Here is a 72,089-nt window from a genome sequence, read left to right as displayed (position 1 = left end):
TTTTTCAACTAGCCCATTTTGTTTGGTGTGTAAAGACAAGAACTTTGATGAATGACATCAAGGGTTGAAGAATAGGCTGCACTCGCATTATTTGTTCAAACGACCTTAATCATTTGTAAGAATTGTTTTGGACCATAGCAAAAAAATTTCTCAGAATTCCAAACACATCCAGTTTTGAATGCACATACACCCAAGTTCCTTTTTAAAAAAACGTATTTTTCCCCATTATAAGTGGGTGTGTTGAATGAACCCCAAATGATCAATATAGATTAATTGAAATGGACATGATGATTTAAATATATTTAACTTGAGAAAACTTATACAAGTTTGCTCGATATTTACAAGTTTGCTCGATTGAGGACAAATACTGTAGTGAGACAAAGAAATTTTATTCGACATAAAAGGTGGAAAAAGCATTCTCAAAAGTGACAAATGACACAACCTTTTATGCCAAACATCATCAATAATAAATGTACAAATAACTACATTATAATGAGGAACTATAGAAGAAGAATTGATTACATGACTCGACTTTGACTTTCTGAAAGGATTAAGGTTCTAAAATTCGTTAGGCGCTAATCAGGCACTAGAACAACGCTTAGAGCCTAGACCACCAGGCGGGGACTAGGCGTCGCTAAGCGGATTCCACGGTATCAAGAGATTTATAATGGTTTTAATAATGAATTTCAGCTCAAACTTTGTTAAAATCCAATTGATACTTAGTTCATTCCTCTTACTTTTTCTGCTTAAGGCAGGTTGGGATAATAGGCAAATGCAAGATAAATCAAAATACAGAAAAAATTACATTTAGGGTCTGGTTCGATTTTCTTATATGCAGGTAAGCAGACAAAGAAGATGAGAGTGGTGTGTTAGGACAAGCGCAAGCCAACAAATCATGGTTTTAATTGAACTTTCGATCTCAAAGAAATTCCAAAAAAAACTCTAAAAGGCCGCCTAGCACCTTTTCGGTGTGGTCAATCAGTGCCTAGAGCCTAGGTGGCCGCCTAGCACAAATTTTAAAACACTGGAAATGAGTTTTTTTTTAATATAAAACGAAATTATATTAAAATAGGAAAAGAATTATAGGGAAGGGGGTAAGATATCCGCAAAAACATAATACAGGAAAGACTACACAGTCGTCAATAACATAAAAAATTTCAATCTGTGACTAGATATGAGACAGAGAAATGATTAAACTCTATAAGTTTTCCCATCCAACTAGCAACCCTAAATCTTAGCTTTTCTCAAACTTCGTCTATAAACTCTGCTACATTGTTGAAGATTCTTCTGTTCCACTCCAACCAGATTGACCAAAAAAGACAATGAACTACCACATTCCAAAAGTCAGACATTTCCATCCGTTAGGTAATCTCGGGTCCACAAGAAACATATCATGCGCCGCTCTTGGAAATATCCACTTCATACCCAATTCCTGCAATACTCTGTACCAAATTCCACTAATAAACAAACAATGCAAAAGTAGGTGATCTTGATTCTCCTCTTTGTTCAAGCAAAGTGTACACCAGTGACCAGTTCAGACATAATGCACAGTTAGGCCATCTTCTTTACAAAGGATCGCAAGCTGGCAATTTTCCCAAAACCACAGTCACGAGAAAACTTGAACCTTATATGGGATAGGTTATTTCTAGATATTACAAAAATAAGTAAAATTAGGAACATTACTGACCGAAAAATGCTATTAAGAACATTACTGACCAGATAAATTTCCAAGGATTTCAAAAAGTCTTACTCCTTGCCAACCCCATGTCCCAACCATTATATTGCAATCCATAAATGCTATTATTAACTATTTTCCACAAAGGTTCCTTCTCCACATAACATCTCCACCAATATTTCCCTAAAATTGTCTTATTCCTCAAGTAACTTTGTCTCATGCTATCTTTTATCTCCTGCATATCGAGAATAGTCCACCAATCGATGAAGGAACATATCAAAGGTTAATGGGAAAGTTGATATATCTATCTCACATAAGACCTGACATTGGATTTGTAGTAAGCGTCTTGCGTCAGTTCATGAACAAGCAGTGTTCTAAATGGCGGTCGAGGCGGCCGCCTAGGCGGTAGGCGGCCCTCGACCGCACCGCCTTAGCATGAGGCGGCTGTCGAGGCGGGTCGAGGGGTGCCGAGGCGGGTTGAGGCGGCGTCGAGGCGGGCGAGGCGGTGAAATTCAATGCTAATCTTTTGAAGAAGAAGAGTAAAAGAGAAATGGGTGGAGATTTGCTTCTATCCTCTCAAGCTAGTGAAGCTCAAGGTTGGCTTGTCGATGATGGTGATGAAGATGAGGTCGAGCCGGGTTCAGGACTTACTTGGAGAATGGTAGCGGAGGCCTCGGGAGCGGATGAAGTGCTACATCCAAGGAGGAGTGCAAGGAACATCCCCATTAGAGAACTTAATGATGATTTAGAAACATCGGAGGAGGAGAATGAAGAAAATGTTGATTTTGAGTCCGATGATGAGAGGATCATGGATGTAGTAGATGGTGCAGATGTAGATGATTTAGAAAATTAGTTATATTTAGTCTACTACTTGTTCTAATGATGGATAATTGATTGAAACTTTGAACATTTGAACTTAGTTTTTTGGTAAGAAAAATTATATTACTTCGTTAGCATAATAACATTAATATGATGATGAATCTTTATTAATTGCACATTATCTAGATGATATTATATTTTGTGCTTAAACATTATTTAATTGCACATTTTACATAAAAATAATTATATTGCATGATTATCTATAAAAAATTACTTAAAAAATTTCAACCGCCTGGGCACCGCCTAGGCGGCCGAGGCGGTAGGCGGTCACCGACCGCCCCGCCACCGCCTCCCGCCATTTACAACCTTGTGAACAAGGGACAATGTTTTCGAAGAACCAACACAAGAAATATACAGCTATACAGTGATGTTGACTGAGCAGGATTTTCTACCACACATGTGTATTGCTCATTTGTTTGGGGTAACCTAGTAACATGGTGTAGCTAAAAGCAAATTGTGGTGGCAAGATGTAATGCTGAAGCAGAATTTCAATTCTTGGCCAATGGGAGTTGCGACTGATATGGCTTCAAAGATTGTTGACTGAATTGAAATGGGAAGGTCATCAAACAATGGAACTAAAGTGTGACAATCAAGTTGCGATAAGTATTGTCAATAATCCAGCTCAACATGATCGTACCAAACATCTTGAGGTAAATTGTCATTTCATAAGTGAAAAAATTAAGAAGGGAATCTTGAAACTCAACTACGCTCCAAGTCATTCACAAGTAGTAGATATCCTAACAAAGGCCCTATTTCGAGTTACATTTGAAGGGTTGGTGTCCAAGTTGGGCATGATCGACAAATACCACACAACTTGAGGGGAAGCGTTGAATATCCGAAACGAGATTAGGATCGGCATTTAAATTGTTAGATGAACATTCATCTACTGTTTTATGTTATAAAACATCCATCTATTGTTTTATGTTTTAAACTATGGATAGATTAGATTAGATTACGTTATTATTTTTTGATTTAGTATGTACAAGTAAAGGTTGTATTTCTCGGTTAATGGCATGAATAAGAATTCATCTTTTCAGCATATAATTTTCCGTACATCAAACTACAACATTCATTTGCTTAGTCATCTCTTGATTCATCCTTTTATTAACAACCTTGTTTTGTGGCTTATGTAACAAGTACCCGGAGGATAACCAATAAGTCGATAACATTTATCTGTTGTATGTCCATTTCTATTACGATGTTCGCACTTCAATGGCTCATTTCTTTGTCCGGCACTCTTACAGGAGTTAAACATCAGGATTTAATGCCCAAACACTTAAAAATATTTCTTATCACGCACACATGAAGACTGTGAAGATGAATAAGAATAGGTTCATGACGTTGAGATCAATATTCACAATTCATGACATCAATTTCTTATTTCTTAGAGCACTGGTGCACTTGTTCTGGTCACCGCCAGGAGAAATTGTTACAGTGCCATAGAACTTGAGATAAGGTGAGTTAAACCAAAAAGTGACCAGTGCAGCTCTTACCTTTCCATGTCGTATAATTTGAGGCGAACTCCCAGTCATGTCCACTACAGTCGATGGATCAGCTATCCTCATACCAGCATCGACAACAAAATCAAGGCCCTGGATTATATAACTCAGAAGTTACCATAAAGAGCACAGTCACGGCATTTATTTAATTTGTCCACTACTATAATTTTCAATGATATGGAATGAAATGAAGTTCCACTCTATTGTGTTAAATTGTGTAACTTCGTTTCTTTCTGTTTCTTATAAATTTTATTTGGTGTTTTTAAGAAAATTAATTCTGCATATCTTATTGGTCAAACAGAGGAACGGAAAAAATACATGCAGTCACAGAGCCTTGGTAATTCCAGTTCGTATCAGAAGTAAGAACAGTAAAACTTCCATAATGAAGAAGAGACCACGACAAATGAAAAAGCGGACAGGCAAAGGTTCCTATAGAGATGCCTTTACAAGTACTACCCAATTAATGTGAAAGCAGCAGTACCTCTGCTCCATATACGTCTGCTATCACAACAGGATCTAATATCCACTCGTTGTCCTTTGGCGATTTGACACTAAAAAGTAAGAAGTATGGTGTATGAATTTTCCAAAAAACATATGTAGAGACAGGATATCAATGCTGAAAGTCCTTATTAACAACTTAATACATCAGATTCAATACCACGGTCATCCAGAAACAAACAGAAACAATGAACTTGTGGCTTGTACCATATATGCCAAACAATTAGGAGTCAATATGATGTCTAGCCTACCTCGTGGATATCAAAGGTTCATCAATCTTCTCCAGTATAGCCTGACACACAGGATCATCAGGTATACGAACTCCAACGTTTTTTCTTGATGCATACTTGGATTGAGCCCCGTGTCTTATACATTGTTTTGGCAATTCTTTGCTTGCAGTTAAAATGAAAGTATACTGTACCACAAATAAAACTTGGTTGTTGTTACAGACTTCATGTAAGAAAGAGAAAGAGACCATTAGTTGCAGTTATATTAGAATGAACAATATGGACCATTGAAAAAGTAAATAAAAGGAAATATGTTTCAGTAGCAAATTAGGTAAGAGCCATGAACGAACAGCAACAAGAAAACCACAAAGACATACATACTAATTTTTTTCCTGGATAAATCCAACAAAAAAGTAATAAAGTTTCTTTTAAGTTTTAACTGGATGAAGATCCACACACTCAAAATAATGCAACATGCTCGTGCTCTGATATAAACCTACAGAGGAAACTATACAATAACTAGTTGCACTTACTGGGCCTGGAAGACAATGTTTAACTGCTCGAAAAATGTTTGTAAGACCCTGGCCATTGCCTTGAGGAAATCCTGTGGTATATGTATCTATGTCTCTAAAAGAGCGACATAAAATACTAAGAGGCTGCAAAAGGGAATAAAAAATAACGATAATAATCAAAGTGAAATGAATTCAAATGCAAGGAAGGCAACTTTATAATTGGATAGCAATGGGGAAAAAAATCAGGTATTTCATTCAGTAACTTGTGTGAGCAAAGGTGATGCCAAGCTTAAGATCCAGAAAGTAAACAGCAGCTTGCCTTAGCAGGCTGTATATCCTTTATTCTGAACAAATAAAATAAAAATCTTAGTCCCCTAAATAATGAACCAAAAGGTTTAGTCGCGAGTGCGACAGATGATAAGGTGAACATCACATACCTCCGCAGTCGTTCAATGGCTGAATTGTTTCTCAGATCACAAACTAGAGCATACCTTAGAACAAAAACAGAGAAAATAACATCAATCATTTGACAAGATCCCTTCAATCCAACAAAAAAGTCAAAATGGTGAAACAACTGAGAGTTAAAAATACATAAAATCCCAAAAGAAGTAAACTACACTACATTAGTATTAAAGATGCGTATCTGCCAATTTTAGCTTGCCTTTGATAAAGGACGTGGTGTAAAACCATTTAAGTAGACAAAATATTGAAACAATATCTGACAAGCATGAAACAGCTATAAAGTTATCGGATTCCAAATACATTTCTGAGTGCAGACTCATCAGCATACAGATACAGATGAGCTTTTACTTCAATAAAACAACAAAAAAGAAGTAGAAACAGTATACACGGTGTCAGTAGGTATAACTCCAACAGCTCCCTCCTTCAAAAGCTCGATCATCGGGTCTAGTTTCCATGAGTCCGACCCAGCAGGATCAACTTTAACATAAAGTAGCCCGTCCTCCTGAAAGGAATCAATAATAAAAAAAGTTTTCCCTCACACATAAATACCCCGCTGTAATGGATAAGATGATGGACCTTAGCAAAGCGAGGAGTGGAGTATTTGAGTCGTTTGGGGCTCCTCTTCAGTACTGCATATGTAATGAATCGGCGGGTGATTTTCTGAGGTGGTTGGTAGGATAAATTCTGAGAGCGTCGGAGTGAAAACGTTAGTACGGCGGAGCCGCCGCAACATCTGACATCAACCGCCATTCTTCAATATTCTGGTGAAAGAAATGGACACAAATCCGCGGGCCCAATTATTTGTTTTCTTGCCATATTTTTCGTGATATCGTTTATACAGAATGTTTTTTATTATTATTATCTTCTAGATCTCTTATAATTAAGGGTAATTTGTAAATAAATATTTAAAATCAATTTCAACTTTGTCCTAACTCTTTACACTCAAAAAAATTTGTTTAAACCCCTTAAATCATTATAAAAAACCATGTTACCCTTGCATATGTTAATTTCAAATGATTGATTTTCCCGGGCCGAGGTAAAATTATTTCAAACATACAAATTTATTATTATTATGTAATTAAATGTTTGAGAAGGAAAAATTTTCTCAATTATCATGAATCTGAACTCAAGTTCGAGATTAATTATTTGCAGAACTTATTACAGAGCTCTGGAATATTTGAAACAAGAAGATCTAATCAAGGTTAGATATAAAAACTACCAGATGAAGTCAGAGCCATAGGTGCAACGAAAGAAGAGATTACAGAAAGTGACTTAGGAAAAAATGCAGTATCTAAAGTTAGTTAGCAAAGAGAGTCTAAGACTGCATGCTCCAATTCCATTACTAGCAACTCGAGAGTCGACCAAAGACAGCAAAATAATGGGGTATGACATTGCATCTGGCACGCAAGTTATCGTCAATTCTTGGGGGATAGGACGAGAAACGTCGTCGTGGGAACAACCCGAAGAATTTCGTCCAAAGAGGTTCTTGGACAGCAATGCCGATTACAAAGGGCTAGATTTCGAGTTGATACCATTTGGTGCTGGTCGAAGAGGGTGTCCTGGAATTACATTCGCCATGGCGGTCTATGAACTTGCGTTGGCGAAATTGGTGCATAACTTTGACATAGTGTTACCATATGGAGAAAGTGGGGAGAATTTAGACATGAGTGAAGTCAATGGAATCGCAGTGCATAGAAAATTTCCTTTAATGATAATAGCCGCTCCACTAGCTTCATAGTTCTTCTACCTCAACGTTTTGTGGTAAGTATTTGATTTCCGTGTATTTTGAATTATAAATGACCAAAATTGTGACATTGCACTTTCACGGCACAAAACCTCCAATTTGGATCTGCGAACGTTTGTCTGAGACAATATGGTTCTACTAAAATCTGATGGACCTTGCAAAATCCCCGGGAAGTCCCACGATCAAACGATTGTTTAGATTCAAAAGGCATATAATTCTTTATTTTGGGTAACGATTTCCCCTTTGTTTGAATTATTATATCAGTCGCACAGTGATATAAGAAGAAATTATATTTTTTGGTCTTATATCTTTTTTTACTTATATTATTATCGGTTTATTCACGATCTTAGTTATCAACACTTCGATAAAAAAAATTAAAACTGAAAATAAATATAAATTAATGGACTAAGATTTAAAATTGACTGTCATAGTACCAAAAATAGAAAATATTTAAGTTATATGACAGCAATCATATTTTTCCCATATTCCATCTTTTCATACAAATTATGTGGTTTGTGCTTTTTATTTTATTTTATTTCTTCCGCGTGAAGGCTGAAATCGAACTTATCGATATTCGTTCTTGTGACATTCGTCTATTTATCGTTCTTAGGTTCTCAAGGACAAGTTCATGAGTTTAAGTTTCATTGTGTCGTTGTACAATCGTCATTTGGTTCCTATCTCGTTTATAGATAACGAGTCAAAATACACCCATTTGGAAACTACCTTTGAGTTCTTTGGTTTGTTTCGATTTGAAGATCGGACTTCGACGGGAATTGTCCAAGTTCATATAATTAGTTTTGTCAACTCCCGAGACCAGAATTAGTCGATGCCATCGTTGTTTTACAACCACACAACACAATTGAAAACAACAAGTCTCGTTGTACAGTATAAACCAAAAACCAGTTTATCTCACAATAAATCATAAAATTGCCTTTACAACGTATATTCTTAAAACGATAAATATATTACGGAAGCGTTTTGCAACTTTAATTAAACATAAGCTTAAATTAAACGTCTTTGTGTGTCCATCACCAGTTCCAAAACTGCTGTGACTCTTTTTCCTTGATCTGTTTTTCGAACTTATCTGGGAGGGTAAAGTAAGTGGTAAGTGATATGATCGTCATCCAGCTAGTGAGGGCCGTTCGAGCATATATATAACAAATACACATGATTTTCGAAAACCACATATCATATCATGCATAACAAGCTTCTCATAACATGTCGTAATCATAACCATAAGTATAATTTTAGCAAAGGCACTGATATCCTCTACTTTCCATGATTTATTGATATCAGTACCTAATTTTTATCCCTCTAAGGGGACGAGAACATATAACAGTTACAATCTCCACTGTGTAAGGGTCATACTTATCATGTTTTGGGAGTCTCACTCATATCAAGTTGAAAATCCTCACCGTGCCAAAACATATAACGTATGATAATCGTATCAAGAAGAGGTAGAAACAGAATAACAATGCTTGACCAAAACTTTCAAAAAAAGTAATTGTTCATAACATATTTTAAAACAACCCCACTTACCTTATGATTGCTTGGAAATTCGAAACCACAGAATGGAAATGCTAGTCTGTAAGACAATGTGTCTACTCTCTCCAAGATTTTGAATGGTCCTACGTGCAGATGATTCAGTTTTCCTGTATTATTGAATCGAACAACTCCTTTCATTGGTGAGACTTTTATATAAGATTTTTCATCCGTGGTGAATTCCATTTGTCTTCTTTTAAAATCCATTTGTCTCCTTTTAAAATCGGACTAACTCTTTTATCGGGCTTGTGCAGCCTTGAGTCTGTCTTTGATGATGACCCATTTGTCCATTGTCTCTTGGATTAGTTCAGTCCTAGTTATGGTTGTCTCCTCTGTTTTGTCCCAATATAGTGGTGATCGATACTTTCGTCCTTAAAGGGATTTTTATAGAGTCATTTCAATGTTGTTGTGATAATTGTTATTGTAGGCGAACTCTATCAGGTCCAATTACTACTGAAGTCTATTGCACATTCCCTTTTCATATCCTCTAAGGTTTGGATAATTCTCTCTGTTTGGCCATCATTTTGAGGTGATAAGTCGTACTAAGAGTAACTTTTGTTCTCATGTCTTCTTGAAAGTTCTACCACAAACGTAGCACAAATCTTGTATCTCTATCCGACAATATGATTGATGGTACTTCACGTAGCCGCATAATGTTATCCATGTATATAGTAGCCAACTTGTCGAGATTGTAATTCCTTCGGACGGTAGAAAGTAGGGTGGGCATAAAACCCGAAAAACCGACCGAACCGAATAATTCAGTTTAAATGGTTCGGTTTTATCGGTTTTTCGGTCGGTTATGGTTTTAAAATTTATGAAATTCGGTTTTGCGGTTCGGTTTTCGGTAATCCCCGAAAAAACCGAAAAACCGAACCGACCATATTATTGTTAAGTATAAGATTTTTATATATAATGGGTCTTATTATTGTTAAGTATAAGACTTTTTATGTATAATGGGCCTATTAAGAATAAAGAACTTAGTATCATTAACTCTTATTTTTCAATCAAATCGTTTTCTTCTTTCTCATCAGTTGAAGTTTTCTTTTTTTGTTCTGTATATATTTCTTTAATTTTTTATAAAAAATTAAGTCCCACAAATTAAATGTTTGAAAATACTATGATTTAGATTTTAGAGGCATAAAGTAACGTACAATTTTATTTCGTAACAAATTTTAGCTAACCGTATATAACCGGCCGTATAAACTGAACCGTACTACAAAAAAACCGAACTGAACCGTAATAAAATGGTTCGGTTTTGGACTAGAGATATTCAAAACCGAAATCCGAACCATTGTAGAGTAAAACCGGACCAAACCGACCGTTGCCCACCCCTAATAGAAAGTGCACATATTTTTTGTGAGTTTATCTACAATTATTCATATTCTGTCGTGACTTTGTATTGACTTCGGAAAATCTACTACGAAATCCATAGAAATATGTTTTCATTTTGGTATCCTAACGATTGCAGTAATTCTCCATGTTGTTGATGCTCGGCTTTCACTTATTGGCATACTTATCACTTAGATATAAATCGGTGACATCTCTTTTAATTATGCTTCACAAGAAACTTTCTTTCAAGTCCATATACATCTTTATACTGCCTGGATGGATCGGGAATGTTGACTGATGTGTCTCTTAAATCACTTCTTAATAGAAGATTGTCGATGTTTGGGTCCACTTGAAAATCTGACGACTTTATTCCATTGGCTTGTTCTTTGAACTTCTCTAACATCGTGTCTCGACTCTGATTTAACTTGACTGTTTCCCAAAGGCATGGTTGCTCGGAGAGTGGTGCTAGAGTTATCTGACCCATGTTTTTCTAACTTAAAGCATCGAGTACATTATTTTCCTTGCCGTGGTGATAGCTTATTATCAAGTCATAGTCATGGAATAACTCTATCCATCATCTTTTCCTCATTTTTAATTCTTTTTGAATGAACAAATACTTGAGGTTTTATTGATCTGCGAATATTTCACATTTGACACCATCAATCTATGAATTGTCAAAGCCAAAACCATTGTTGCCAACTCGAGATCGTGAATTGGGTAATTTTGCTCAAGCGACTTCAGTTGACTCGTATGTCTTACATGAGTACACATCTGAGACCTTCTTTTGAAGTTTCGCTGTAGATGGTAAAATCTTTGCCATCATCAGACAATACCAACATTGGTGTAGATGCTAGCTTCTCCTTTAACGTCCGAAAGTTCTTATCACATCCCTTGCTCTAGATGAATTTGGATTTTTTTTGTATGATTCTCGTCAATGATACGAATATTGAAGAGAAGATCTCGATGAATTTTCGATAATAGCCTGCTAATCCTAGAAATCTCCTAATGTTGGTTGCATTCTTATGCTTTGGGCAATTTAGAATTGCCTATACTTTCTTTGGATCCACTGATACTCTTGATTTCGATCTCACATTACCTAATAAAGTCACACTTCTTCGTCAAAATTCACATTTCTTGAATTTGGCGTAAAGTTATTTCTCTTTTATGTTTTGTAAAGCGATGTGGATGTGTTATTCATGGATTTTTTTCTCTTGGAGAATAGACAAGGATATCGTTGAGGAACACCGCTATGAATTTGTCAAGGGACGTCTCGAACATTCTGTTCATAAGGTCCATGAAGACTATTGGAGTATTTGTCGATCCAAATGGCATCACCATGAACTCGTAATGCATGTATCTAGTTCTAAAGACTGTCTTTGAGATGTCTTATGCTCTGACCTTTAGCTGATGATAGCTTGTCCTCTCGAGCTTGGAGAAGACTGTAGCTCTTTTAAGTTGATTGAAAAATCATTGGAAAAAGATATTCATTCTTGATTGTGATCTGATCGAGTTCTCTGATTTCTATAGCACAATCTCATATTTTCATCTTTCTTCTTTATAAATAGGACTGAAGCTTCCCAAGAGGATACACTTGGCCTAATCTGCTTTTTGTCTAACAAATCTTGGAATTATTCTTTGAACTCCTTGAGTTCAGCTGGAGTCATACGGTATACTTCATTGGGGATTGATGCAACACCAGGTATAAAATTTATCTCAAATTCTACTTCATGGTCCGGGATTATTCCAAGAAACCTTTATGGAAAAATGTCCGAAAATTATCTTATTGAATATATTCCAACTTCAGCTCAAATCCTTCCTCACTTTGTCTACCATTGCTCGGTAGCATTGTCTATCAAACTTATTGGGCTCAAGTCAAAGTGAGGGGTCATTATAATTTTTGTTAATATGGTAAATTTATGGGAATAGTGTTGATGATAAGATGACGTATGCTGTGCAATATCTTCAGAAAAATGTTTCAATTGTATTCTAGTGAATAAGGATCAGAGAAGGAGCCAGAGTTGGAAGAAAGTTCAGTTGAGAAATCAACATGAATTAACTTCCTACGGACTTTAGGACACCAGAAATATAAAGAAAAAACAGTATCCATAAGCTCATGAAATGAACTACAATTCTTTTTTAATCAAAAATTTTAAATGAGAGATAACTTCGATCTTTTACAAGGGTGCAAGTAAAATTCAATACAATATGTAATCTTATCATTAATTGCAAGAGATGTACTTGCAGTTCAGTGCTCAAAGGTATCATCCGATTCGGCCTTCTCAACAATCGGCCGACTAATTAGAGATGATATTTAAAATCTTTGTTCAGAGTCCATTAACATGCTTCTATTAGTGCAAGATTATTTTAGCATTGAAAAAAATAGTATGATACGCTCTATTGATTAATTTGCGAGTCAAAACTATGAAGTAGAAGAAGAATATTCTAGAATTGTTTTTAACAATTATGATGAAAATTGAATTTTTTTAACTAAACGATTTGAAATATCAATAAATGAATATTTATTTTTTGATATTATTTGCAATTTTTTATATAATTGTTGGGGTTAATAAATTGAAATTAAGAAGGCGTTCTGCGCCCTTGTTTCTGTCTGGGAAATTCCTGAATAAAAATGGAGTGCGGGTGTGCCATAAAGTGGGTGTCCATGCGCTCCAGCTTATGTTTAGGAATTTCATGTACATATCATAAAGTGTGAGTGCGCTTCAAGCCCAGTTTCATAGCACATGATCTCGGAATCTGTCTGATGATACCAAATTAGATTTCCGATTCGAATTTATTCCATCTTGAAATCGGAACCGAATTGATTTTCAACCGGTTTCGTCCGATTTCTGAACCTCCGGCAAGAGGATCGGTCGGAACCGGACCAGAACCAGAACCGGGGAACCTTAAGCATGCCTAAGCAATACTTAGTGCAGCATACTTTTTTATTTCTCCTTTATTAATTACTAATTATTTAGTATCTGCGTTTTGTATCTAATTTATTGACAATTAAAAAATATTTGGTTATAGTATGTTGGTGGATTTAATATTTTGGTCCTTTAAGTAGTTAAAATTTGATTTTAATCTAGTTTTTTTCCAAACAAACTAAAGAACATAAACCAATTTTTTTTCCAATTAAAGAATCAAAACCTAAAATTAGTCGATCTACATGATGATCATTATGCTCGTTTCACAATTGTATGGTAAATAAATCAAAATAAAAATATATGACAATATGTGACACAAAATTTAAATAAATTATGAATAATAATGAAGGGAAAAGGAAAAAGATTGTCTCGAAGTGGATCATTTCGTAGATAATTAATTACGAATAATTTATCATTTTAGATTTCTTGGATCACACTTTTTTCCGTCAAAAAATTTGTTTCAATCAAGTCTCAAACTGAGATTTCGTCTTAAATATTGTATATTGGTGATACATAGGCTATAAATCATAATTGTTTGGTTGAAAAGTAAAAGAGAAATCTTATCCACACTAAAAAAATTCGAAGTTAGTTATTAGGATGGTAATAAAATAAAGAGTGGGTCTCATCACGGATCTTAATCTGTGAGATAGGTCAACTCTATCCATATTCAAAATTAAAAGTAATACTCTTAAACTCAAATAAAGGCAAAAACTTCTGTGAGACGGTCTCATGGGTCGTATTTGTGAGACGGATCTCTTATTTGGTTCATCCATGAAAAAGTATTATTTTTTATGCTAAGAGTATTACTTTTTATTGAATATGGGTAGGGATGACCCGTCTCATGGATTATGACCCGTGAGACGGTCTCACATGATACTCACTCTAAAATAAAAAGTAATATTTTTTCATGGATAACCCAAATAAGAGATCCGTCTCACAAATATGACTCGTGAGACCGTCTCACACAAGTTTTTGCCGTATTTAAATTGCTAACTTGATATATAATAGTTTTGAAATACACGAATTTTATCTGTTCACAAAAGTAAGTCAAATAAATTGAAATCATTGGTAAATCTAAACATAACTTAGTTATTTGATAATAATTGCTCGCCGTAAGGATGAGATATACAAAAATATTGGATGATCACAAATTACTTTACTAGAAAATACAATATATTATAAAAAGAAAAATATTTTATAATTTGGAACTAATCGATGTTTTTGTACTGATTCTGTAACACATGTCACCTACGAAGAATGTACATGGTTGAGGACCTCAGGTCATTATCTAGGAAAAAATAAAGCAAAACCAATTAGGAATATACGAATGGACTTTAGCCGAATCCAAATTCTTTTATTCCTATACCTCTAGACCCTATGAAAACTGCTAAAAATACAAATGACAAAAACTTGTGTGAGACAGTCTCACGGGTCGTATTTGTGAGACAGATCTCTTATCTAGGTCATTCATGAAAAAGTATTACTTTTTATGCTAAGAGTATTACTTTTTATTTTGAATATCCATCGGATTGATCCGTCTAACAGATTAAGATCCGTGAGACGGTCTCACATGATACTCAATCTTTAAATACTAATTGTTGAGAATTTCAAAAGATATAAATAAATATCTTTATCGTCCCCAATTTTGGGTAAAAAAATATTCCAGCTCAACATAATTAAATGTTTCAATCGAGTGAAAATTGAATTTGCATAGCATTTTTGATATATTTTTATCACATTGGTTAACAACTTGGGTTAACTATTTTTGTAAGTGAGGATGGATATGAAATAATTTCTATAGAGAACTATTGTGCAGTCGCACATGTACATGCATGGAGCTTGGGTCTGGAGCAGGACATAATGATATCAAAGCTGGTTATCAGCAGGAACACCGACAAAAAAATGCTATGTGGGTGGGAGCCTCCTTTAGAACATTTGGGGCAAAGTGCTATATCACGAGAGCCACATCTTGAACATGTAGGAGTCATCTCTAGACTCCTGGTCTAGTGTATCGAGGTACATCGCGTTCTGAAGAAATAGTGATGGTGATATCTTTGTCATACATTTGTTGAAAATGAAAGTTTAAAATGTTTTATAACGGCTTACAGTAGACTTCAATAGCAACTTGAGTTAAAATTTTTCCTAAAGTCGGGACGGAAACAAAATAGTTTCTAAATGTGCCCATTCTACTATCGCACACAGGTCCGGCCCGGGATGTGACAACATATATGTAACAATAACATTCATGCTTAATGATAAGTAAGTATTAAAATGAGTTATTTTGATAAATAATTGAGTAGTTACTAAAAATTTGTGTTCAATAATCTTTATCATGAGCTCTTCAGTAGAATACCAGATGTGCTCGGAAGAGGACCAAAAGTTTTTCGAGGAAGACCAGGATGAACTCTTCCCAAGAAGACTAGGAACTATTTCGAGGAAGACCAGTGGCTCTTCCATGAAGGACCAGAAGTTGTTCGGAGGAAGAAAAAGGGCTCTTCCGCGGAATACCAAGATGTTATCTTGCCCGGAAGACTTGAAACTCTTTCGAGGAAGTGTTCGGAGGAAGACAAAGGGATCTTCTGCGGAAGACCAATATGTGCTTTTGCTCTGAAGACCAAAAAATCTTTTGGAGTAAACCAGAGGCTCTTCCATGGAGGACAATAAGTTGTTTGGTGAAGACCAAATGCTCTTTTGAGGAAGACCAGGATGAGCTCTTCCCAAAAAGACCAGAAACTATTTCGAGGAAGAGCAGTGGCTCTTCCATAAAGGACCAGAAATTGTTCGGAGGAAGACCAAGGACTTTTCCGCAGAATACCAAGGTGAGATTGGAGGAGGACCAAAAGCTTTTTCGAGGAAGACCAGGATGAGCTCTCCCCCAGAAGATCGGAAATTATTTCGAGGAAAACCAATGGCTTTTCCATGAAAGACCAGAAGTGGTTCGAAGGAAGACAAAGGGCTCTTCCATGGAAGAACAAAAACTCTTTCGGGGAAGACTAGAAGTTTTTCGGAGGATTCGGTTCCCCACGAGGCTATTCTTCATGGCATTCCTCTTCGTGGTGCTTTTCCTCTTTGATTTACCATCTTGTCTTTTTTTTTTTTCAATTTCCCACATACGGTGCCAATTGATCATAGTGCTTGGGAATGTGGGCTAGGGATTGTTTTTGTCACGCCCCGAAACTCGGGATTTACACCGGTGTTATTTAACAATCACACAATCGAAACAACAAGCTTTTTGTAGCACAGTATAAACTGAACCAGTTTATATATCATAATTTTAACGTAAAAACAACTGTCTTTCCAAAACCGAAATCTCAAAACAACAGAGTTAATGCGGAAATGTAAACTGCAAAATAATCAACTTAAACTTAATCTAATTTCTTGAGCATTCACCATCCCCAGAACTGCTCAGATTTTTCCTCTTCGATTTCTTCTTCAAGCTTATCTGGGAAGGGTTGTAAGGGGTGGTGAGTATTTGGGAATACTCAGCAAGTGGGGGAATATCGAGCACAATAAAACAACATGCATAATTTCGAAACACATGACTTGCATACATACTTCATAAAAATGCATAACATTTACCAGCCAATGTGATTTATCTGACTTTCTATGGTTTACTGACGTCAGTCCCTAATTTTTACTCTTCTAAGGGGGCGAGGCCGTATAGCGGTTATATCCCCCACCGCGTAAGGGTACGTCATGGTTGGGATTCTCACCCATATATAGTCGACTCCTCACAGTGCTTAAAACCGAATGACACAACACAAGAAGGAGTAGGAAAAGAATTGTACTCGACCGAAGTTTTATCCAAAACCGAAAAATCATATATGCATAACCGAAATTTTAAGATTTAAAAACAACCCACTTACCGTATGTATTTATGCTACAAACGTAGGTGTTTGGCTTCGATAATTGGATCGCTTCTTGCTCTTGGTCGGACAGCGCCTCGACTTCGACTTTTGGTCAAACTTCAGGACGATTTTTGGGCAATATTTCGGCTAAGGGGAGGCTGCTGGAATTCGAGATTATTGATAAGTGCATTTTATGCACTTAAATTATCTTTATAATTCATACAGATTGTTGGTATTTTTGGGCAGAATTATGCGTTCCGTGTTGTTTTTGGTGTGAGTGCAGGAACTTAGGTACGACTACGAAGTGGGCATGAAAATGCATTAAAATGATGCTTATGAGAAGAAGGGTGAGAAAAACAGGAGTCGAGGGCAAGGCAATCGCGCATATGCGTGCAACTGGCAGTAGCTTCCGCGCACATGCGCCCTTAAAGCCGCGCACATGCGCGGCCCATACAGTGTGATTCGCGCATATGCGCGAGTAAGATCGCGCATATGCGCGAGAAATGCCCAGGAAGAGAAATACCGAGCAGCGCACATATGCGCCGCTTATGGCGCGCATATGCGCGTGACGCGAGTCCCCGAATTTAAATAGGTTTCGGCGTTGAAATTAGAGGGGGATTCCGAAATATTTGAGAAGCAGCCGCCATCAGAGAGTGCGAAGGAAACACAAGAGCCAACGACGGAACGCGAAGAACGGAGACCGGAGACGCTAAATCCGGACACGGAGACGCACTTTTATCTCCCTTCAACACGTTTCTAATTCGGTTAATTGTTTTACGTTTTTAATGACTACAAACAGGTTTTGTGGTGATTTAAATTCGAGCATGAACTAATTTTATTTTCTAGAGATTGATGTAGTCGTGGTTGAACCTATGTGAACGACGAATTGAATTTTCATTGAATTATTTCATCGTGTTTATTTGTGATCTCTTGTTTTTAATGCTTTTGAATTACTGGCCATAATTCGATTGATTACATAATTTAAATCTAACACTCGACAGAGGGGATTGAAATTAGGACAGAAGAAATCACATCGTTAGATATTTATAACGTGCAAAAGACGTATAACTCTGACGAATCCATAAAAGAACCTTGTTTACATTTATTACGTGTTACGTGATTTTGAATAGACATATTAAAATCAGTAATTGGTGGTACATTTCTATTTATCACTCGATAGAGGGAATAGAAAATATTGTGAGTTCTTGGTTAATACACATGGTGCAATTCAATTAAATGTTGATCAATGTTAATTTAGCATAGGGGAGACTCGACGAAATCATATCTCTAGATTTATTTTCTCAGTGAATTTTCTGCTGCGTGCTAGAATTACAGGAATTGTTATTTTAATTTGAGTTGATTCCAAACCAACTATTTGATTGTTTAAATAAAGTTGAGCTATGCCAATTATGGTAATTAATATACAATTTTAAAATATTTACTCTTCGTGGGATCGATATTCGTACTCTAACCAGTACTAAAACTTGACACCGTATACTTGTGGTAGTGAAAATACGCAACAAGTTTTTGGCGCCGTTGCCGGGGAGTAAACTATTTAATTGCATATTGATATCATTACTAAGTAGTCTTTACTTTAATTTAGACTTAATTTTATTTATTTATTTTGTTACGTTATAATTTTTTTCTGTTTTGCAGTGCATGCTAAAATCGCACATCCCTGATTTGCTTATTTTTGATCCGGAGATCGAAAGAACTGCGAGGAGACTAAGAAAAGCGAGAAGGGAAGAAATCAAAGCGATGGCTGATAACAGAGAAAATTACCGACAGATGCCACCTGATGCGATACCAATCAGAGATCACTTCCGACCAGTGATCAACACGCACTATTCTGGCATTGCTCGGGGGACCATAAATGCCAACAATTTCGAGCTGAAGCCTGCCTTGATCAATATGGTTCAACAAAACCAGTTCGCTGGAACTGCCACTTCAGATCCTCATGTTCACCTGAGAACCTTCTTGGAGATTACGGATACGGTAAAAATTAATAATGTTTCTGATGATATTATTAGATTGCGCTTGTTTCCGTTTTCTCTCAGGGATCAAGCTAGAGGATGGCTTCAATCGCTTCCCTTGGAAAGTGTCACGACATGGCAGGAGTTGGCAACGAAATTCCTTTCAAAATATTTTCCCCCTGCAAAGTCCGCACAATTGAAGATTGAGATTAGCACGTTCAGGCAAACTGACTTTGAGCATCTTTATGAAGCATGGGAGAGGTACAAGGAGTTGTTGCGGAAGTGCCCTAATCATGATTTTGAAGACTGGGTGCAGATTGAGTTGTTTTATAATGGATTGAATGGTCAGACACGGACAACAGTGGATGCAGCGGCATGTGGCACGATCTTTGCCAAATATCCTGCTCAAGCCTACGACTTGCTTGAGCAAATGACTATTAACAGCTACCAATGGCCGTCTGAGATGTCAGGAGTACAGAGGACTGCCGGAGTTTATGCTTTGGATCCTATCACGTCACTCACTGCACTAGTATCAGCATTGACTACACAGTTAGCAACCATGAATAAAGTGAGCACATCAAATGCTGAGGGACCACCGGTTGTTGTCGAAGAATCACATTTTCCTGAAGAAATCCAATACATCAACAACAAGAACTTTGGAGGCTTTGGCGGATATCGAGGTAACCCTACCCCTAATACTTATCATCCTGGGTTGAGAAATCATGAAAATTTTTCTTACTCAAACAATAAGAATGTGTTGAATCCTCCACCGGGGTTCAATACATCAAATGGGGAGGGGAAGCCATCATTTGAGGATTTAGTGGGGACATTTGTTGTTGAATCTGGTAAGAGGATGTCTAGGACTGAGTCGAGGCTCGAAAACCTAGAAACCCATATGGCAAGTATTGGTGCTACTTTGAAAATCTTGGAGTCGCAAGTTGGGCAAATAACGAAGCAACTCGCGTCTCAACCATCAGGCGCAGTACAGAAGACTGCAGACTCAAATCTGAGAGAGGCGAACGCCATTTTTATACATCATGAAGAGATTGGGATGATAGAAGGAGAAAAGAAAAAAGTTGATTGCACACCCAACCGGGAAGATAAGTCGACTCCAAGCAAAGGAAACCGAGGTAAGAAAGGTATGAGTTCTGATTGTGATCAATGCATCGATATTTCTTTACTTCCCTATCCCCAAAGATTTTTACAATTAAAGGCTGAATTTCAAAAGAAAAAAAAGTCTTGAAGATCTCAAGACCTTACACACTAACATTCAGTCTGCAGAGCAGGAAGAGTTGGCAACACAAAGAAATCTTCCTCAGAAGTTGCAAGACCCCGGAGAATTTATCGTACCATGTGAAATAGGGGGTCAATCAGTGGAAAAAGCTATCTGTGACTCAGGAGCGAGCATAAATATAATGCCAAGTTCTCTCTACGAGAAACTTGGACTGAGCAGGATGAAACCCACATGACTAAGCTTACAGATGGCGGATAGATCGATCAGGACACCGTTGGGGATTGTGGAAGATGTTGAGCTCCGGATCGATAAATTGAGGCTTCTAGCAGATTTTGTGATACTTGACATAGGGAACAGTCAGAATGTTCGCACCATTTTAGGACGACCATTCTTAGCTACTGCTGGAGCCGTCATCGACTTGAAGCAACGAATATTGACAATGGATCTTGAAGGTCAACGGGTGGAGATCAAAGCATCCAAAAGTTCTCACGACCCACCTTGAATAAACTGGTGACAGTCGGGCTGATGACGTTAAACCAAGCGCTGTGTGGGAGGCAACCCACATTTATTTATTTTTGCACTCATTTTATTTATTTTATTTCGATTCTATAGTTCATTAATTTTAACTTTCTCAAGTATTAAATTGCATGTTGCTATTTTTTGCAGGTAATTAAAAAAAATTGCAAAGGAAAGTGTGCCACGCGCACATGCGCGAAGAATATTCGCGCACAGGCGCAACATTGGCCGAGAGGTCAGTGCATATGCGCCACTTATAGCGCGCACATGCGTGAATTTTCCAGAAAGGTCCACACATATGCGCCACACTGGGCGCGCACATGCGTGAAATTTACAGAGAGTTTGGCGCATATGCGCCAATCCGGGCGCGCATATGCGCCACATGCCGCATGCCGATACAGAAGCAGTGGCGCATATGCGCCATTTTACATCACGCATATGTGCGCGACCCAGTATATAAAAAAAAAGGGTTGCAGATCGCGAATCATTCACTCTCACCTTCAAAATCTCACAATCCTTGCACACCGCCGCCTCCTTCAGCACCCCGCGCCGCTGCCGTACCTCGCCACCGTGAATCCAACTACACTCCAATTTTTTGGTAACTTTCTTGTGAACTCAAGGGTTTATCCGGATTGTTTGACTCATATCTTGAAATCGGTGTTAATCTAGTGAGGAATTTGTGATATTGTGAAGTGGGTACGTCAAATTGGTATAAATCTTATGTAATTGGATGCACGTTGAATTGATTATTGGATTATTGGTGTGGTGCGATTATCGTGTTTAAATTTGGGGGTCCGATTAGCTTCAATTTTGGTCTCTCTGTGTTTGGGTTGATTGTGTGATTGTGATAGTTGTTTATTGAGTTGATGGCACCAAAGAAGAAATCAAAGAAGGGTGCTTCTTCCTCTTCAAGCTTCGATTCTCACAGGTTTTGGAGTGAAGAAGCCCAACAGGTGTATGAGAACTCAATGACTCGGTCGATTATCCCGGAGAGGGGATTTAATTTGTCAACATTATGTGGTTTTATTAAGCGTGAACTGCGAAGAAGACAATGGGTTGAATTTGCTCAACCACCTCCAGACGCTGTGATTTCTGTCGTCAGAGAGTTCTATGCCAATCTGCGGATACGGCATGATGACTCAAAGGTACTTGTGCGAAGAAAATTGGTATCGTTTGATTCTCAGACGATAAATACTATATATCAGATGCCGAGCCTCGAAGAGGACGAGTACAGTGCATTCTTAGACGATGGGGTCGATTATTCAGAGGTAATCCGGACTGTGTGTCAGGCAGGCGCCGTATGGAAAATGAGCGCGAGTGGCCCCATCTCACTGAAGAACGAGATGAATCCTAATGCAAGTGCGTGGACGTCATTCCTGTTGGCTCGGGTTCTCCCATCCTCACATTACCACGATGTAACCAAAGACAAAGTTGCGCTTGTTTTTGCAATTTTGATGGGCAAATCTGTGAACTTGGGAAAAATAATATATGGATCGATCATGAGAGCTGGCATTGGATTAACTCCGGTCGCCCTGCCATGCCCCCACATTGTTACCAAACTCTTCAGACAGGCCGGCGTCTCTTGGTCACCTGATGAGCAAGTACTTAAGCCGAAGGCTCCCATCGTTGCGCCCTATATGCCTCTCGTTGATTCAGATGACGAGGACCTGCCACAGGCACCGCTTCAACCACTACCACCACCAGCAGCAGCCAGAGAGTGCAGGGGAGACAGATTGAGGCGGTTAGAGAATGAAATGCAGGATCAGAGGCAGTTATTAGTTGATCAGTGCCAGGTGCTGGACTCGCTTCAGTACCGCACAAACTCTTTCATGGGTTACATGATGGACTTCACGTCCGTTCTTGCGCAGCGATTCCCACCTCTAGATCCAGAGGATGCCATGTTTCCTCCGCCACCTGCTTGGCCGCCACAGTATCCACCACCACCACCACCACCACAGTATCCAGGACCTCCTCCACAGTACCCACCCCAGCACATGGATGAGGACGTTGACGATGATGACGGCGAGCACTGACGCTCGTCGTCTGAGGTATGCTTGTCTCGTTTATTTCCTATTTATATATTGAGGACAATGCATATTTTAAGTTTAGGGGGGTTGATTTTATCTGATGATCTGAGTAGATTATTTGCTTTAGTTTTTAAAGATTATTTGCTTTAGTTTTTAATTTTGATGTTCATTTATTTATTTTATAAAAAAAAATCGTTTATTTATTTTTATTGCATGTTAGAATTGTTAGGACTAGTCATGGATAAGCTATTGTGAGGCCGATGATGAAAATGAAATCGTGAGTCTGAAGCATGAATGTATTCGTGATTACTTGGGAGTCACATTTTATTGCACTGTCATGTTTGTTGATATTGTTGGTGCTCGGAGACTATTTGTGTGCCTGTGATGCCAATTAAACAAGAGAAGTCTGATTTTAGTAACACTTACATTACATTAACTGACACTTTTGCGAACACATAAATGATCTAGGCATTCTTTCGCAATATCTTTGGGGCCTATCTTCTTTGCTCATTATCAATTGTTAGCCCATCGAGCTTCGAATAGATTGAGATGCTTAACTTTTCTTCGTGCACCTATATCACATATCATTTTGATTGAAAATTGCATGTGACAGGTTTGTATAAGTTGATTAATGGATTGACAGAATCTAGAACTTGTTTGGACACTTTTCGAGGCGAAATACGGATAATATGTGACATAGGAATGATTTAGGCGATCTTTGGAACCGTTCAAGCCTTCGAGCCTACCTAACGAACATGAAATATCCCTAGTGTCCCATTTTGAGCTTACTAAAAATCACATGGTGTGTGTCAATGACACACAATTAGCCCTCACTTGTATTTATTCTACATCCCAAAAAAACTACCTAATGAAGCTTATACACTTATTATCCTACCTAAATTTTGAGAGAAATAAGTTCATTGGTGTTGGAATGATTCAAACACTCCTTGAAAAAAAAGAGAGAGAGAAAAATTGAATGTACAGAAAGGAGTTCAAAAAAAAAAGAAAAAAAAGAAAAGAAAAACGATGAAAAGAATGAATCAAAAGTGGTGAGAAAGAAAGCATTTGGTATATGATGGATATGAATGAAAAGAAAACAATAAATGGGTGGTGAGTGAAAAGAAAATGAAAATGAGTGAAATTGATGAAGTTCAAATATTTCTCTCAAATTTTGATCTCCATGCCTTTATTGCAGCCATGAGCCGTAGCCTAACGTTACAAGCCTACAAGACCTATTAACCTTGTCACATTTATCCAATATACTAGTGGAGAAAAGTTGTTCAAATCAAGCCTATGGATACCTGCTAAACATGGTTAATGAGTGTGGACTTTAATCATTTGCATGTAAGCATCTCCTTGTGTGACTTCAGCTTTGGTATACTTGTGATGAATATCTTTTGAGCCAAACAATCACCAATAAAGTCCTTTGTGATCTGTGTAAGTAAATGTGTGTTTTAATGAAGTGTAAGTTGCACCGAACTGAGGACTTCTTAAGTTTATGAGGCGATTTGGCACTGTGAATCTATTTGCGCATTCAATGAGGTAGATAAACATTGACATACCACACACGCACGTGACTCTCAAGTAAATACGAATCACATAAAAATAAATGAATCTGAGGCCACTGTCACTTTTTGTATATCTATGACTATAGTTGTTAGTGTTTATGTCTTGCTTGAGTCTGCATTCCTATTTTTACTTTTATTTTGCTCGGGACTAGCAAAAGTTTAAGTTTGGGGGGATTTGATAAGTGCATTTTATGCACTTAAATTATCTTTATAATTCATACAGATTGTTGGTCTTTTTGGGCAGAATTATGCGTTCCGTGTTGTTTTTGGTGTGAGTGCAGGAACTTAGGTACGACTACGAAGTGGGCATGAAAATGCATTAAAATGATGCTTATGAGAAGAAGGGTGAGAAAAACAGGAGTCGAGGGGAATGCAATCGCGCACATGCGCGACGTATTCCCGCGCACATGCGCGCAACTGGCAGTAGCTTCCGCGCACATGCGCCCTTAAAGCCGCGCACATGCGCGGCCCATATAGTGTGATTCGCGCATATGCGCGAGTAAGATCGCGCATATGCGCGAGAAATGCCCAGGAAGAGAAATACCGAGCAGCGCACATATGCGCCGCTTATGGCGCGCATATGCGCGCGACGCGAGTCCCCGAATTTAAATAGCTTTCGGCGTTGAAATTAGAGGGGGATTCCGAAATATTTGAGAAGCAGCCGCCATCAGAGAGTGCGAAGGAAACACAAGAGCCAACGACGGAACGCGAAGAACGGAGACCGGAGACGCTAAATCCGGACACGGAGTCGCACTTTTATCTCCCTTCAACACGTTTCTAATTCGGTTCATTGTTTTTACGTTTTTAATGACTACAAACAGGTTTTGTGGTGATTTAAATTCGAGCATGAACTAATTTTATTTTCTAGAGATTGATGTAGTCGTGGTTGAACCTATGTGAAGGACGATTTGAATTTTCATTGAATTATTTCATCGTGTTTATTTGTGATCTCTTGTTTTTAATGCTTTTGAATTACTGGCCATAATTCGATTGATTACATAATTTAAATCTAACACTCGACAGAGGGGATTGAAATTAGGACAGAAGAAATCACATCGTTAGATATTTATAACGTGCAAAAGACGTATAATTCTGACGAATCCATAAAAGAACCTTGTTTACATTTATTACGTGTTACGTGATTTTGAATAGACATATTAAAATCAGTAATAGGTGGTACATTTCTATTTATCACTCGACAGAGGGAATAGAAAATATTGTGAGTTCTTGGTTAATACACATGGTGCAATTCAATTAAATGTTGATCAATGTTAATTTAGCATAGGAGAGACTCGACGAAATCATATCTCTAGATTTATTTTCTTAGTGAATTTTCTGCTGCGTGCTAGTATTACAGGAATTGTTATTTTAATTTGAGTTGATTCCAAACCAACTATTTGATTGTTTAAATAAAGTTGAGCTATGTCAATTTTTGTAATTAATATACAATTTTAAAATATTTACTCTTCGTGGGATCGATATCCGTACTCTAACCAGTACTAAAACTTGACACCGTATACTTACGGTAGTGAAAATACGCAACAATTATTCAGCAACATATTTCGAAATTTTGGGGTGGAGAATGAATAGAGATGGTGTGGTACTTATAGGTGAGGGGAGGGGAGCCAAATTTGGTACTCAAATCATACCAAAATCATGCTAAATCTCATAGATTGACTCCAATATTCCTTGATATATTTCGAAAATTCAGCTACTAAAGTTGTGAGATTCATTCTTGATCTCATTACCCTTCACAATTTCGAAAATATGGTGGCTAGGGTAAGGATTTATTTCTTTGTGCACAAGTTTGATGATTATTTCCAATTTACCTTGTATGCTTCCTTGTATCCATGCCTCACAACATCTAGGCATATATTCTAGGAGGATTTTCGAAAATCCTATGCAATATTATGTCTAAATTCTTAAGTCTTGCAAAAATCTTCCATGATCTTGTATTATTTCCCATAAATTTCGAAATTTGCATTTACAAGTCTAGATTTTATTGTCTTGATAATAAAGATTCCCAATAAACACAAATTTTCAATATTGATATCTTATTCTAGTACAAGGATCCAAGGTCCAAATTTCCTTGCAAATAATTAATTATATAGGGAAAATCCAGTTTTTACATCCCTCCCTCCTTATGAGAAGTGTCGTCCTTGAAACTTGAGCTGGCTTGGTCTCCAAATAGGTAGGGATATTCCTTTCGCATCTTATCTTCGACTTGCTTCTCGCTCCGTGTGGTTGGACCACTGTACCTTGACGTAGGGAATGATACGTAGTCTAAGAACTTGTTCCTTGGTGTCCACAATTCTAATAGGGACTTCTTCGTATTTCAGTTCTTCTCCCAAGTTCCCTTCGATCAAAAGTGGTTCTATCTCCAAGACGTGAAACGGGTCTGGAATGTACCTTCTCAGTTGGGATACATGGAACACGTTGCGGATCCTTGAAATGCTTGGCGGCAATGCCAGTCTACATGCTAGTATGCCCACCTTTTCCAAGATTTCAAAGGGTCCAATATATCGAGGGTTCAGTTTCCCGGCTTTACTGAATCGGACAACTCTTCTCATCGGCGAGACTTTCACATAATCCTTCTCGCCCACGTTGAACTCTACCGGCCTTATTTTAAGATCTGCCCAGCTCTTCTGTCAGTCTTGAACTGCCTTGAGCTTTTCCCGAACGATTCTAAGCTTGTCCACTGTCATCTGTACTAGCTCGGGTCCCACTACGGCTTTCTCTCCCACTTCATCCTCGTAAAGTGGTGACCGACATTTCCTTCCATAAAAGGCTTCGTATGGAGCCATTCCGATGCTGCTGTGATAGCTGTTGTTGTATGCAAACTCAATTAAGGGTAGATGAGTGCTCCAGTTTCTACTGAATTCAAGGGCGCACGCTCGCAGCATATCTTCTAAGTTCTGTATGGATCTCTCCGTTTGCCCATCGGTTTGAGGATGATAGGCCGTACTTAGGGTCACTTTCGTTCTCATGGCCTCTTGAAAGCTCTTCCAAAAACGCGAGACGAATCTCGGGTCTCTATCGGATAGAATGCTCACTGACACTCCATGCAGTCTCACAATGTTGTCCATGTACAGTGAAGCCAACTTGTCGAGATTGTAATTTATGCGGACGGGTAGGAAGTGTGCAGTCTTTGTGAGTCTGTCCACGATCACCCATATATCGTCGTGGATTTGCCTAGACTTTGGCAATCCTATCACAAAGTCCATGGAAATTTGCTCCCATTTCCAATCGGAAATTTCCAGAGGTTGCAGTAATCCTCCAAGTCGCTGGTGTTCTGCCTTGACCTGCTGGCATACTTGACATCTGGAGACAAATTCAGCTACATCTCTTTTCATGCCATTCCACCAGAAACTATTCTTGAGGTCCCTGTACATTTTCATACTTTCTGGATGGACTGAGAATTTTGACTTGTGCGCCTCTGCCATTATCTCTTGGCAAAGGTTGTCGCTGTCGGGCACACACAGTCTTCCTTTCATCCACAAGATTCCCTTGTCATCAATCTGATGATCCTGAGACTTCTCTTCTTTGACTTGCTCCTTAAATTTGGTCAGTACCGGGTCTCGATCTTGGTTTAACTTGACGGTCTCCTGCAGACATGGCTGGGCCGAGAGGGAAGCTAGAGTTATCTTGCCTTGGCACTTCCGACTTAGCGCATCAGCCACTTTGTTTGCTTTACCCGGATGTTAGCTTATGGTCAAGTCATAATCCTTCAGAAGTTCAATCCATCGCCTTTGCCTCATATTAAGTTCCTTCTGGGTGAACAGGTACTTGAGGCTCTGATGGTCTGTGAAAATTTCACATTTAGCACCATAGAGGTAGTGCCTCCAAATCTTTAAGGCGAAGAAAACTGCTGCTAGTTCCAGATCATGAATAGGGTAGTTCTGCTCGTACGGTTTCAACTGCCTTGATGCGTAGGCGATCACTCTTCCCTCCTGCATGAGTACGCATCCTAAACCATCCTTAGATGCGTCACTGTAGATAGTGAAATCTTTATTTTCTGCGGGTAGGATCAACACTGGCGTAGATGCGAGTTTCTCTTTCAATGTCTGGAAACTCTTCTCACAACCATCATCCCAGATGAATTTAGAATTCTTCTGTGTGAGCTTCATCAGTGGCACGGATATCGAGGAGAACCCTTCGACAAACTTACGGTAGTAACCTGCCAATCCAAGAAAGCTTCTGATATCGGTGGCGTTCTTCTGTCTCGGTCACTCGGTAATTGCCTCTACTTTCCTTGGATCCACTGACACTCCTTTTCTCGAGATCACGTGTCCTAGAAATGACACACTCCTTAGCCAGAATTCACACTTGCTGAACTAAGCATAGAGCTTATTCTCTCTTAAGGTTTGCAGAGCAAGGTGAAGTGCTCTTCATGGCTCGTCTCGTCAGGAGAATAGATGAGGATATCGTCGATGAATACCACTATGAACTGATCCAGGAATGGCTTGAATACTCTGTTCATCAGATCCATGAATGCTGCTGGTGCGTTGGTCAGACCAAAAGGCATCACTATGAATTCATAATGCCCATATCTGGTTCGAAAGGCTGTCTTGGGGACATCTTCAGCCCTGACCTTTAACTGGTGATAACCTGTTCTCAGATCCAGTTTAGAAAAGACGGAGGCTCCTTTAAGCTGATCAAACAGGTCGTCTATCCGAGGTAGAGGGTACCTGTTCTTGATTGTGATCTTGTTCAATTCTCTGTAGTCGATGAACAATCTCATACTCTCGTCTTTCTTCTTCACGAAGAGTACTGGAGCTCCCCACAACGACACACTCGGTCGAATTTGCCTTTTATCTAGAAATTCTTGGAGCTGTTCTTTTAGCTCGTTGAGTTCGGCTTGCGCCATTCTGTAAGGTGCCTTAGAGATTGGTGCAGCACCGGGAACCAGATTTATCTCGAACTCCACTTCGCGATTCGGGATCGTCCCTGAGAGTTCTTCTGGGAACACATCTGGGAACTCTCTCACTATCGGGATGTATTCCAGTTTCAGATCGACTTCTTCTTTTATTTCGCTGACCATTGCTAGGTAGATGTCTTCTCCGATTTCATGGCTGTCCAAGCTTGAGATGCGGAGAGCAGCGACTTCCGTTTCTTGGATTTACCTTGGTACACGACCTCCTCTTGATTCGGAGTTATGAGTCTGACTTTCTTCCCCTTACAATCTACTATGACATTGTTCTTGGCTAACCAATCCATCCCTAAGATGATGTCGAAATCGACCATAATCAACTGTATCAAGTCGGCACTAAAAGTCTGGTCATTAATACTGATTTTACAATCTCTGTAAATTTCGTGAGTTTCAATGGCCCTACTGGTAGGTGTGGCTATTCGAAAGGGCTCAGTTAGGTTATCGGACTTATATCCTAACTTCCTAGCAAATCTATTAGATATAAAGGAATGTGTAGCACCACAGTCAAATAATGCATAAGCAGGAACTTGCTGAATAAGTATGGTACCTGACACGACTTCATTGGCGTCGTCTGCCTCCTTCTGAGTCATGGCAAAGACCCTGGCATTGGGTTTGTCCTCCTTTGATTTACTAGGGCCTGCTCCCGCATTTGGCCCAGTTCCTCTGTTCGGCCCTGCTGGTCGGTTGGCGGCGGTAGGACACTCTGCAATTCTGTGCCCCGATTTTCCACATCCAAAGCATACACCGCTGGCCCTTCAGCATTCCCCGGAGTGCTTGAAGCCGCAAGTTGGGCATGGCTTGAGTCCTTGATGGTTATTAGCGGGGAATTGCCCTGCGGGAGGTCCACCTGACTGATTGGGCCTCTTGAACGCTAGTTTTCCCTAGGAAGGCTGGCTGACAGGGGGTCGCTTGTTCCTGTTTTCCCCTTCTCTTCGACAAATATCAGCTTCGGCTCGGATAGCCGCACACATTAGGTCTGAAAAGTTGGCAGGTTGGTAGATTGCTAGAGCTGATTGGATCCTGCTATTCAACCCCTTCTTAAAGCGGTGCAATTTCAGAATTTAATCTGCCATAATTGCTGGAGCATAAGATCCAAGGGCATTGAACTGAGAGGTGTATTCCACAACTGACATATGTGGAGCTTGACTAAAATTTTCAAACTCGCTCAGTTTCTGCAGTCTGACCTCGGCTGGATAATACTGTTTTAGGAAAGCTTCTCTAAAACGCTGCCATGTGATTGGTCATGCATCTGTCATGGCTGGCGAGATTGCTTCCCACCACTTGCCTGTTTTATCCTCCAAGAAGGGCACTACCACGTCCACTTTCAGTGCATTTAGGACTTCCAACAGCCGCAGCTGAGTCTCCACGCTTTTCAGCCAGCTCTGGCTAATTTTGGGGTCGGAATCCCCACTGAAGTTTGGACACCTGTTCTTGTGGAGTGATTCATAATGGAACTTGACTCCGTGCTGTGGTGGAGGTGGTGGTTGTTGATTGTCGTTCGGGTTCACTAACCCTTGTAGTGTCGTTGCCACGATTGTGGTTATGGCCATCAGGTCGGCCTGGTTAAGACTGAACCCAGGTGGTGGTCCATTATCTCTTTCGTTGGCATTGTTGTTGTTGTTGTTAGCATAACGGGGGTTGCGGTTTTGTCTTGGTGGTCTACCGGTCATTTCCTACAAGTTAAACGCTTCTAAGAATTTGACATGCATACCGACAAGGTTGAATAAATAAGTTATGCTGGAACAACTGAAGTTAATAAATAAACATAACTTTATTAATATTTGAATGTAGATGAACAACTGAATGCAACAAATAGTACTGAAAGAAAACAAATCGTACTGACTGAAATAAAATAGCAACAATGGAAAGATAAACTCCTAGTAATAAGGAAAGTTAACTAAGAAACACTAATTATCTATCTCTCCATCTCCTATGGCAGCTATAGGCTCATCGATCTCTTTCGGTTCTTCTTCTTATGGCTCCTCCTCTGGTTCTTCCTCTTGTAGTATCTCCACCATATGGGTGAGCTGGGTGTTATCCTTTGTGAGCTGTGTCACCTGTGCTTTAAGTCCCTGTACCTCCGGCTCAGCCACGTCCATCTCGTCGTTCCAATGCTGCCGATACTGCAGATGATCATGTTTCTTCTGCTTGAGTTGGTCATTTAGAGCTTCCACCTGTTGGGTCAGACGTTGGTTTCATACGTGAGGTTGTTCATGGCCTCACACGAATTCTCTAGCCTCCTCTTACCCTTGGCATTATGTTGTTTTTCCTCCTCCAGTTCCTTACGATAACGTTCCGTATCCTCTCGTAATTTTCCATGCTGGTACTTGCACTGCTCTATGACATCTCTTAGGTCCATGTTATCACCTCTAACTAGCTCACCCTGATAGATCGACTGGTTAAGGCGGACCTGAATCTCCTCTTTCTCAGCGGCTAAGGTTTCGACCTCACTCCTCCTCTCACTCAATCTGGCTCTAAGTCGTCGAATCTGACGAGACTGATGGTGAAGGGCAAGCTTCTTCAGATGAATGGCAGCTTGGGCACGGGTGTGGGGTCGCATGGGAGTAGATGGATCCATTTCCTGAAATCAAAAATGGAAATGCTCAGAATCGGAAAGAGACAACATATAACAAAGGACAATATACAATATATATGAAATTTTCGAAATTTAAATAAATATTTTTTTTTTCAAAAATGGAAAGTTTGGAATTAGACATATGGGTTCGAAGCATATGTCGAGAGGATTCCAGAACAATCGACGAAATCGAATACGGAATTTCCTACGAGAAGATATAGGGTCTACAAATATTTTTTAAAACGGCAAAAACGACGTTTCGGAGGCCTAAACGGAGGAATTTCACGATTTTCACCCCTACCTCACGACTTTAAGGTCGTGATTATTGCTCGTTGGGCCGTTTCGGAGGGAATAGCGCCGGCCTCGAGTAAAAATTCCACCGAAATTTTTTTTTTTGTAAAAATTCCTTCCCACCCGGATTATGAACCTGGCGGCTCCGATACCACTTAAATGTCACGCCCCGAAACTCAGGATTGACACCGACGTTGTTTAACAATCACACAATCGAAACAACAAGTCTTTTGTAGCACAGTATAAACCGAACCAGTTTATATATCATAATTTTAACGTAAAAACAACTGTCTTTCCAAAACCGAAATCTCAAAACAACAGATTTAATGCGGAAACGTAAACTGCAAAATAATAAACTTAAACTTAATCTAATTTCTTGAGCATTCACCATCCCCAGAACTGCTCAGATTCTTCCTCTTCGATTTCTTTTTCAAGACTATCTGGGAAGGGTTGTAAGGGGGGGTGAGTATTTGGGAATACTCAGCAAGTGGGGGAATATCGAGCACAATAAAACAACATGCATAATTTCGAAACACATGACTTTCATACATACTTCATAAACATGCATAACATTTACCAGCCAATGTGATTTATCTAACTTTATATGGTTTACTGACGTCAGTCCCTAATTTTTACTCTTCTAAGGGGGCGAGGCCGTATAATGGTTATATCCCCCACCGCGTAAGGGTACGTCATGGTTGAGATTCCTACCCATATACAGTCGACTCCTCACAGTGCTAAAAATCGAATGACACAACACAAGAAGGAGTAGGAAAAGAATTGTACTCGACCAAAGTTTTATCCAAAACCGAAAAATCACATATGCATAACCGAAATTTTAAGATTTAAAAACATCCCACTTACCATATGTATTTATGCTAGAAACGTAGGTGTTTGGTTTCGAGAATTGGATCGCTTCTTGCTCTTGCTCTTGCTCGGACAGCGCCTCGACTTCGACTTTTGGTCAAACTTCAGGGCGATTTTTGGGCAATATTTCGGCTAAGGGGAGGCTGCTGGAATTCGAGATTATTCAGCAACAGATTTCGAAAGTTTGGGGTAGAGAATGAATAGAGATGGTGTGGTACTTATAGGTGAGGGGAGGGGAGCCAAATTTGGTACTCAAATCATACAAAAATCATGCTAAATCTCATAGGTTGACTCCAATATTCCTTGCTATATTTCGAAAATTCAGCTACTAAAGTTGTGAGATTCATTCTTGATCTCATTACCCTCCACAATTTCGAAAATATGGTGGCTAGGGTAAGGATTTCTTTCTTTGTGCATAAGTTTGATGATTATTTCCAATTTACCTTGTATGCTTCCTTGTATCCATGCCTCACAACATCTAGGCATATATTCTGGAGGATTTTTGAAAATTCTATGCAATATTATGTCTAAATTCTTAATTCTTGCACAAATCTTCCATTATCTTGTATTATTTCCCATAAATTTCGATATTTGCATGCACAAGTCTAGATTTTATTGTCTTGATAATAAAGATTTCCAATCAACCAAATTTTCAATATTGATATCTTATTCTAGTACAAGGATCCAAGGTCCAAATTTCCTTGCAAATAATTAATTATATGGGGAAAATTCGGTTTTTACAGTTTTGATATGGGCTCGGATCTGCCCAGATGTACCAAATTTAAGGGGCATCACAATCCATACATTCAAAGCTAACGATAACTTTTTTGGAAATAAGCTTCCCCGGTATGAAGGCTGTTTGCGACTAGTCAATGTTGTGAGAAAGGATGTGTCTATATCGATTCGTGATTTATTGGAATTATCTTTATAATTTGTGTAATGTAATATTATCATACAAAGATTTATTCAATCAGTTTTATAATTCTATTAGTGCAATTTCTTTTCAACTTAAAGAAAATGATTGTGATCTTATTATTAAATGCATTGATTTATTAGAAATATTTAAAAATACATATGAAAGATTTTTCTGCATTTATTACCCTACCACTCCCCTTTTTCATTCATCTTATTTTCAATATGTTTTATAAATTTGTTGAATACAGAGATGATGATATTTTGCCATAATTTGTATTATGCATGGAAGAGAATTTTAAAAAATATTGAGAGGTAATCCCACATTTGCATCGACTAACAACTTTATTAGACTCAAGTCAAAGTGAAGTAGATTTTTTTTAATATCATAGTAAATTTTTGGATAATCGTGTTAACGATAAGATGATGTTTGCAATGCAGTATCTTCAAAAAATGTTTCAATTATATTCTAGTGAACACGGATCAGTGAAAGACCCAGAGTTGGAAGAAAGTTCGGTTGAGAAATCAATCGGAATTAATGTTGTACAAACTTTAGGATATAATAAATATAAAAGAAAACCAGTGTTCATGACAAGCTCATCAAACGAACTACAATTTTTTTGAATCAAAATTTTCAAATAGGAGATAACTTCCATATTTTATAATGGTGGAAAGAAAATTCAAGACATTCTGTAATATTATCATTACTTGTAAGAGATGTATTTGTAGTTCAGTGCTCAATTATAGCATCTTATTCGACCTTCTCAACACGCGGCCGACTAATTGGAGATCATATATGCAATCTTCGTTCAGTGTCACTTGACATGCTTCTATTACTATAAGATTGTTTTAACACGAAAAAAAAGAATAGGACGATATGAACTATCGATTAATTTGCGAGCTAATATTATGAAGTAGAAGAAGAATATTCTAGAAATATTTTTATTAATTATGATGGAAATTGAAATGTAATTTTTTAGTTGAAAGAGCTTAAATTTCAATAAATGAATATTTAGTTTTTGATATTATTTGCGATTTTTAATATAATATGTTGGAATTGTTGGGGTTAATACATTGAAATTAAGCGTGTGCCCTGCTCCTGTTTCTATCCGAGAAATTCCTGGTTAGAAATGTAGTGCAGGTGCCCCATGAAGTGGGCGCCCCTGAGCTCCAGCTTCTATTCAGAAATTTCCAAGACATACCATAAATCGCAGGTGCTCTTCAAGCCCGGTTTCACAACATGCAGGCTTGGAACTGTTCCGATGATCTCATATTAGACTTTCGATTCGAATTGGATCCAAAATTTATCTTGAAATCAGAACCGAAAAGATTTTCAACCGGTTCGGTCCGATTCCTGGACCTCTGGCAAGAGGACCAGAACCGGAACGGGGAACCTTAAGCATGTCTAGGCAATACTTAGTGCATCATAATTTTTTATTTCTTCTTTTCAATAACTAATTATTTAGTATATGCGTTGTGTGTATCTAATTTATTGACAATTTTAAAAATACTTGGTTATAAAAATTCAAATTGGAATAATTTGTAAATCGGAAAATCGCAAAAAGTTTCTTGTAAGTTGGTGGATTTAAGATTTGTTCTTTTAAGTAGTTAAAAAAATTTGATTTCAATCTAATTTTTTTTTTTGTTTTGCCACACAGATTAATGAACATAAACAAAAATTTTACTAATTAAAGAATCAAAACCTAAAATTAGTCGATCTACATGATGATCATTCTGCTAGTTTCACATTTTTATGGTAAATAAATCAAAATAAAATTATATGACAATATATATGAGACAAAATTTAAATAAATTATGAATAATAATGAAGGGAAAAGGAAAGAAATTGTCCCGAAAAGGATTTATTTAACATTAGTAGATAATTAATTAATTACCAATAATTTGCCATTTTAGATTTCTTCCGTCATACTTCTTTGGCAAAAATTTGTGTGAGACGGTCTCACGGGTCGTATTTGTGAGACGGATCTTTTATTTGGGTCATCCATGAAAAAGTATTACATTTTATGCTAAAAGTATTATTTTTTATTGTGAATATGGATAGGGTTGACCCGTTTAACATATTAAGATCCGTGAGACGGTCTCACATGAGACCAACTCTACTTCTTTTATGTCGAGAAGTTTGTTTCAACTGAGTCTCAAACCGAGATTTCATCCTAAAGATTATATCTTGATGGTACATAGTTTATAAATCATAATTTTTTGGTTGAAAAGTAAAGGAGAATTCTAATCCACAGTAAAAAAAAATTCGAAGTTAGTTATTACGATGGGTTCTTCCATAGCGTCGATAGAAGATATCATAGATTTTGGTAATAAAATAAAAGAAAAAGATTATTCACAAGATGTTTGTGAAATTTTAAAAGTTGAGAGGAATTGAAGGCAAAAAAAAGAGTAACTAGTTTCATTTGTCTTTATTATTTTATTTCAAGCACCGAGACATGACGGTCCAATCGGAAACATGTCGTTACAACAACTTAGGGTTTGTTTGGTAGAAGAGAACAAGGTGAAATTAAAATGAGTATTCACATCTCATTCCATATGCTCATACTTGGTAAGAAATTGATATGAGAATGTGCATTCCAATGGGAATGATTATTGTGAGACGATCTCACGAATCTTTATCTGTAAGACGGATCAATCCTACTGATATTCATAATAAAAAGTAATATTCTTAGCATAAAAAGTAATATTTTTTCATTGATGACCCAAATAAGAGATTCGTCTCACAAAATACGATCCGTGAGACCGTCTCATACAAGTTTTTGTCTTCTCATATTAATGGGAAAGAAGTTCCATCTGGTTTAGATAGTAATGATCATTCTCACTCTTAATTCTTACATATTTACAAATTTTTTGTATCTTATTTAGTTTAACTAATTTAAATCTATATCTTCGTCGTAATGATAACAATAATAATAATAATAAATAATCTATATTATGATTATTATTTTAATTATTTTTATTTTTATAATAATTCTAATTATAAATAAAACAATGTATAATAAAAAATAATAATTATATTAACAATTTTATCAAAAAATAATAATAATATAATTATATGATAACATTAAATTTAAAATAATTAATAGAATATCAATAATTATTATTTTAATTATTTTAATAATAATAATATTTATTATTTTTAATTTTTAATTAATAAAGATTTGATAATTAAAACACTTTCATTTTTTTATTTTCCACATCAATAATTGGAATTGAATATAACTATCATTCCTTTTTCATCTTCATTTCATTCCAATATTGATTTCATTCATGTCTTATAAAATTTATTCATACCAATCATGTCCTTATGTTATTGAAATATAATTTATTTTTTGTATAACGTATAAAAGTAATTGCAGATCGTTTCATAGCAAAGCACGCCGTATTGGAAAGAGCAAGTGTCTTGGCTTCTTGAGAGACGGTCTTACGGGTCTATATCTATGAGACGGATCGATCCAATCTATATATATCATGAAAAATAATATTTTTTTCATAAAAAAATAATATTTGTTCATGAATTGAACCGAGTCGGAGATCGGTCTTACAAAATTAATCTTTGAGATCGTCATACTAGAGTTTTTGTTAATTGGAAATGATATGTTTAGTTACAATCAATTTTTTTTTTCTTTTTCTATTTTGTATTTGTATTTTTAGCAGTTTTCATAGTGCGTGGAGGAATACGAATAAAAAATTTGGATTAGGCTAAAGTCCATTCGCATGTGCCAAATTGGTTTTGCTTGAATTTTTCAAGATAATGAATGACCTTGAGGTCCTCAATCATGTACAATATTTCTAGTTGACATATATGTTACATAATATTCAAAAACATCGAGTAGTTCGAAATTCTAGAATATTTTTCTTTTTATAATATATGATATTTTATAATAAAAGTAAATTTGTGAACCATCCAATATTTTTGTATATCTCGTGTTACTAGGAGAAATGATCACCGGTGTAAAAGGGTACAGTCTAGGCGACGATCACTCACCATTTTGATTTTTAAAAGTCGCCTGCCTAGGCGACCGCCTAATGTAATGTATAGAATTTTTTATTTTTTTAAATAAAAAAATAGTTTGCCATATATTTAAATCAATTTATATAGTATAAAGACAAAAAATATGTCATTGATTTTGAGTTTGAATCTAATATAGAGGAATTCTTGAAAAATATAGAGATAACCAAAAAACTTAAATGTTTAGGTAAAAAAAACCTCTTAGGTGGGCGCCTAAGTACCTTGGCGGTAGGTGGTGGTGGCCGCCCGCCTACCGCTTTTCAAAACACTGGTTACTAGGGTTTTTTCATAAATATTTTTTAATTTTTTTTTCAAAAATTACAATAAAATAAGATATATTAGAAAATAACGTAAAAAGCCAATTCTAGTAGCGGACACTACAGAAATTGCATTGTCCGCTGTCATTGACCTCGGATGTTGCTGTTCGGGACCCAAAAGTAGCCGGCGAGCACTACTACTACACGCATTCCAATAAAATAGGTCAAGTCTTGTCATGCAAGTCTATTTACTAACGCGTCCTATAAAGCAGGTCCATCTACTAATGGTTTGTCCAGAAAATGAGCAATTATTTAGACGCGTGAATTGAATTTAAAGAAAAAACGAAAGTTCATCATACACTACAGTACCATTCCCAGAAATTAGCTTTTCACAATTACAGGCTTTAACTTTGAACGATTCTCGGATTTTTTATTCGGTAAATTTTAAAAAAATTATAGTTATTTGCTATAAATTCGTAGTTTTTTCACACATTTCATATTAGTTTAAAAATTTTATATCGATCTTTTTCCAGTTTCATCTTTTTTTCTCTCAAAAAACTTAAACACATTATTCTATATTTCTGATTTTTCCAATCTATTTCATGTATAAAATTGGTGTTCTATTATATTTGAGTGATGATGTTATTATTGAGAACGGATCGGTGGAATATAGTATCCCACGTGTGAGACCCATTCGAGTATTACGATCTATTAGTTATCGATCCAATGAAGTTTACTATCAAATTGTCAACTAAATATACATTCACAGAAAAAGCGTCTTGAAATGAAGTACATGTGTACATTGTTGACGAAGAAATTTTAGTGTTTATAATGCAATTCCAAAATTTTCAGATGTTACATTTTTATGTGAAAATAGAGCCAACGAACCTTGAATTTCGGGGGGCATGAACATGAATTATATATTTCACTTGTTGCTGAAGTTGATTTCCAAAACCAACCCTGTCAGGATCGGTTATGGGGGCCCCGACTGAACATCAGTTACGAAGCTGTGCATCAGTCATTGACCCTTCTGACTAATCTACCAATGAGCTGCAATAGCTCGTGTTCTAAGAATAAATACACCGATGAATTAGATCGAGTTTGGTTAAACAACTAAGCGGAAGACACTCAAAATAATCCTTCGTTAAGAAAACAAACTGATCAATTTTATATATCTTGTGTAACTGGTTAACTGAAGAAAAGAAGTCAGTTAGAGCTTATATCAGTTCAGTTATGGACAGAACTGAACTGATATCAGCTGGACTGATGAAACAATTAAGAACAACACAGTTAAACAGTTAGACTGAAAACAAAACACAAGATATGTTTATGGATGTTCGGAGACTTCAACTGCTCCTACGTCACCCCTTCTACCTCCTCGGGTAGGATACACTAGAAGACTTTGATTTATACAAACTTTTGTACAAACCCACCCAGCTTAGGACTTACCCACTGCCTAACTGAACTCCTAGTTCTAAACTGAAGGCATCACCTTCCAGTCAACACTTCTTTAACGTCTATGTGAGAAAGACTACATACACATGTTTTACGTCTGTGTGCAAGACGGAATCTGAGATGATGAGTGAGTGTGTGTGTGTGTGTGTGTGAGAACTGATCAATGAACACTACCCGAAAGTGTTCTCACACACTGAGGGAAAAAGGCTTCTAATCTAAGCTGATAATACAATGAAGTGTTCCCTCTGGGCTGATTGCTTCTAACAAGCTGATATGTAATAAGCGTGCCCTTGTTCTCTGTTCTCGTTTTTCTCAGTGTTAGTCTTCACTGAACTTCAGCTTCTATTTATAGGCGTTTGGCTGATCGTACAGTAAGACTCAATAATGTGCCCGTTGCATTTTGAATTTGTTCCTCGACATCTTTCCGGAACTTTTGGCTTTAAGCTCTGATGCAACGTCTCTTATTGTACTGTGGTAGTACAATAGCTTTTGTACCTTCGTGCTTAGCTGGATTCCATTATTAAGCTTGTCTTGATCTGCAACTGATTGACTCTGACTGATGCTTTCAACTGGTCAGTTGAACTGGTCTTCTGTTGGGCTGGTGAAATCAGTTGAACTGATTTCACTCTTTCAGTTGAACTGGTCAGCTGGGCTCTTCATCAGTTGAACACTTCATCAGCTGGCCGGGCTTCTGAAGGTCTTCTGCTGAACTGCTCATCTGCTGGACATTCAGTTGAACTAGTCTTTCAGTTGGCACTTCAGTTCTACTGTTTTCAGTTTACGCGATCAGTTGGACGTCTTCAGTTAGCATTCCTCGACAGCTTTAGTTTTGGCTCGTAACTGATTATTTCAGTTCCAGCTTACTGCACACTAAGGTAGATTATTAGAAACAAAATAACAAGTTTTGTTAGCATCAAAATTAAGCAAAGATTGCGAACTTGAAAAGTTCCAACAAACCCGGTACTTCTACGTACATGAGTTTTAATGAGCCAAAGTCATATATTTCACAGATCACTGAAGGATTAAGCGACATAAATTTGGAGCATGAAAGTGGATCGTGAGATCGATATATTACAGGCTCGTCCGAAGACAATCCCACATGTTGGCCGAATACAACAGCTGTTTGGGACAAAAATGTTGGAACAGGTTGGGATCCAATTGATCATGCGGTTGATGTGGAGGTTCATTCTTTAGATGATGGCAAAAATAATAATGATGTTTTTAGGAGTGATATTGAACTAGTGATGTTATATGGCGAGTCTTCAAAAGAGGAGAATAATGAAGATATTGAGATAAATGATGATAGAGAAGAGAATATGCGTATTTTTGCTGATGAGTAACATCATCACGTGAACCACCTCATGCCACTTTACAGAGAAAACATGCACCATTTATGCCAAACAATTCTGAGATGCCATCATTTTTTGATAAAGTACTTGTGGAGGAGCTTCCTGATTTTATCGGTGTACCTGCTGATTTGCAATCCAGCTTTTATAATCTAGGACAAGGAGAGCTATCTGTAAACATGATTTTTAAAGGCAAAATTGATTTGATAGCATCAATGAAAGATTACTCGGTTAGAGTTTCCAGATGTGAATGTAGTGTTGTTGAGAGCACAAGTACTTTGTGGAAACTACGGTGCAAAAGCACATTATCTTCTATCAGGTGTCGATTCGAGCTTCTTTGAAGTAGAAGAAAAGTTATTGAAAAATAACAAAATATGGTGGGCCACACATATATATCTCTACCAATGTCGGTATAGATCATCGCAATTGAGTAGTGAGATGGTGGCAAATATATTGTTGGGCATTTTACGATGTGATCATGTGTTTGGGATTAAGTATATAATCAAGCAAGTGAAAGATAAATTTGATTACACAATCTAATATATGAAGGCATGGTATATTTTGCAACTTGTGATGGAGATTGTTGATGTTATAGGGGAGAGCTATATGCAATTACTTCCAAAATATAAATATAATCCAGAAACAATTGGGAGTGGAACCATCCGAGATCGAACAACCGAGCGATAAAAACATTGAAATATGTTTTTTGGGATTTCAAGCCGTGTATAGATGAGTTTCGACATTGCTTCAAAATTATTAGTGTCGATGATACATATATATACACAAAATATAAGACAAAATGTTGATTGTTATCACCTTAGATGTGAATAATCAAGTTCTACCACTAGTTTTCTCCATCATGGATGAAGAGACAACTGACTCGTGGAAATGGTTCTTGGAGAATCTCATATGACATGTTGTTTGTGGTGCGAATGATGTGTGTCTAATTTTCTGATAGACATAAGGGAATTGTGTGATCATTTGAAAATCTACCATATTTTCGACCTCCACATGGTGTGCATCGTTTTTGTTTGAGACATGTATTCTCAAATTTTAATGTAAGTTCAAAGATGTGCATTTGAAAGATATATGATGTGAAGTGTGTATGCAAAACAAAATTTGTATGTTTGAAGCGACAATGGAGGCAATCAAGAAAAAGAATATTTTGGCTCACAAGTCTTTGACAGGAATTTCTAAGGAGAAATAGAGTTTAACACATGACGATGGTTGGTGCCATGGGGTGATGACGACCAACATGTCAGGGTGCTTAAATAATGTGTTAAAGGGTGCTCATAGACTTCTTATTTTTTGCAATAGTATACTTGACCCTTCAAAGGTGCGTATAATACTTCATTGAACGTGTCACAAAAGTTTGTTGTATGATTCAGGAAAATAAACCTTGGCCAGATTACGCATATTGGAGGCATGAGAAATGTGCGAGAAAATCTAGTGAGCACCGTTCTAAGAAATATTATGTAGGAGACCAAACGGCTTCGGTGGCAACTGCAGGAAGACCAAGTCGTGGTCAACGTGTGCAAGTAGTAAAATTGTCAATAAGCGAATGCTTGTGTGCTAAATGCACAATTTTTGGCATCCCATGTTTTCATGTTATTTGCACTGCTAGGTGGCATTCGTTAGATCTGACAATACTTGTGCAGCCATGATATAACATGTATGAGTACTTAACAACATGGGGGAAAATTTCAACGTCTTGCAGATGAACGACACTAGTTACACCCACATTTAAGTTGTATCACAACCCCGTAAGACGTGAAAGAAAAAGAGGGGTAAAGATAGAACAACTCGATTGAGGAATAAGATGTATATATATATATATATACCTGTAGCCAGGGAGAGATAAAAACGAGCAACGAATATATAAACATGCCAGTAAGTTTAACTTTACTATAGTTCATTGCTATTTCAATTATTATTAGGACTTCCAAAAGTGTTTACAATTTGTTCATATTGTTATAATATTTAGCATTATGTACTAGTAGTTGTGTTTACTTTAAAATTTGGTTTATGAATTTGTATTATTATTATTATTATTATTATTATTATTATTATTATTATTATTATTATTATTATTATTATTATTATGTCTAGTAATATTATAAATTTTATTATTATTATTATTATATTAAAAATAATTTCATTGTCAAATGAACATTATTAAATATATCAGTAACAACTAAAATTAAAATAAAATAGAATAATTTCATTGTCAAATGAACATTATTAAATATATCAGTAACAACTAAAATTAAAATAAAATAGAATAAAACAATTAAACATTTCAACAAAAAATATAGCTACAATAAAATATTAAACATTTTACAAAAATTACATAACAAAAATAGTTACAAATTATTTATGGCCTCCGATTACACAATTAAGTGGCCGATGTTGTCGATCACCTCTATACATGTCAATATTATAATGATTGTTTACTTGGCCTATGGAAACATGCCCACCATCACCATCACCATCACCATCACCATCATCTTCATTATTTATACCTGAATATCCTAGAAAGGAAAAAAAGTGATGCACACAGGTTTTTGGCGGTCAAAATTTAGAAGATCCGTAAAACTTGGGAGATTTGAGAAAAATGGAGTGTGGTAACCATAGTCAACGAACCAATCGTGGATCACAAGTGTCGATCCAGATGGCCCTCCAATATTGAACTCAATAAGTACATCAGATGTCACCTAAGTATCAAATCCACCTAGTGTCCATGTAAACCCATCACAATATCGATCAGTATCGAAACCACTAGATTGACCAGTATTATCGAACCGATCAGATGTCCCTACAGTATCAAGTTCATGCACTATATGCGATATAATGCGTACAATAATTCATTCATACCACTGCATATAATCATCGTCAGTTTGCCTTGATCTTCCATGTCGTTCACCTTGCACAACATACATTGACTTTCTAACCACATAAGAATTTCATTCTTATGATATTCATTCCAATCTGTATTGCGATGACCTCTCTTTGTGATATTGTGTAAGTCATCGTTGACAAGCGAAGGCTTTGGAATAGATTTTCACATTCTGAATTGTCGCATCGCATGATTAAGACGATGCATCTCTACAATCTTGAATCAGATCAAGGGGAAAACACATCACCGAATATTAGTATCGTATGAATCAATAATAATTTTTACATCCATATGATATTTTTGGTACACGATCCAGTTAAAATGCAAAATAACAAAAATTAAGGTTATCAATATTAAAAATAATACAAATTAAATAAATGTTAATTTATAAGTTTAGAAATACCTCACCATTATTCACACGGTAAAATAATCATTATAATTCAAGTAAAAAAAATTAAGGTTATCAGTATTAAAAATATTACAAATTAAATAATTGTTAATTTATAAGTTTAGAAATACCTCACCATTATTCATACGGTAAAATAATCTTCATAATTCTTAGCACATGAGTCGGTGTTTCAGTGTAACTAAACACAAATTTTCACCTAATACATGAATAAATAGGATTATATATTCAAATATTTCGCAAAATTTACGTTATGACATCAATTTTCAAATATTACCGCGCACCATATATTATATATTTTCAACTTGAAATATTTCGGGGTTACCAACAAGCGTAACAATAGATATACCTTGCCTGTCATGGTTAACAAATTTAATCATGCTACATGCCTATATCTGTCAATAATAATAAATAAAGTAAAAAATGAACTAAAAGATGCATTAATTAGTCAAAATATTTAAAATACCTGCAAGATATATAAAGATCCAGTTATATTAGACTTTCTTATATGTGTTGCATTGTATAACTCGCGATATAGAAAAGAAAACTTCATTACCACAATTTTAGGAGTTTACTCGATTTATATCCTGGAGTACATGAAAAAATAAAAGTCCGACCGAATCAACTTGATAATATGGAAACATTATTTCTCTTATTATCATCAACGTCATACATCGACTATATTTAATAATATCAATCTTCGAGAGTTCATTATCAATAACGGTGGATTCACAGTGAGCATGTAAATATGTAATAGACAAGTGATCTGCCTTTAAAATGCGATGGGAGATGTTCATATCCCAGCAACTGGAGAAATACATATTGTCATTCCGTCACTTTGTGAATAATCTACTCCAGTTATAGGATCCACATCGATTTTCAGACCCCAAATAATAGAAACATCCTGTAAAGTGATTGTAGTTTCACATCATCTAAAATGAAATTTATGTGTTTCACCATCATCGTTCAACAAGAGCAGTTATAAAATGATTATCATATACACGAAAGCCACATTGTAAAACACCATATAATCTCATATGATTTAAATATGTCAACACATGATTATGTATATTATTTTCGAGAAATAAAACCCATACAAGATTATTTGAATGCTTAACTTATACAATATTGTCAACATTTTCAACAGAAACTATAGATGAAATAGGCGTCGATTGCAAATACAGAATCTTCTGGACCTCGATTAGCAGCAACCTTGTAAAATAATAAAAATCATAAAGTAGTATTAAAAATATATTAATATCTAATACATACAATAAAAATAAAAATAACAAAAATATATTATAATATTAAATACTTGTTAATACTAAATACGTTATATGTATAAAAAAAACAACTATTTACCTTATTCAAATGTTATTAACTGAAAATAAAACTTGCGCAGAGTTTACTGAATTTGAATTTGTAATATATATTGGTGAGTATGAATTAAACAAAATATATAAAGAAACAATTCACGCGTATGCAACAATCAAATAATTGATGCTGAAATAAAGTTCACAAAAAATTACAAGTTTGTGTACATTCGACCACACACACCACATGTAGAGGTGGTCCAAGACTGTAGAATTCACACACACCACATGTAAACTGCAGCGTCTGTTGTCAAAAGCCGGTTTATTATCAATGAACTTAAGGTATGTTTTGATTGACCAGTGATTTCAAATTATTTAAGTTATTTATGTGGACAGATAAAATTCAAGTTAACTTTAAATCTACTTTATATCAAGTTAGTAATTTAAATAATAATTGTAAAGGATTTCAAGAGACTTAAATAAATAAATAGCTCTATCATCCCCAATTTTGGGTTTGAAAAAAAAAAGGTTCGAGCTCAACATATTTAACGTTTCAATCGAGTGAAAATTGAATTTGCATAGAAGAATTAGAATGAGTTGTTTTCCTAATTTTATGAGTTATTTTGATAAACAATTGATTAGTTACTAAAAATTTGTGTTCAGTTATCTTTATTATGTTAGGATGAGTTACCTTCTATATACATATCAACGTGAAAAATCTATTTCGCAAATAAAATATTATAGTATCCCATAAAAAAATCTAAACTTTAAATTTTTTTCATTTTTGATTTTTATCACGCATGTACCTTCCCTCTATTTATTCAAATTATATGTGTCATACCTCGAAACCGAGGTTAGTCGATACCGACGTTATTCAACAATCACATAATTGTTAAACAATAAGCCTCGTAATACAGTATAAACCAAAATCAGTTTATATCATAAATACCATAAAAATAGAATCGTCTTTACAATAGTCACTCTGAAAACGATAAAGATCTACGGAAGCGTTTACAACTTGAATTAAAAACTCACAAGAACATATTCTTAATTAAAATTCTTCATGCGTCCACTATCAGCCCAAAACTGGTGTCCGATTCTACTTTCTCTATTTTTTCTTCTGATTTATCTGAGAATGTATAGTAAGAGGTGAGTATTTTGGGAAATACTCAGCAAATGGGGGCCTTTCAAGCACTTCAAACAACATGCAAGAAATTCAAAACACGCACCTTTCTTAACATGACTTAAACCACATGCATAACGTCGACCAGACACTGAGATTCATGTACTTTCAATGGTTTACTGTATCAGTTCTTAATTTTTAATCCTCTAAGTGGGCGAGCCCATATAGCGGTTACATCCCCACTGCGTAAGGGTCATACCATGGTTGAGATTCCCTCCCATATCGAGTTGAATCCTCACAGTGTCAAAACATAACTCATGCAAAAACCGTAACAAGAAGGGGTAGAAGAAGAATTTACCTTAAACCTAGAAGAAAACATGAAGAATTCGAAAATCATAGAAGAATCATCCAACCGACACCTCGAAAACGCAGCATCACATCTACCGGAAAATCAACCGCCTTGTAAAATTTCTATCGCCTTAATGAATCGTTGGATCTGGCTTAAACATTTACAATACTTTCAAAATTATGTCAAATAAATTATGAACGGTGGAGATTGGGTTTGGAAGACTTTTTATCGTGTTTATGGATGAAAAAAATCGTAGATATGCTGTTCTCGTTTAGAATATGAGCAGTTTTCTTGCGAAGGCTATAAAAGCAAAACTATCCGTTGGATTTGATCGAATTTTGGATATGTTATTTGGAAATATATGGAAGCATATTCTGAACGGTGGAGATCGGATTCCGGCTACCCGAGCAAGAGAAATGAATTTCTGAACTTGGACATAATTTTTATGACTCCTGTAGAATTTGGAGAGGAATTTCGAAAATATGAGGGTAAAAACTCGAAAATTTGATATGTAAATGGGGTGTCAATTCTAAATGAGAGCTTCTCCTATTTATAGGGGTGAGGCTGCTAACATGATCGTATATTATCGTCTCGTTTGAAATTTTCGAATCAAACTTAAATCTAGGATAATTCTCCATCTTTTGTTCGTGATCTTGGATAATATTAAGAAATCTAAATCTTCATCCCTTGGATATTTCGAAATTAAACAATAAATACATCCTTGAATTCGAAATCTGGGGATCGTATTATCCTTTGCTTGATCTTTATCTCGGTATCTCAATATCATCTCAAATCTTAGATATTTATCTGCCCATAAGATCGAAAATATATCACAATATTATCTTAAATCTTGAGCTCAAAATATTGTAAATGATAAAATTATCTACCCAACTTTAGATAATCTTGCAAATATTACATCTTATCTAATGAGATAGATACCCGAAGATTGTGCAAATCCTAGTACCATTAAATTACAAAATATTATCATGATTATGCAAAAATCTTGGATTTTACATCCCTCCATCCTTATGTGAAGTTTCGTCCTCGAAACTTGGGTTGGCTTGGTCTATGAAGAGGTATAGGTATTGGTTCCTCATCCTTTCTTCTAACTCCCACGTGGCTTCTCTTTCAGTGTGGTTAGACCATTGCACCTTGATGTAGGAATGATTCGTCGCCTTAGTACTCAGTCCTTGGTGTCCACGATTCTGATGGGAATTTCTTCGTACTTCATCTCTTCTCCCAAGTTACCTTCGATCATGAGCAGTTCTACTTCCAACACGTGGCTTGGATCCGAGATGTATTTCCATAGTTAGGACACGTGGACAACATTATGAATTATAGACATGTTTTTTCGCTAGTGCCAATTTGTATGCCAGTATATCCACTTTTTCCAAAATTTCAAAGGGTCCCACATAACTGGGGTTCAGCTTCCTAGCTTTACTGAATCGGACAACCCCTTTCATAGACGAGACTTTTACATAGGTCTTCTCACCAACGTTGTATTCCACCGGCCTTCTTTTCAGATCTGCCCAACTCTTTTATCGATCTTGAGCTGCCTTGAGTTTCTCTCGGACAACTGTAACATGTAACCTTGTCTATTGTTATTTGTACGAGCTTGGGTCCTACTACTGTTTTTCTCCCACTTCATCCCAATATATGGATGACCGACATTTCCTTCCACACAGAGCTTCATATGGAGCCATCCTAATATTGATGTGATAGCTATTATTATAAGCAAACTCGATCAATGGTAGATGATTGCCCCAATTGCTATTGAATTTTAGGGCACACGCTCGCAGCACGTCTTCCAGTGTTTGAATTGTTACCTTGGTCTAGCCATCGGTTTGAGGGTGATAGGCCGTACTAAGAGTAACTTTTGTTCCCATTGTCTCTTGGAAGCACTTCGAAAAACGTGAAATGAACCTCGTTTCTCTGTCAGACAGGATGCTCAGTGGTATTCCATGAAGTCGTACAATATTGTCCATATACAGTGTAGCCAACTTGTCCAGATTATAGTTCATACGGACAGGTAGGAAGTGCACAGAGTTTGTAAGTCTATTTACGATTACCCATATTTCGTCCTGACCTTGCCTTGACTTTGGTAACTCTACCACAAATTCCATGGAGATATGCTCCTATTTCCACTCAAGTATCTCCAAAGGTTGCAATAATCCTCTCGGTTGTTGGTGATCTGCTTTGACTTATTGACAAACTTTGCATCTAGAGACAAATTCTGCCACGTCTCTTTTTATTCCATTCAACCAAAAATTCTAGAACGTTTGCTATTCGTTTTCTTAAAACGTGCTAGAATTTTTTTTTTCTCCTTAATCTCCATAATTCAAAATATACATATATATACTTTAAAATGCCTTGACACCATTTTTAAAATAACTCAACCAACTATAATTTGAAAACCAAAGGAAATAGTATAAAATCATCCAACATTTTCTAAACCTAAAAATAACACTTGAAAAGTATAGCCCATATTATAACATCTCAAAAATCATTCATAAATAAATCTTCGTAAAAATATCTTTAACATCACTTAAAATTATAAATCATAACAAGTACGGAAAACTAGCGTCGTTCCTCGGGTTATATGCACCTTCAGTCCAGTCAGATTAACCATCAAGACCTCCATAAACATTATTATCATAATTATCTGCATCAATCACACCTAGTGAGCCTAAAGACTCAACACACCATAATCTTGATAACAAGTAATACATATATAGATCACATTCAACAGTGAAAATTATTGTACTTAAAATATCGTTTTCATGAAGATGATAAACTTTAACCATAAACATTTTCAAAAACATTTTCATGATGCATAAACTTTAAACAACAACATTTTCATAAAATTTTCATAAACATATTCATATTCATATTCATATTCATCATCAACATATTCATCCTCAACATGTTCATATACATATTATCATCAACATATACGTATTCCTCTTTTCCTTTTCGTTGAATTCAGATCGTTAATTGTGACTTTCATGTTCGTATACGTGTTGGCGATGGATCTATCTACATGTAACCACAGTACTGGGCGACGGAGACACCAGCGACACTCTCACCGATCAATTGAGCCTTGGCCTTACGTATTAACATATCATCGTATCCGTATTCATATCTGTATCCAAGGTAATACGATCGTTGGGCTCCCACTGGGACCATAACCCTCACGATATCTCTTAACATATCATCGTATTAGTCACAATTACTTCACTTCCTTCAATGTTTCATATTCTTGTCACTTTATAAAATTTAAACATGCATATAATGCTTTTCTTTTAGACCAAACATACAACATATCTTTTAAATGTCCAATAATTAAACCATAAAAATCCATGAACATTTAAAAATCATAATTTGACATATAAAAATTCATAAACATTTGAAATAATCATATTACCATATAAATCAGAATTCAGAGCACTGACATGACGTTTGCTAATTTTTGGGTGTAAAATTACAGTTTTACCCCTAGACGTAAAATTTCACGTTTTTGACTTTTTCGTAATTTCATTGACTCTAACATGTCCCAAATAATTACTAAGCTTACATGAATTTTCTTATATTTTTATTCAGCTTAAATCGAGAACTTTTCAATTATTCTTTAAATAAAACATATTACTGCGTTATAAATCTCGAATTAACCCAAACCTTAATATAAAATTTCCAAATTAAAAATTTATACTTTTAATAACTATTTGAGCTTAAATATAATTTTGTATAATTTTATGAAGCTTAAAACTAGGCTTTTCAATTAATTCTTTAATTAACGTTTCGTGCGACAATTAAATCTCAGATAAATCCAAAACTCGTTATTTTGGTACCAAAATTTCAACATAACATTTTTATTATTTATTCTACCCTTCTAAGTCATGACCCACACTTGTGGACCCATGGATTCAATTTTAGTCTTATTATTTTTGTTTTTGACACATTATTGAACATGCCGAGCCATCTCCTAATTTACTCTAGCCACGCCCGAGCCACCTCAAGCCAAACCCGAGCCAACCCACCTAGTAACCTTCTTGACCAAGTCCAAGCCTCTGAACGTAGACCTGGCTCGCTCAAACACTGCTGGAACTTGACCCAAACTCTGCATGTGTTGTGCGTGTGTATCCTAGCATATCTTAGGATTCCTAGCTAGCCTAGGGCTCTTCCAGCCGAGCCACCACCATGACCCTAACCGGCCCTGGACCACACTCAGCCCCAGCCCAGACCAACCCAACTCCTGAAACCAGCGCACGAAGGACCTGAAGCAGAAGACACAAGCTGCGAGTTCTTTGCTTCCCTTACATTTACATCTTTATCCTCGAGCCAGCAGCCACCCAAGCCGCACCAGCCCCTACCCAGACCCTTGTGCACCCTCTTAGGACCCTAAGGACCTAGTCTAGACTAGTCCCAAGCCCTCGGCCAAGCCTCTTCCTTCCCTGCGCTGCAGCTGTACTTGCGCGACCCCCTTGATGTTCTCGGGTGGAGTCCTAGCTAGGACTCCTCCCCAGCCCCTGGTCTCGAGTCCTAGCGTGGCTAAGACTCTTCCCTTGACCCAAACCGAGACCCAACTGTGACCCAAGCTAGGCCATGCAACACCTAACCCATAAACTAATCCTTGACACCCCATATCGTGAGAATTGGTTCCAGCTTTTCTGTGATACGTGTGCAGTATATCTGGTGTGATTTATGACTCTTTAAAACATGTAGAAACCACCCTTAACCCTTTCCTAGTCATGGCAGCCCCTTAGGATCATGTTAAAAATAATTTAGCAACAATTTTATGCTTAAAAAATTCACATGTACTATAAAAACGAAATTATTCATGACACACTTATTTTTCATGCAAAAATTCACTTAAATAAATACTATGGTGTGATAGATATTTGAAGAAAAGAATATGGCATACCTTTGCGTTTTAAACGCACGATTAAACGTTGATGAATCGAAGAATGACGGCTTGAAGAACCCTTGAAAACTTGATGGAGTTTGATGCTTTTTCCCTTGATTTTATTTAGGTGTGTGCCGTGTAGAATTGTTGCAAGGGAGAGTTTGATTTGTTGGGGGAAGTGGGGCGTGTAGTTGTAGGGATTAATGGGGTGAAATTGTACATTAAATACTTAATTAATCTACTAACAAGGCTTAGGCCCATTAAGTATGTAAATTAGGCCCATTAGTGCTTAATTAAAATATTAAAAATAATTTTGTTTACATAAGTTTGTGAATTTATTAGCCGGGTTGCCAAAACGTTCGAGTTTTTGTTGAAAAACCAACACCGATAAAAATTTAGGTCCCGACGTAAAAAATCACCTAAAAACCCCTTGTTTTCAAAAATAATAAAAAGCATCAACCATATTTTAAATAATTAAAAAATTATTTAATAAAATCATTTTCTACTTTCAGCCTTCGGTCTCCGTTCCTTAATCGCAACTCGAATAACTTTTAAAAATACATTTTAATGCAACCATATAAAAAAATATATTTTAAACATGTAAATATGGATAACATAATTAATTTATGCAATTAAAATAATAAATTGAAATACGCAATTAATTTAATAATTTATATGCATGTGGTTCGCGTGGACCCTCAAATTTTCGAGGCGTTAAAAATTCCTCTTAAGATCTCGGTACATTTTTGTACTCCCTGGATGGACTGAGAATTTGGACTTGTGTGCTTCTGACAGTATTTCTTGGCGAAGGTTATCACTGTCTGGACACACAGTCGTCCTTTCATCCATCTGATTCCTTTGTCATTAATTTGTAGATCTTGAGACTTCCCGCTTTCGACGTGTTCATTAAGTTTCTTTAGCTCGGGGTCTCGGTCCTGATTTAAATTGACGCTCTCTTGTAGACATGGCCGAGCGGAGAGTGAAGCTAGAGTGATCTCGCTTCTATTTTTCCGACTTAGAGCATCGACCACCTTGTTTGCTTTACCCGGATGGTAACTTGTGGTCAAGTCATAATCCTTCAGTAGTTCGATCAACCGCCTTTGCCTTATGTTTAGTTCTTTTTGGGTGAACAAGTACTCGAGACTTTGGTGATATGTGAAAATTTCACACTTGACGCCATAGAAATATTGGCTCCAAATTTTTAACGCAAAGACAACTTTTGCTAGCTCAAGGCCGCATGCTGGATAGTTTTGCTTATACAGTTTCGATTGCCTTGATGCAAAGGAAATTACTCTTCAATCTTGCATGAGCATATATCTTAGACCTTTCTTTGGCGCACTCTGTTATTGAAAACAAAAAACATTGCCTTCATTAGGCAGCACTAATACCGTTGTGGTTGAAAGTTTCTTCTTTAGGTTTCAAAACTTTTCCCACACTCTTTGCTCCAATTGAATTTAGCGTTCTTTTGTGAGTTTTGTAAGCTCTATTGCTATTTAGGGAAGATCTTGGAAAAATCCCCGATAATAGCTCGCCAATCCTAAGAAGCTTTGAATTTCTGTCATTGTACCTGGTCTTGGTCAGCCTGTTATTGCTTCTACTTTCTTATGATTCGCAAATACTCATGCCTCACATATTATGTGACCCAAGAAATTGACGTTCTATAGCCAAAACTCACCTTTATTGAACTGAAATACAATTATCTCTCCATTAGCCTATGAAAAGTGAGATGGAGATGTTTCTTGTTGTCTTCTTCACTTGGTGAGTAAATGAAGATATCCTCGATGAACACCGCTAAAATTTTTGTCAATGAACGACTTGAACACCATGTTAATTAGATCCATAAAGGCTGATGGTGCGTTCGTCAAGCCAAAATGGATTATTGTGAACTCATAATGTATGAACCTTTTTTGGAAGGCTGTTTTGGGAATATCTGCAGCCCTGTCCTTCAATTGGTAGTAGCATATTCTCAGGTCGAGCTTGGAAAATATTTTAGCTTCTTTAAGTTGATCGAAAGATCGTCTATCATTAGAAGAAGATATTGATTCTCGATTGCGATCTTATTGAGTTCTCTAGAATCTATACGCAATCTCATACTTATGTATTCTTTATTCACAAACTGTAACGTCCGAAAAATCAGTCCACGTAAACCACATGCATGCAAAAATATTTTAATTGCTTAATTGTTTTATTTAATTACTTTTAAATGCTAGCATGATGTTTATTATATGATTAAATATAGGATTGCATGATTAAATGATTATGTGACATGTTTTCATGAAATTAAAGATTTTGCACGAATATTCGATAATAGGTAGGGGAAGGAGACCGGGGACGACCAAGACAAGAATATGTATTTTTATTTAAATAGTGGCAAGGCTTCCTAATATGATTAAAAATGATTTAATTTTCCGAAAAATATTGGAGTTCGAATTTATTTTACGAGTTGAGCTCGATTTTTCCCGGGAAGCCGGTTTTGGGCAAACAAGGAGTTTTAAAAGATCAAAAATATTATTTTGAGAAAAATTATTTTATAAACTTTTATTATTTAATTAATTAAGTGTTATTGGGCTCAATTTAATGATTTAAATAAGGCCCAATTACCCTTAATCATACAAGCCCAAACCAAAGCCCATTTAACTTGTTAAATTAATTATAAATAAGTGATTTAGGTTTTGAAAACACCACAACCCTTGGCACCTTTCAGCCGAAAATTTCACACACAAGCACATACTGATTTTCGAAATTAAGGAGGAGAAAAAGGCTAGGAGTTCTTCGTCGTCCGGTCGTCCAACGTCGCACCCTCGCCGAAGATCGTATATTCGAGCGTTATAAACGCAAAGGCACGTTTCTAAACCTTTTTAAAACATCATACAAATCATATTATGTGTGTTTTATTTGATTATGCATGAAAAATATTTGGGTTCGATTATTTTACGGTATGATACGTATTTTTAACGTTTTTACGATTTTATGCTTATTTTAAAAGAATCGTTATGAACCCAACGGATACGCTGCCAGTACATGATAAAATATGATAAATTATGGACAAAACATGATAAATATTGAAGAGAAATAAGATGGAATCGTAGGAAAATTCAGAAATAAGAACCGTGAGTTTTGTTGGAGTTTGTGTGCATGTTATGGTTCAAGGGGCTTGTTTCTTTGCATGGGTTGGTGGGGCTCAACCAGGGCTCGTCCAGGGTTAGGGGTGGTCTCGGTCTAGGGCTGGGTTGGGTCCTAGAGTGGCTAGGGTTCGAGATCTAGGCTTGGGGAAGGAGTCCACCCGAAGTGGGACTCCTCCCATATTCACGCGCAGTAGGCTGTTCGGGGGAGAAGAGGGGGAGCGCGGCTGGCCTGGGGGCGAGCCAGGGTGGTCCATGAGGGTCTTAGGATGATGGGCAGGGGTCGGGCCAGGGGCTGGAGTGGCTTGGGTCACTGCTGGCTCGAGCCAACGAGAGAAACGCGAGGAAGCTGCATGGAGCGCAGGTTGTGGTTCTTGCTTTCAGGTGGTTTGCTGCAGGGGTGGAATGGCTTGGGCTGGTCTGGGTAGGGGCTGGCCGTGGTCCAGGGTCGGTTAGGGTCGGCTGGGTTCGGTGGTGGCTCGGCTGGAGGTGTCCTAGTTGGGTTAGGAGTCCTATGAGTGCTAGGAGACTCACGCCCAACACTAGCAGATTTTAGGTGAATTTCCAGAGGGAACCTATTTACGAGAAAAGGTCCCAGAGGGAACCCATGTTTGGGAAAAGGCCCCCGAGGGAACCCGTCTATGGGAAAAGGCCCCCGAGGGAACCCCAACGATCGTATTTCCACGGTGTAGCCTAGTGCACACCCCTATGGGCCATGTGGAGCTAAGACTGCAGTCGACCAAATGATAAAAGCTAGTCACTTTCAAGGATCAAACTTCACCCAAAATGATATATGATTGAAAGCTTTACGATTTTAATGATTTTATGATATATGATTCATGATGATGATTATAGCTTATTTTAAATGATTTTTAAAAGATTTATTTACGCTTAAAGTTATTTTAAAATGATTTTACTAGTTATGATTTAATTATGCTCAAATGATTTTTAATGGTATATTATTTTCAAAGGATTATTTTAAATAAAAATATGATTTTTAAATGTATGTGGATGTATATGTATTATTTGTTATCCATGTTTAGAACGTGTTGAGTCTTTAGACTCACTAGGTTTGTATGATGCAGGATTTGATGATTTTGGAGGCGGTGACGATTGAGTCGATCGAGTGCAGCAGTACACACCCGAGGGTCTTTATGTTTCCGCACTAGCTAGATAGATTTAAGGATTTAAAGATTTTGCTAATGATTTTTATTAAAGTTATTTTTATGCTTTATTACTAGCCGATCTTTTCGAAGGTCGATTTAGGAATTTTGGTTAGCCGATGATTTAGGATTTTATTTCATGCACTTGAGATTTAAATTGTTAAATTATTATGATTCATGTTTATGTTAATTTATTTTGTTTAGTTTAATAGTTAGAATTTATGATTAAAGATTAGCAACGAAAAAAAAAATTAGAGGTCGTTTCAGACTACTGGAGTTCCTTATGGAGACATACTCGGTTGAAATTGCTTCTTCTCTAGCAATTCTTGGAGTTGTTCATTTAGCTCTTGGAGTTTAGTTGGCTTCATTCGGTATGGTGCTATTGAAATTGGTGCAGCACCGAGAACCGCATTGATTTTGAACTCAGCCTCGTGGTCCGAGACTATCCCGAGAATTCTTCCAGAAAAACTTTCAGGAATTCCCGCATTATTAGGGTATCTTCCAGCTTGAACTCAATTTCTTCCTGCACTTCATTCACCATTTTTAGGTAAACTTCTTTGCCCGATTTTATAGTTTTCCAAGTCTGAGAAGTAGAAGGAAATGAATTTTCGTCTCTTGGCATTACCATGATACCTGATTTCTTCTTGGTTCACGGTTTGGAGTTTGAAATTCTTACTCTGGCAATCTGCTATTGCACTATTATTAGATAACCAATTCATTCATATGATGACGTCGAAATTTACCAAAGTGCTTTGAATCAAGTCGGCACTGAATATATGCAAATAGATGATGATTTATTATATCTTGAAATTATCACGATTACCAAACTTAAAACTTATATAAAATCTTGGAACTTAACTCAATATCAATCTATAGCCTATTGATTTAAATCCCAAAAATTATAACTTAGTCGTCATAAAATAAAATCTTATTTAACTTTGTACGAATGAAATTAATCATCAATTAATTCTTGTGCAAAATCTTACTTTCAACAACAATGATCTTATAGAGCTTCAACACAAACTATTTTTATTGATTGTCTTTCTTCTTGAATCATTCTTAGTAACAAATTTCAAAACTTATTATGTTGTATTTTCCTCAAGATCAAACATCTCGTAACTTATTTTATTCACATAAGGTCGTAATCTGCTAGTTATCCCAAAATAATATAAATTTATTAACATTAAGATATTGTCCTCAAACTTCATTTTAAACAAGATATTCCAAAATCATACATATTTAAAGTTAACGCTTAGCATTCTTAAGAACCTAAATTAATGTTTACATATCTAATTATTGCCCAAAAATCAACTTCTATATTGGAATATTCAAAACTTATTATAACTCTTATCTCAGGTTTTTACATACTAGTTTTTTTTTCCACAAAAAATGTATTATCCTCAAATCAAATATTTCATCTTAAGTCAGAAGCTCAAGTCAACTTAACTCAGATAGATATAATCCCAACAATATATGTCAATACTAATTGTTTCCTTAATCCAATTCCATAAAAATTCGATAAGCACTACAAGAAACATGTTGAACGAGATTTTTAGAGAAATTTTTCAAAAATGGAAAGTTTAGATAAAAACATATGGATTTAAAACATATGTCGAGAGGCGTTTAGAACAACTAACAGAATCGAATTTGGAATTTCCTTCAGAAAGTTATAGGATATACAAAACTTTCCTAAAACGACAAAAACGCGATTTTGGAGGTCTAGATGAAGGAATTTCGCGTTTACGAACCATGCCTCACAAAATTGTGAATATTACTCGTTGGGTCGTTCTGAAGGAGACTGGATCGACTCTTTGCAAAAAATCTGGACGATTTTTTTGGGTAAAATTTTCTCCAACTGGATTTTGAACTTGGCGGCTCTGTAACTACTTAAATGGCATGCCCCGAGACCGGGGTTAGTCGACACTGACGTTATTCAACAATCACGTAATTGCTAAACAACAAGACTCGTAGTACAATATAAACAAAAAACCAGTTTATATCATAAATACCATAAAAATAGAATCGTCTTTACAATACTAACTCTGCAAATGATAAAAATCTGCGGAAGCGTTTACAACTTGAATTAAAAACTCACAAGATCATATTCTTAATTAAAATTCTTCATGTGTCCACTACCAGCCCAACAACTGGTGTCTGATTCTACTTTTCTATTTATTTTTCTGATTTATCTGGGAATGTAGAGTAAGGGGTGAGTATTTTGAGAAATACTCAGCAAGTGGGGGCTGTTCGAGCACATCAAACAACATGCAAGAAATTCAAAACACACACCTTTCTTAACATGACCTAAACCACATGCATAACGTCGACCAAACACTGAGATTCCTCTACTTTCAATGGTTTACTTATATCAGTCCCTAATTTTTACTTCTCTAAGGGGGCGAGCCCATATAGCGGTTACATCCCCACCACGTAAGGGTCATATCTTGGTTGAGATTCCCTCCTATCGAGTTGAATCTTCACAGTGTCAAAACACAACTCATGCAAAAATCATAACTAGAAGGGATAGAAGAAGAATTTGCACTCGACCGAATATAAAAAAACCCAAAATGCATAGACCAAAAATTTAAACATTTAAAACAACTCACTTATCTTAAACCTGGAAGAAAACATGAAAAATTCGAAAAGTATAGAAGAATCATGCAACCGACACCTCGAAAACGCAGCTTCACATCTACCAGAAAATCAGCCACCTTGTAAAACTTCTTGCGCCTTAATGAACCGTTGGATCCGTCTTAAACATTTACAGTACTTTCAAAATTATGTCAAATAAATTATGAACGGTGGAGATTGGGTTTGGAAGCCTTTTTATCTTGTTTATGGATGAAAAATCCTAGGTATGCTGTTCTCGCCTAGAATATGAGCAGTTTTCTTGCGAACACTATAAAAGAAAAACTAACCGTTGGAATTGATCGAATATTGGATATGTTATTTGAAATAAATTGAAGCATATTCTGAACGGTGCAGATCGGATTCCGACAAACCGAGCTAGAGAAATGAATTTTTGAAGTTGGACCGAATTTTATCTCGTGTAGAATTTGGAGAGGAATTTCGAAAATATGAGGGCAAAAAATCGAAAATTTGATGTGTAAATGAGGTGTCAATTATGAATGAGAGCTTCTCCTATTTATAGGGGTGAGGCTGCTAACCTGATCGTATATTATCATCTCGTTTGAAATTTTCGAATCAAACTTAAATCTAGGATAATTCTCAATCTTTTATCCATGATCTTGGATAATATTTAGATATTTAAATCTTCATCCATTGTATATTTCGAAATTAAACAATAAATATATCCTTGAATTCGAAATCTGGGGATCGTATTATCCTTTGCTTGATCTTTATCCCGATATCTCAATATCATCTCAAATCTTAGATCTTTACCTGCTCATAAGTTCGAAAATATATGCACAATATTATCTTAAATATTGAGCTCAAAATATTATACACGATAAAATTATCTACCCAACTTTAGATAATCTTGCAAATCTTACATCTTATTTAATGAGATAGATACCCGAAGATTGCGCAAATCCTAGTACTATTAAATTACAAAAATATTATCACGATTATGCAAAAATCTTGGATTTTACAATATGTCTTTATGTTTAAAACTATGAAAATAATTTTCCAATTTAGTTCAAAGTATTTTGCCTTGTTGGATGGGAAAAAATATTGAATTTTCGGTCTAACGAAGTTATCGTATATCAAATATTTTGGTATGATAACGATACCAAAATTTTCGTGGTAATGGTATGAAATTGAAAAATTTCGATATATCTTCGAAACGATATATAAAATTTTAAAATATATAATACTTTAAAATAATAAAGTAATAAATTAAAAAAATATATAAGATTTTTTTGGTATAAAATATAAATACCAATATCAAACCAAAATCTCGGTATATCAAAAAATTTCGATATAATCGATATCCTAGTTATATGTACCGAAAATTTCGATATATACTGATATATATTTTCTTATACTATAATTTCTCGATACGATACAATACAACATATCACCTCTAGTATTGTTCATGAACACATGCCAATGAGATAAGGTCTCATTTAGTCTCAATTTCTAGGTACATGCTTTGATGTTAGGTATAGGAAATTTTCAGATATATATTTTTTTATATCGTAATATTTGGATATGATATAATATAATATATACCACTTCTAGTCTTGTTCGTGGATAGATACCAATGAGATAAGGTCTCATTTCCTAGGCACATATTTTGATATATTAAGTATATCGAAATTTTCGGTACAATATCGATTTATATTTTCTTAATTTTTTTAAAGTTACGTTATTATTTAAAATATATCACCTGTAATCTTTTTCACACACATATTAACGAGATAAGGTCTCATTTCCTAGGCACATGCTGAGGTGCTGACATCTTCATGCGGAAATATATCACAAACATCCGTTCAATTGTATTTGCATAAATTGTTTAAATCATGGTATTGTATTTATACTTTTTTTATGATCATAGAAGAACCTGCCATCATTATTTTTTGGAGCATATTGGATAAATCTCGCGTAATGCAGTAGTTTATAAACCTAAGGTAAACCACACTTGAAAACCTTTACGAAAAAATGGCTCAAGAAAACACTAATAAAGATATCAAACTATGGATGACAACGTTTCCCACGAGTTTAGGGTCCACGGGGAAAACCCGAAACGGGGATGTGGATCCCCGATTTTTCGGGGTTGGGTTTGGGTTCGGAGATTTTTTTAAATCTCCGATTTAGTTCGGGACGGGTATGTGATTATTATCTCCATTTCCGAAATCTCCGAACTCGCCCCGAAAATAATATCAATAATAAAATAATAGTATTATTAGTATTAATAATATAATAATAAAATTATTTTTAAAAATATTAATAATAATATTATTATTAATATTGATATTGATCTTAATATTAATATTATCTCTAATAATAATAGATAATAATAAATTTTGGTCTGAGAAAATCTCCGAATATGTTATCGTCTTGTCATATTAATATTTTTTAAACGGGGATGAGGGCGGGGATGGGAAGTTGATCCCGAAATTTCAGATATGGAGATTCTCCGAACCCGAAAATGATAGGAGTGGATGAGGGTGAGAATGAAATTCTGAATGGAGATGGAGATGACAAATCCGCCCCCGTTCCGACCTATTGCCATTCCTAAATCAAACTCATAAATATCGATCAAACTTTCATTTATAACACGCATCCAAACACCCAAACGGAAACTTATTTATTCAATATAAGACACTTAAAAGACTATAACATAATTTTTTTACAAAATTATCGTTATCAAATTGCAAAAGGCAAAAACGATATTAAAAAGAAAACAATTTAAATGAAAATCAAAATTGTTTTTATCGAAAAACGGAAATTTCAATCAAATGGAATAAAAAATTTAATATTCTTTTACAAATCTATTAATTTTATTTAAATATTTATTTAATATATATGTATATATAATTAAAAACACATAATTTGAAGCATAAAATATTGAAATGATTGCGCCATACATTAGACCTTTGCACAACACGTGCATTTCTTGAAATAAAATAAAAAAAGATATAATTTTCTCTTTTTCATTAATATAAAATTGTAGAACGTGCGATGGAGAGAGATTTCACCGTATACTCGCAAGCGTACGTAGGCGGATGAGCATCGCATTCAATTGATTCACGAGCCAAAATATCTCCCACTTTTTCTGTGTGTCGTGATTCATTTAAGGGATCATTTATAACCCACTTTCACTTTAAAGTAAGAAATAGAAAGACCCATTTTGTGATTTCTTAAGCAATTTCATTGGATTGGAGTTTTGCGATGAAAGGTACAGTCTTGAAAATTGTGAAGGCTAATTAACTTGTTGGAACTGTTAGTTGTAGTTTTGTTTTCTATGTACTTCGATGTAATTAGTGTTTGAGTACGTTTTTATTGCTATTTGATGGGAGCAATTGTGAATTTTTTTGGTTGTTTTGGTTGATTTTTGTGGGTTCCCCTTCCCACATTTTCTCTCGAGTTCTTCTTGCTTAAAGTTCGACTTTGTAGGTTCTGAGAAATGCGAATCTCTGAGCCTTTTTAATCCGGTTTACGTTCCTTCTTTTATTTATTCCTTTGTTGGAGATTCCAAGATTTTAGTGGTTAGTGTTAGTATTTATTTATTTTTTCCTTTCTTTCGTTGAAGATTATGCATGTTTGCTGGTGCGAAAGATAGCCATTTACGACTGCAGTAGAATGGCTTTAGGTGGCAAAAGATGGGTTTTCTTTTAACTTTATGTCGTGATTCTATTGAAGATGTCATTTGATATTGAATCTTATTATTGCCAATGTACTTTACCAGAGTGTGAATAATCCTAACTCTTTCTCGGTTCAACGCTTCGTAAAAAATGGTGAACCCGGGGTTGTTTCATGGGAGCAAGAAATCGAATTCGGTGACTCTGAGGTTTCGAATACCCTATTATACTCACTGGGGCCAGCATCTTCTGGTTTGTGGTTCTGAACCTGAACTTGGCTCGTGGAGCGTGAAGAAAGGTCTTTTGTTAAGCCCTTCTCACCAAGGGGATGAGCTTATATGGTCTGGCTATCTTTCTGTTTCGACCAGGTTTGCATGTGAGTACAGCTATTACGTGGTGGATGATGAGAGGAACGTTTTGAGATGGGAGGCTGGAAAGAAAAGAAAACTGCTCTTGCCGAATGGTATTCAGAATGGGGAGTTGGTAGAGCTTCATGATCTTTGGCAGGTGCTTTTTTTTTGTTGGTCTTTTCCTTTCGCAACATGAACATGTAACAGGATTTTATACTTTTGCTCGCCTGTGTTTCTTGTGCATGCATACCTGCTTGATCTATTTTGGCTAATTATGTTATGTTTCACTCTCTTACTACACATAATTCCATTTTCTTCAAACTGAGTGCTCGTCCAGATAGGATTCTTTTGATTTCTCTGCTCATTTTGATCCAATGAGCTGTGGTGACATTGAATCGCTGAATATCTGATTTGTTATTGGCTGCACATTTTTCTGATTCTTAATCTGAAGCTGGTATTTTTGTTGGGCGATAAAAGCAGACTGGTTCTGATGATATCCCTTTGAAAAGTGCATTTAAAGATGTCATTTTTCGTAGAAGTTGGAATCCAGAAGTTGAGAGACCCCATGGGGAAATTGAGAACCTATCAACTCGGGAAGGTGATTCTCGTGATAATGATCAAATATAACTGTTTTTAAACACCATCACGCTGACACCTGGAGGCTTATTTTTTTTGCAAATGAATGTGATTAACAGATATGGTCATTGTGCAATTCAGAATTTGCTGCCCGAAAATTGAGAAAGGCACAGAGGTATGATCTCTCATGCAAGCAGGCTGAGCAATTCATCAGAAGGAATTTGTTTTTTCTTTTAAGTTTGACTCACTAATGTTTCTTTAATTATTTTTTGCAGATTTATGTGATTGGTAGTTCGTTAAAGCTGGGGAAATGGAAGATTCAAGATGGACTTAAACTCAATTATGCCGGTGAATCAGTTTGGCAAGCTGAGTCACTAGTGCATAAGGATGACTTTCCTGTACTATATCCTTTAGGTTTAGGTGCCTTTCTGTTGGCATTATGACTCACATGCTGTGCAAATATTTGATTAAGTAGCTGTATCTTTCCTTAACAATTGTTTACATACAAATATTGTAAATATGGCAAATCTAGAAACTTTGGTTTAGAAATTGACTCGAATAGGGAGCTCTTTGTTGATTTCTCAACTAGTCCACCAAAGTACATTGTTTTATCAGATGGCTTTATGCGAGTAAGACATTTAAGATAATAATTCTCTATTTATTCAATTGTTTCTCTCTTTCTCGATATTAAGATGCCGGTTTTTGTTGTCAGGAAGTGCCTTGGAGAGGTGCTGGTGTTGCCATCCCTATGTTCTCTGTCAGATCTGAGGCTGATTTGGGAGTTGGAGAGTTTCTCGATTTGAAATTACTAGTTGACTGGGCGGTCGAATCAGGTTTTCACTTGGTTCAGCTGTTACCCATCAATGATACGTCTGTACATGGAATGTGGTGGGATTCATATCCTTACAGGTAAATGAATAACAATATTCAAGTGGATTAACGTAATTATTTCAAATCTTGTTTCTACTGTTAAATAAGAAAATTTGCTAAAGAATGCCTTCAATTTTTAAATGGATTATACAGACATGATTTTAAGTACATTCATGGAAAAAAATGGCTATAGGCTTACTTGTTGATAATAAGTTCACTTTCATGTGACATGCAGCTCTCTATCAGTATTTGCTTTGCATCCTTTATATCTGAGAGTCCAGGCTCTCACCGAAAATATTTCTGTGGATGTCAAGGTGTGGTTTTCTTCACTTGATGGTGGTGTAAAAGACATGGTTTAAGGTCCTTATTCTTACACTGTCTGTCTCTCTTTTCAGCATGATTTTCAGCTGGCCGGAGAACAGCTTGATGGAAAGGTATTTACTTTTTAATCAATGAAATGTTTTTCTGCTCTCTTTCTTGTTGAAAACTCCGCTTGATGTGCTGAAAATGCATCTGTATTGTTTCACATCTCTCTGGCAGAGCAATGTCAATCACTGTTTAAAATATATATTTTTCTAATTCTTCGATGGATAACCGAGTTGTGGTTTTTCTTTTTGGCAGCATGTGGACTATGAGGCTACAATGGCTGCAAAGCTTTCTATTGCCAAGAAAATATATTCTCAGGAGAGAGAAATCACATTTAGTTCAACTGCATACCAGAACTTCTTTTCTGAAAATCAGGTCACATTATCTTGGAATTCGACTGACTTTTTGAGTTTACTGTATTGTAATTCAAGACCTCTTTAATGTCGCTGGTAATATATTTGTTTTTATCTCAGGATTGGTTAAAACCATACGCAACCTTCTGTTTCCTACGAGACTTCTTTGAGACATCAGATCATAGCCAGTGGGGTCGTTTTTCTCTTTTTTCAAAGGATAAGGTGACTGATAATTGAATTTGTTTTCCCCTCGCTCTCGTTCCTGAGCTATTAATAAAAATGGGCTAAGAAACTTCATCCCAAGTTCGAAACTTGTCTTTTCTTTAACATCCTTCATTATCAATCACATCTGTATTTTTCAGCTCGAGAAACTTATTCAGAAAGACAGCTGGTGCTATGATATAATTTCTTTCCACTACTATATCCAGTTTCATTTACATAAGCAGGTAAGTTATGAATTTTACCTTGTGAGTCTGTGACAGTTTCCCTTTGATCTGTATTTCTTGGTAAAACTGGAAACACACTTTAATCACGTTTATTTTCACTAAAGAGCAGTTGTCTGAATCTTCTGAGTATGCGAGAAAGAAAGGAGTTGTATTAAAAGGAGATCTCCCTATTGGAGTTGACCGGAATAGTGTGGATACCTGGGTGTATCCAAATCTATTTCGTATGAACACCTCGACAGGGGCGCCTCCCGACTATTTTGATAAAAACGGGCAGAACTGGGGTTTCCCCACGTATAACTGGGAAGAAATGTCTAAGGACAATTATGCATGGTGGCGGGGTCGTTTAACTCAGGTTCCTGATGAAACTATTTTGTTACTTTGCCTCTTTTTTGGTTTCTCTGTGTAAAGTTTTTATGTCCTTCATCGATGTCATATCATTTTCAAGTAGCAAGCTATGTCGTGTTTTCACAGATGGCGAAGTACTTTACAGCATACAGGATTGACCATATATTAGGATTCTTTAGAATCTGGGAGCTTCCGGATCATGCAATGACTGGCCTCTGTGGAAAATTCCGACCATCTATTGCTTTAAGCCAGGTAGGTGCCTTGTTTCCCTTGTTCTTGTTTCATGTTTAATGTGGACTTTACTTAAATGTGTGTTTGGACGGAGGTGCTTTTAAAAAAAAACAATCAGTTGAAATTATTTTTTAAAAATATTTTAATAAGATTAAATCAAGAATTTAGGAAATGTGGTTTATTTGACTGCTGTTTAAAAATTTAAATTTATAGTTTTGCTTATTATATCCAAGTATAAATATTTTCCCCCTTTTTTTCAAAGAAAAAAATGCTTAGAAAACACTATGCAATAAATTGCTTTTTAAGCGAAGTCTGAATTTTCTCGTTCAAGCACTTGTGTTCGTATGCACCATTTGTGATTTGCTACTTTTTCTCAGGAAGAACTTGAGCGGGAAGGGATATGGGACTTCAATCGTTTAAGCCAACCATATGTTAGGCAAAAACTGTTACAGGTGCCGAGTTTGTCATTACCATTTCTTCCTTTTTGGGTTTCCTTGCCTCAGCGTGTGCAGACTCAAGAAAGTACATGACATAGAGGCAAATGAAACTCTACTGTGATTTTTATTATTTTCTTGAATGAATAATTGAGATACAAAAAAGTTGTTTTATACAAGATTATCTATTCTTAATATTAGGAAAGAAAATAACACAAAATAGCACAATATCCTTATTTCTTAATATTTACATATACCAAATTATCTACACTCTCTTATTATGGCCTTCTCATTTAACCTTATATTTATTTGGCGCTAAATATTTCAGGAGAAGTTTGGTGCTTCCTGGGCTGTGATTGCTTCCAACTTTCTAAATGAATATCAAAAAGACCATTTTGAGGTAATAAATATTGGGAAAGAAATATATGTTATTTGTTAATTTCTGATGTTATGTTACTGTTTTCAGATAAATAAACTTTTTTTTAGCTATGCTTATTAAAACTAATATATGTGGCATTCGTATAGGAAATGCCATCATTACTTAGCTAAGGAAATATATATATGCATATATATATATATATATTTATCTTTTTGCCACACTACTTTTCTTTGTGGTTAGATGTCCAATACGAAAATTTTATTTTGATGTTCCATGTATTGCCATATACAGTGTATATCTAGTTTTGATTCGCCGACCAAGCTGTTTCTCGTAAAAATATCAATATTTTGATTTTCAACTTTTGTTCTATATAATTTTTTTTGCCTGCCAAAAAGTTGAAGTTATGGAGATTGGTTAATTTAGCCATGATCTTTAACTATTTTAGTAATGTGCGAATTAAAAAGTTCATCTTTGCTCTTGATAGAGAAATTTCAGCGTCATATGGAAATGCTTTTTTCTCGTGGCGGGAAGTATTAATTTTCTTTTGTATTACGTTAGCAGGATCAAACTAGTAATCAAAACAAGAGAAAAAAGGGGAAATTTGGGTGTTTTTGGTCTGTCAACTTATTAAAGTTTCCTATCTGTGATCATTTTAGTTCAAAGAAGAATGCAATACTGAGAAGAAAGTTGCATCTAAGCTGCTGTCCTGCGTAGAAATCTCCATGTTGGAAAGTGAGGAAAAACTGCGACGAAACCTCTTTGATCTTTTGCAGGCAAGTGTAACCGAGAAAAATATAAAAGAAATTATTTAGTTTTTGTAATCCGTGGTGATGACACAAAATAATTAATTAGTTCCAAGACATGCAAGACTTTGTTTACTTCTCATCTCAGATACTCCGAATTTCCTTTTACATGATATTCAGAAAGTTAAGATTACTATCGTATATGTCGCACTCAAGAACATTTTTGTTCTAATTCATGTTTATTTTTCCTTGAGATAGAATATTGTCCTCATTAGAGATCCAGAAGATTCAAAAAATTTTTACCCACGCTTCAACCTTGAGGACACATCTAGCTTCAATGATTTAGATGAGCACAGGTACCTTCTACATCATATTATTCCAGTAACATGTGAACTCATTTTTGTTGTGAAACTGAATAACGTACATTGATGATTAGGGATGCAAACAATCCAAACCAAACCAAACAGTATCAGGCTTGAGCTTGGTTCGTTTAAAATTAATAGAAGCTCGAGCTCGATTCAAGCTTTTATCATCCGGCTCGAGTTCAAATTGTCTTGAAATTATTAAGCTCGTGAAAAGCACGAGTTTGGCTCGTTAAAAGCTCGTTTATCATGTTGATCAAACCGGGTTCGAGCTTGATTCATTAATAGCTCGTTTATAATGTTTAACAAGCTTGACTCATTTTCGAGCTATTAAAACATACAATTGAGCTTGAGTAGAGCTTGGTAAATATTAAATATATCTACGAACTAATTTTAAATCACACTTAAAAGTGTAAATTTTACCAGCACTAATATTTTTACTCGTCAACTCAACAAATGAGCCAAACTCGAGCTTACGAGCCACCTAAACAAGCCGAGCTCGAGCTCGCGAGCCTATTAACGAACATGTTTGCAAGCTCACGAGCCAAATATCCTTATGTTTGAGCTTTTTTTGATTAAATTATCAAGCTCGAAATCGAGCTTGAGCTTGGCTTGATATGATTAACAAACAAACTCAAACGAGCTTTTTATCGAGCCGAGCTCTGATTAGCTCGCGAACAGATTGGTTCGTTTAAATCCCTAGTAGTGATGTGGTATGAATAACCATTTTTCATCTTCAATCCTTCGTCTGATTTGGGCTTTTGCTTCACATTTTAGCATATCTTACGCCTTGTGGTTATCTAATGATGCAGCAAAAATGTACTGAGAAGACTATATTACGATTATTATTTCCATCGTCAAGAAACTCTCTGGCGTCAGAATGCTCTGAAGACGTTGCCAGTTCTCTTGAGCTCATCAGATATGCTGGCTTGTGGAGAAGACCTTGGGATGATTCCTTCTTGTGTTCATCCGGTCAATTTTATATCAGCTTCAAAGAAATTCATACTAAAAATCGGACACCTTTTTCTTGTCGTAAGTTATGATTAATTGAAAAGTTGTGTTTGGACAACTTTGATGCAGGTGATGCAAGAACTTGGTTTAATCGGATTACGCATTCAACGTATGCCCAATGAGCCTGGTCTCGAGTTTGGTATTCCTTCTCAGTACAGTTATATGACGGTAATTGTCTTCAATATTTTTTTTTCTTTGCACATTTTCCAAGATATATTTTAGCAAATTCCTCTTTGAGTTTCAGTCTTCTGAATTTTTACGTTATGTTATAAAAATTACCATAGTGTGGTCAGCAACTAGATTTCGGTAAACATCCCTTTTTTAAATCACTTTTCTTTGTTCTCAATAACAAATTGTCTGGCGTGAATGCCATTTGTTGTATTTACACTCAAATCTAATGAGAAGAATCTTGTTGCAGCCGATAGCAGCGCCACGAGTTTCTCTTATGAGCAAAAAATTAAATCTTGAACATTTGTAGCAACATTTAATAGGGAGGGATGACTCCCCTACCAGTCCACCATTTGTTTTCAGTGACCTGTCTAATGAGCATACCTGTTTAGGTTTGTGTGCTAAGTTATTCCTCTAGCTTATTTCTGATTTCCTCAGTCCATGGGTGAGAATCTGCCCTTGGGAGGACGGATTTATCCCCAGGACAGCTTGGGCATGTCAACGTAGGCATTATTGACAGTTGACAGATGTTTGATTCGTGATTTACGGTGCATATATCTCAGGACAGCTCGGGCACGTCAAGTTAGGCATTATTGACAGTTGAGGTGTTTGATTCGTTATCTACGGTGCATTTGGTCTTGGTTGCCCTATTTTGTATTTTTAAAACGTTTTAGGCCAAGTTTGGAAGCAGAAATTGTCGTTTCTTCACCTTTATTATGTTCTCTCATATGCACTAGTGTAAGTTTCGATCTTTGTAAGGATAAAATAGGCAGTAAAATATTATACCTAAAACCATACAAATTTGTGTTGACATCTTTCATTGTCCCGATTAGTAAGTTTTAAACTCTGTATCAGGTGTGCGCCCCATCGTGTCACGACTGTTCCACCCTCCGTGCTTGGTGGGAAGAAGATCAAGAAAGGCGACTCAGATTTTTCAAGACCTTTATAGGCACCGACACGGTACCACCCGATGAATGCACTCCTGATGTCGCATATTTCATATTGAGGCAGCATGTCGAAGCGCCATCAATGTGGTCAATTTTCCCACTTCAGGTATATCAATCAATATATTTTAGGTATGCATTTCTAAATATTATATTTCGAAACAGATTACACATCTGCGAAGCATGCTGACACATTACCTTGTGAAGACCGGATTCGGTGGGTACATGTCCTAAAAATCGATATTTTCTTACAAGGCATCACTTAACCGATTATGGTTTGCTGCCTAAAACGAAATAGTGATCAAACGTGTCCAACTTAAAAAGAGTTTAATTGCATGCTTACGAAGGGCGTAAACGAATCGAACCGAATCGAATATTAGGAAAAATTTAAGTTCGATAAGCTCGATTCGAAACTCGAAATTTTTTAACTTTTCGGCTCGAGTTCAGCTTGAAATCTTCGAACTTTTTCGCAAGCTATGCAAATTACTGTTCGGATAGAAAGGTTTGAGAATCAAGGTTCCAAAGCTCGAAATATCCGAAATGCTCGAAATATATAACTGGAGCCCATTTGGCATTCTTTGATTCTTCGCAGACAAACATTAGTTTCAAACTTTTGCAGGATTTGCTAGCACTGAAAGAAGAATATATGACACGGCCAGCCGTAGAGGAAACAATAAACGACCCGACGAACCCAAAACACTACTGGCGATACCGTATATTTCATTCTCTCTCTCTCTCTCTCTCTCTCTCTCTCTCTCTCTCTCCTGAGACTCTCCCTGTTTTTTCACACTGAAAGCAGCTCTCATCATTATCAAGATGTTTCATTTTTTCAGGAGTTCACGTTACGTTAGAATCCTTGCTGAAGGATAAAGAACATATAGCCTCCATTAAAAATCTTGTCCAAGGAAGCGGAAGATCGTGCCCTCCGTTGGAGGATGATGAATCACATCTCGAAAAATCAACTACACATCTAGATACATTGCAGAAGATTGCAGAAACTGGGAAAGAAGAAACCCAGTTTGATAGTCGAGTGAATAATGAAATTCCGATTACCGAAGCGGTGACAGTTCCATGAATGAAGAACTATCGAGATGGCTGAATTTTCTGTTAATTGATCGCTCTTCGTGTTTATTTAGCATTTTCCGAATTTCCAAGTTAATAAAAACGCGTTCTGTCAAATTTGCAGATGCATATATAATTCATCAGTTTTTCTTGTTTAGTTACTAACATCATCAGAAGTTTGACCAAAGCTCTCCATCTGCTTGATTGAGAATTCTTGTGGTGTGGATTCTGGCAAAATATAACCAACTCGCTGAAGAAAGATATTTGAGAAGTTTAATATTACATGGCTTGCTTAATGCATGCCTGGGAAAAATATGTAAAGATCAATAAATTTTCGTGGCTCCATCGGGTGAAACAAAGAAATCAATAGACGTTGTGGATTAAGAGTGTTGTAAAAATCAAAATACCTCTGTATTCTTGAAAGCCAAGCTAAGGCATTTTCGTTGGAGAATCGAGGAACATGCAAGCGCATTGTACGGAACTGATTATCACTGTCTGTACAAGTGTTAGCCATCGTGATTTCAGATTTGAATTATCAGAGCCTGGAACAGGTGGATCTGAAGATGTAGGCGAAGATCTGCGAAGATGTTGCTCTACGCATCTAGAGTCTGTAATCCGGGCGAGAGATCCTTCAACGAATTCGAAAGAATTTCCATATTCATGTTATTACTTTTTCTGCATAGCTGTGATTTTTAACAAAGTTTCTTCGAATTAAGCAAGTCTTGTTCGAAGAAATGGTAACAAGTAATGTTTTAAGGTATTATTATGTATCTAGAGATTTAAGA

General features: G+C 36.3%; 4 protein-coding genes across 5 annotated transcripts in view; 2 read left to right on the top strand and 2 right to left on the bottom strand.

Moving 5' to 3' along the window:
* LOC140822501 (uncharacterized) overlaps window positions 1-6,561 on the bottom strand; it is a 7,482-nt gene extending 921 nt beyond the window's left edge. Inside the window, exons 1-7 of one of the 2 annotated variants that reach the window (XM_073183270.1) lie at window positions 6,329-6,561; window positions 6,139-6,254; window positions 5,703-5,781; window positions 5,312-5,434; window positions 4,803-4,966; window positions 4,535-4,604; window positions 4,048-4,146 (exon numbers count right to left, since the gene is read on the bottom strand). In XM_073183270.1, the coding sequence (XP_073039371.1) occupies window positions 4,048-4,146; window positions 4,535-4,604; window positions 4,803-4,966; window positions 5,312-5,434; window positions 5,703-5,781; window positions 6,139-6,254; window positions 6,329-6,502 (825 nt within the window). In that variant the 5' untranslated portion in view covers window positions 6,503-6,561. Of the gene's footprint in view, window positions 1-4,032; window positions 4,147-4,534; window positions 4,605-4,802; window positions 4,967-5,311; window positions 5,435-5,702; window positions 5,782-6,138; window positions 6,255-6,328 lie in introns of both variants that reach the window. The other variant, XM_073183271.1, reaches the window with a different exon arrangement.
* A 12,489-nt stretch (window positions 6,562-19,050) lies between these two features.
* Window positions 19,051-20,581, top strand: LOC140822496 (uncharacterized). Its single transcript, XM_073183264.1, has 4 exons — window positions 19,051-19,134; window positions 19,255-19,792; window positions 19,934-20,242; window positions 20,394-20,581. Exons 1-4 carry the CDS (start codon window positions 19,051-19,053, stop codon window positions 20,579-20,581), a joined length of 1,119 nt encoding a protein of 372 aa, XP_073039365.1.
* Window positions 20,582-29,500: 8,919 nt separating this feature from the next.
* On the bottom strand, window positions 29,501-29,977 carry LOC140822495 (uncharacterized). Its single transcript, XM_073183262.1, has one exon. The coding sequence runs from the start codon at window positions 29,975-29,977 to the stop codon at window positions 29,501-29,503; it is 477 nt and encodes a 158-aa protein (XP_073039363.1).
* A 32,418-nt stretch (window positions 29,978-62,395) lies between these two features.
* Window positions 62,396-71,459, top strand: LOC140822492 (4-alpha-glucanotransferase DPE2-like). The gene is made up of 22 exons (XM_073183259.1): window positions 62,396-63,171; window positions 63,495-63,612; window positions 63,710-63,765; window positions 63,866-63,996; window positions 64,096-64,219; window positions 64,303-64,499; window positions 64,696-64,774; window positions 64,856-64,894; window positions 65,082-65,201; window positions 65,300-65,401; window positions 65,542-65,625; window positions 65,735-65,977; window positions 66,097-66,222; window positions 66,579-66,653; window positions 66,964-67,035; window positions 67,671-67,787; window positions 68,016-68,113; window positions 68,932-69,091; window positions 69,200-69,298; window positions 70,154-70,351; window positions 70,862-70,955; window positions 71,076-71,459. The coding sequence occupies exons 1-22, from the start codon at window positions 62,818-62,820 to the stop codon at window positions 71,315-71,317; spliced, it is 2,928 nt and encodes a 975-aa protein (XP_073039360.1). The 5' UTR covers window positions 62,396-62,817; the 3' UTR covers window positions 71,318-71,459.
* Window positions 71,460-72,089: the final 630 nt, after the last annotated feature.

Source organism: Primulina eburnea, unplaced genomic scaffold (genome assembly GCF_022965805.1).
Source record: "Primulina eburnea isolate SZY01 unplaced genomic scaffold, ASM2296580v1 ctg87_ERROPOS800000+, whole genome shotgun sequence".
NCBI classification, from domain to species: domain Eukaryota; kingdom Viridiplantae; phylum Streptophyta; class Magnoliopsida; order Lamiales; family Gesneriaceae; genus Primulina; species Primulina eburnea.
The sequence above is the reverse complement of the archived record's forward strand: the minus strand, read 5'-3'. Positions and strand labels throughout refer to the sequence as shown.

Excerpts from the sequence above, each read along its gene's own strand:
- LOC140822496 (XM_073183264.1), top strand. The coding sequence starts at position 19,051 with ATGGTTCAACAAAACCAGTTCGCTGGAACTGCCACTTCAGATCCTCAT. Across the intron at positions 19,793-19,933 it reads AGGCTTTGGCGGATATCGAG|TGGGGACATTTGTTGTTGAA; the intron begins GTAACCCTACCC and ends TTGAGGATTTAG. Across the intron at positions 20,243-20,393 it reads TCCAAGCAAAGGAAACCGAG|AGCAGGAAGAGTTGGCAACA; the intron begins GTAAGAAAGGTA and ends TTCAGTCTGCAG.
- LOC140822495 (XM_073183262.1), bottom strand. The coding sequence starts at position 29,977 with ATGACTCAGAAGGAGGCAGACGACGCCAATGAAGTCGTGTCAGGTACC.
- LOC140822492 (XM_073183259.1), top strand. The coding sequence starts at position 62,818 with ATGGTGAACCCGGGGTTGTTTCATGGGAGCAAGAAATCGAATTCGGTG. Across the intron at positions 64,500-64,695 it reads TGGGATTCATATCCTTACAG|CTCTCTATCAGTATTTGCTT; the intron begins GTAAATGAATAA and ends TGTGACATGCAG. Across the intron at positions 67,036-67,670 it reads ATCAAAAAGACCATTTTGAG|TTCAAAGAAGAATGCAATAC; the intron begins GTAATAAATATT and ends TGATCATTTTAG.